A 72,089-nucleotide genomic window follows, 5' to 3' on the forward strand; every position below is an offset into this window, starting at 1 on the left:
AAATATATTTTAAAAAACAATGTAAGATGTAAAATGCATTGATAGGAAAAATAAAGATGGCTCTGTAAAGCAGTGATGACATCATCCGGCTGTTGTCCATCACTAACCGTGAAGCTCGGTGGCAGTGTGGGGATTACACTGCCTCTGCATGAACAGAGCTCCTCAGAATGCCATCGGAAGGGGAATGAGGTGAAGTACAGAGGTTGATGACTGAACAGTTCCATAGAAAGTGGGTAACTTCATAATTTTTCTCTCACATTTTTCTGTTACATTATAACAAAAGAACATGATATACTGTTTAATTAAAATATTGACCTACTGATATTAAAAATAATTTATACTGAAATTACATATTAAAATTTATTTTTCTGGAGAAATGAAAATCATGGCTTATTTTTTGAAAAATAGTCACTGGCGTTTTACCTTTTGATTAAAGTATAAAATAAATGCTTTAATGAAAATTACTTTGGTAAAATTGTCTTCAGATTAAAATCTGTGTGACTCATGAGTTTTCCAGGAAGAATTTTATTTTGACCTAAACGATATCTGAGAGGTCAACTTAGACTTCACTGCATTTTGAACATGACAGAGGCACAGTGGCCTCTCAGCTGGTGCTGGAGAGGAAAGACTGTGAGGAGCCTTTATTGACTGAGATCTGCTGAGGGAGAGCAGTTGCCTGAGGTTTCCTTGGTCATTACCTAGTCTCCAGTACCAGAAAGGGAGAAAGCTGAAAAAGTAGGTTTCTTATGAAAATATTATTTTCATTTATAGGCTTCATAAATGTCAGAAAGTTAGCACAGAGGCAATTCATATCCCTGATTCTTTTTGGTAAAAGCATGCAGCAACTGAAGTCTTGTTAAAATGTTTTATCAAAAGTGAGAAAATAATGTAATTCTGCTGTTTCTCACATCTGTTGTGTTGGTTTTTTTTTTTTTTGAAAAAAGGAATTATTATTTTGTCATTAGAACCTGTAAAATAAAATCCCAATAAAATTCCTGTATGCAAATCTATGCGAACCAATAAAAAGAAAATATTTGCCTGTGTTTAATAGGAACTAGTTTCCCATAATTACAAATTCATATTCTTCATTGAGTTTTTTTAATCTTTCCTATCCAATGTAAATGGTCATACTTGAGGATATATATTTCATATATATATACGCACACATATACATAACAGAATGTAGTTTGGGTTTTTAATTAATACAAATTTCAGAGGGCAGCAATTACTTTTTTTCATTTAGTGTTTTACTTCCATCTACTATTATTTGTACTTTCTGCTCACTTCTGTATAGACCACAGTAAACATTTGGAAGGCATTTTGTATGGCAAGTTTGTGTATTGCAATTTTTGAGCAATGCAAACATCCCCCTTAAATAAATGAAAACAGATCTCAGAGAGGGTATGCTTCCAACACATTCCCCAAAGATCTGAGTGCCGCTGTGCATTCTTGCTCAATTTAAACAAACTAAACTTCAGTTAGTCTCCCCTCCCCTAATGGGCACCCCCACTGGGAACATTGTTAGGTTACCACCATGGACAAGGCCTCAGTACAGCTGGATCTGTAAACAAGACCATAATCCGCATGAAAGAACGCTCAGAGTTTTGGCAGCACTCACAGTGTTGTTAACATATTGTGCCAAAGCAATAACAAAGCCATCATTTTTAAGTTTGTTCACGGATTTGTATTAATCAAGAAATTTTCCAGAAATTACTTCTAAATGAGGAACCTTCCAGAAAGTTACCATTTGGCAAGACGGTTTCCAGATGCCTTTTTTTGCTTATCTGCAACATACTCTTCCAAATAAATTACAAATTTGTGGAAGTTCAGTTGAGACAGAAAACACATTGCTGCTGTGTTAGTGGAAGGAAGCTCCCTTCAGTTCACTCCCTGCTTCTTCAAAGCCGGGCCAGTGCTTGGGTCATTTTTCCTTCCTACGAGGAGGGGGCCAGGCCGTTTAACTTTGCATTCTGCTGTTAAACATTATTGATATTTGGATCAGGAAAGCAATTATTAGATTACAGTCAGAACTGCACACTAAGCATTTAGGAAAAGACCAGTAGAAGGCTGCTGGACTTTTGTTAAAATTTAGTTGTTGGTTTTTATTGACATTTAGGCTATTGAGTCTCTCAAATTCAATTTTTTCCCCTCCAATTTAGATCCTATTTTCAAAACTTGAACACAAGCAAGTCTTCTGCAAACTATTACGACTGCTCCGTAGAAAAGAAGGGGGAAAGAGGAGGGCATAACTGTACAACTAGAGACGGGTAGTGGAACAAACCGAAGCTTTTTAATATTTAAGCATTGCATTATTTCTTAAATATTTATAATAGTAGTTTTCTGTGTTAATTTTATATGATTTTAAAAATCCTGGGTAGATAAACTTTTAAAGTGTGCTGAAATTTCAAAATGCAGGTAGGTGGAAGAGTCAGCCTCAACAAAGGGCACATGTGTGGCTCTAGTCATGGTCACTGCATATGGGCTCAGAGACCTTTGTGTTTGGAATTGAGGACCTATAAGTGAGTCTATCACTGATGGTCATGGGAATTTAGAATAACCCAGGAGATCCAGATCAGTCCCCCAAATGCTAATTCAGCCCGAATGGCCCAAATGACCCAGGCCCCACCACCCTGAATGGACAAGCAGGGCTGGGTTAGCTCCAAGTTTGCCCGGGGATCTCGAGGCTCTAATCTAAAAGAAGTTGCTTGCCTAAGGATTTGGTTGTATTTCATAATTTATTCATGCCCATGATACCTACTGGATGACGTTTATTTTTATTTTAACAAAAGAAACCTTTTAATGATTAATAGTAAATATGCCCTTTCTGTAGCTGAAGACCAGCCCCCAACCCCCAAACTACTCTGAAACTAAATACATCTTTCTTATTTCCTTCTATGATGCAATATAACATGTTTATATTCTGCCTTGTTTTAAAGTTACTTGTATTTACTTCTTCCTTTCCCTTTGAAAATGTTATGTTCCTGGATGTCTCTCAAATATCTAATATGGTGTTTTGTACATAGTAGACTTCCTAGGAGTGCTTATTTAACTATTTTGAGAATGCTTATTTATTTATTTTTAAAAAGTCCCTCTCTGAAACACGTAACACTTTGGAAGATACTTTAACTCTTTGAGACCAGCAGCATTCTATTGAGTCAATTATTGCTTCAACTGAGTTGAATAATACTCCAGCAGTCTCTTAGAAAACTATTTTACTCACTTATGCAGCCCTGTAGTATATGATAAGTAACAATTACTGTAATGACATGAAATAACGACAGAATCATAGTTTCAATTTTAAAGTTTATAGCTGTTCTTCAAGAAACAAACAAACAAACCTAGGCAAGCTCTTGATGGTTGTCTTGGCAAACAGCATCCTCTGAGCAAAGAACATAAACCTGTATATTTTCTGGGGATCTGACTATATTGTTGTTTATCTCTGACATATTGATGCTGATTTTTTTTTCTATGTATATGGTTGTTTCTCCAAGAAATATGTGTTTACCCTCTATCTTTGAATTAACTCCTCTTTGAACGATCATTGCCATGTGGGACTGGACTCATTCACCTGATTCTGCAAGAGAGCCATCATTGTAGGAGAACACTCTTGTTTTTGCTGGTTGTGACCCCATAATGTGGTAGCTTTTGTTTTCTATCAATCAGTAGTCAAACCACATTATTCACGTGCCTATGTGGGTTGAAATCATGGAGAATAAAATTTTCCAAATATTTAAAAAATTTGACTGAATCTGAAGTAAATCAATAGTTTGGAAACTATCCCCTTATTTATTTATTTGCTTTAATCTTTATTGTTGAAAGTATTACAGATGTTCCCCCCTCCCCTATTGGTCCCCTCCACCCTGCTCCTACCCCCTTCCCAAGCCTTCCCCACACTATGGTTTGTCCATGGGCTAAGCATAAATGCATATAAGTTCTTTGATTAATCTCTTCCTGCCCTCCCCCCTCCCCTCTGAAATATGTCAGCTATCCTCTTTTTTGTATCAACAGAGACTTGCAAAAATTAATGAGATAAATAAATTTAAATATTTAATCTAGTCAAGAGGACTTCTTTAATCAAACCCTTGAAATTTCTTTATTTTAAAATTATTTCCTTATTTTTAAAAGGAGATTTCTTTCATTTTATCCTTGAAATTTATAATACTTAATTCCTGAACAGAAGCCACTATAGATCAAGATGCACCCTAAGGGTAAATTCAAGAAATAAGCTGGGAAGAAAAATATGGGCACACACACAGCAAATCCCACCAGCTGAATATTTTCAAAACTGTGCAGAGAAGAGGGTCCTAGTTGAAGATCCAGGAGACAGATTCCCTGTGTACTGGTCAGTGATGATGGCAGACTGTCATTTAGTGTTTTAATCACAAACCTTTAGGGTTGCCTCAGCCAATTTAAGCTAAGATGTATTATTTACTAGAAAGAGCAATAGGAAAATAAATGAGTATTGTTTGCAGTCAACCAATGTTAAATTAAAGAAGCTCTTTCCAGTAAACAACAGTTTCCAAAAGCAGATGTGAAGCCTCTAGTTGTTTCTCATGTATTCAGAGCAAAAATGAGCCCCTAAAGCTGAAAACTCTGACACAACCATGTCACTTAACAGAGAAGACAGCAACTTCCTGCCTCAGCTGCTTTTGCTTACCTGACATCCAGTATCCCTTCACAGTTTTTACTTTAAAAGATGCATTAGGAGTTTTGTTTTAAAAGTAATAACTCCACCAAACAAATATTTGTCTACATACTCTATCACAATTTCAGAAAAAATGCTAAAAGATGGACACATTCCCTGTTACTGATTATACTGTTTGGTGAAAGTTATAGGAGGATTCAAGAATCTAATAGGGAGGGATAATAGTGGGAAATGTAAACAGGAAAAGGGGACAGTTCTGAGTAACAAGAGAAAAGTGTTATGCTGATGTTATTTATTTATTTTAGTCCTCACCCGAGGATATTTTTTCCATTGCTTTTCTTTACTTTTTTTCAAATTTATTTTTATTGTTGAGAATATTACAGGTGTCCCATTTTTCCCCCCCAACTGACCCCCTCCACCTCACTCACACCTCCTCCCCAGGCCTTCACCCCATTATAGTCTGTGTCCATGGGTTATGCATATATACATATAATTTCTTCAGTTAATCTCTTCCCACCCTCCACCCCCCTTCCCTCTTTCCTCTGAAATATGATCATCTGTTGCACGTGTCAGTGTCTCTGGATCTATTTAGTTCATCAGATTCTTTTGTTCATTAGCTTCTTCTTAAAGAAGACCCTTCAACATTTCCTGTAGTGCTGGTTTGGTGGTGATGAACTCCTTTAGCTTTTCCTTGTCTAAGAAGCTCTTTATCTGACCTTCAATTCTAAATGATAGCTTTGCTGGGTAGAGCAATCTTGGTTGTAGTTCCATGTTTTTCATCACTTTGAATATTTCTTGCCACTCCCTTCTGGCCTGCAAGGTTTCTGCTGAGAAATCAGCTGACAGTCCTATGGGTGCTCCCTTATAGGTAACTAATTGCTTTTCTCTTGCTGCTTTTAAGCTTCTCTCTTTGTCTTTAACCTTTGGCATTTTAATTTTGATGTGTCTTGCTGTGGGCCTCTTTAGGTTCCTCTTGTTTGGGACCCTCTGTGCTTCCTGGGCTTGTAAGTCTATTTCTTTCCCCAGGTAGGAGAAGTTTTCTGTAATTGTTTTTCAAATAGGTTTTCAATTTCTTGCTCTCTTTCCTCTTTCCTGTTGGGCCTCTTGAAGTTGTCCCAAAGGCTCCTTATGCTATCTTCCTATTTCTGGATTCTTTTTTCATTTTGCTCTTCTGGTTGGGTGTTTTTTGTTTCCTCATGTTCCAAATCGCTGATTTGATTCTCAGTGTCCTCTTCTCTACTGTTGATTCCCTATAAATTATTCTTCATTTAAGTTCATGTAGCCTTCATTTCAAATTGGTACTTTATTATGTCATTGATTTTCTCAATTATTTTCGTCATACTCTTACTAATATCCTTGAGCATCTTTATAATCATTATTCTGAACTCTGCATCTGTTAGCTTGCTTGGATCTATTTCATTTAGTTCCTCTTCTAGAGATTTCTTCTGTTCATTCCTTTGTGATATGTTTCTTTGCCTCCACATTTTGGCTGCTTTCAGGTGTTTGTTTCTATGTATTAGGTAGAGCTGCTATGTCTCCTGGAATTTGTAGAGTGGCTTTGTGTAGTAGGTATCCTGTAGGGACCAGTGGCTCAGCCTCCCCAGTCACCTGAGCTGGGCCTTCTAGGTGCTCCCCTGTGTGGGCTGTGTGCACTGTCCTGTTGTAGTTGAGGTTTGGTTGCTGTTGGTATCACTGGGGGGAATTGATCCCCAGGCCAATCGGCTGTGAGGACCAGCTGCAACTACAGCCAAAGAGCTGCTGTGCTGGAGACACCCCTATGGAGCAGGATTTACTTCAGTGGAGCTTTGGTGTTCACCAAGTGCACCCCTTGAGTGTGTCACTTGTGGACGTGGTAGGTTTGTAATCCAGCATGGTCGAGTCTGACCACCAGGTGCACTGTCTCCAGGGCCTCTGCCAGTGCCTTGCCCAGAGCCCCCCAGCATGAGCTGCACAGCAAACTGTAGTTAGCCACTACTTGTGCTGGGCTTGGAGGTGTCCAGGAGAGGCCAGGCTATGAGCCAGTGCAGGCTGCCACTAGTGCCAGGCCTGGGGCCACTCATCAAGCCCTATGGGACACTCTGTTGATTGTTTGAGAGGCTTTAGGAAAGTCCTAAGCATGAGGCTCCAGAGGCCACTTGCACAGAAAAGCCCCTGGAAATGGCCTGGGTGAGCTGCAGGTGGGGAGGGCGGGGCCTCCGGGAATCACGGGGCGGGGCCAAAGGCGTGAGTCAGGTGCTGGCGATTCAAATATGGGGTCTGCCTGCTGGCTGTGTGCAGGGAGGACTCGCCAAAGGAGCCATGGCCTCCGCCAGCCCTTCCGCCTGGGAGGAAGCTGCCCTCCAGCTCTCGCCCGGATCTCAGGCAGGTTAGTTCCTCCCCGAGTGTCCCGGGTCCTTTCAGGCTGCTGCCCGGCGCTGGGCTCAGAGGGAGCGTCCGAGTGAGTCCGTGCCGGGCCCTTTAGAGGAGCTGCTGGGGCTCCCGCAGCCTCCGCGACCCTCAGGGACAGTCCCCGCTGGTTTCACAGCCCGGAGTTGCGGGGACGCCTCTTCCCGGCCCTGGCGCCCTGGGCTGGGGGCCTGATGTGGGGCTGGGACCCCTCACTCCTCTGGGAAACCTCCCCCGTGGAGATTCCCTCCTGGATTTACCACGCAGCACCGGGTGTGGGCCTGTGGCCCAGTCTCCGGGATTCAGCCCCGATCCACCCGCGTCTCCGCCCCTCCTGCCGGTCTTGATACTCGTTCAGTCCCCTGGTTGTGGGGCTTCTGTGCAGCCGGATCTCAGGAGGCTCTGAGTGAAGGTGGTTCTGTATTTTAGTTGTGATTTTGATGTGGTTGCGGGAGGCAGTGGGTGCAGCTATTACCGACGCGCCATCTTGTTTCTCCTCCATTGCTTTTCAGAGAGTGGAAGGGAGAGACAGAGAGAGAGAGAGAAACATCGATGTGAGAGACACACATCGATTGGTTGCCTCGACAGGGGTCAGGGATTGAACCTGCAAGTGAGGCATGTGCCCTTGGCTGAAATAGAACCCGGGACCCTTCAGTCTGCAGGCCGACACTCTAACCACTGAACCAAACCAGCTAAGGCTGTTATTTAATTTTTAATCAGTGTGATCTGGACACACAGGTGAAGTTCCTAATAAACTATTTCTGTGCTCACTATCCAAGCTTAATACCATGCTCATGTTAAATAATTAGCTGATTGATTAATTAATATTATTATCCTGGGTATTGTATTTGGGCCTTGATTGGCCAAACCGGAGAACATCTATGCCTTTATGAAATCTGTAGTTCAGGGGAGGGAACAATAAACAAGTAAATTGTATTTAATTATGAATTTAATTTTGAACATTTCCAAGACATGATGCTAATTGGAGTCGGTTACCAATCTGCAGAGCTTTTTCTCTGAACAGCTTTGCTATGCCACCTTTCTGATTGGAAGATAAGACCTATAATTCAATATTTATAATTAGTTGACTCTGTCATATATATTTAAACCTATGAACACGCACAAGGAATCAATCAAAGGAAGAGAATTTCTCTACCCAGGGTCATCTTTACTATATTATTTCTCTCATCACACAGCTGGGCTGTTGAATGTTGCTATAGAAACCCAGAAAACTGTTATGACTCGACCTGTACAGAGTCACACTTTCTAATTTTATGGCTGCTCACAATTATTTTGCTGACTCCTTATCAAATTTACTATGGTAGCACTTTCACCCCATCCTCTATCTCAGCAAAAGCCCTTCTAGCTTGAAAGAGATCAATATTTGGAAGTGTGGTCTGGTGGGGAACTCTCTTCCTGGTCCTCCTGTTTTCATGTTTCCCAGGAATGAATAGTATTGCAACAGCACATCCTGTTTCCCCCTTCACTTCTTACCCTTACCCATGAAGATGAGTGATTTAGTTGATTGCTGGTACAAATAGACTCCAGCATCCAAAGGCCTACATCCTTTTATTGGGTAGGTTGGACATTTCAGTTCACTGCTTCCTTTGCTTACCCTTCTATGTGTTCCAGAGTAGCTTGTTCTCAGCATGAAAGTATTATATTTTCTCCTTCATGTGACAATTTACTGGGGCAGGCATAGCCCAAGAAAGCACCTGTTTACTCAACATATAGCAACAAAGTCCATATATATCAATGTAGCATTTACTCTGTGGCACTTACTGATCTAGGGCCTGAGGGGGGTATAAAGTTGTCTAGGACTGTTGTGTCCCTTGAGGATATTACACACTGATTGGCAAATTACAGCCAATAATGTAAAATATGTATGTTTCTAAAAAAACATGCAGACTATGGAATTTCAGAGAAATAAGAGATCACTTTCCATAGAGATTATCAAAAGGTGCTGTTCCTTTCAATGAGATGATCAGGAAAACATTACAAGTTCTCTACAATCTGATACCATAAAATTCTTTGATGTTATATGCCATCACTTCTCCATGAGAACAGAAAATAGTACCTTCATGTTTCAATTAATCCTTATAATAATGTTATGAGGAAGTATTCTTATGTTCATTTTATAGACACAGAGCTACCTAGAAAATTGAATTTCTGAGAAGTTAAGTAATTTGCTCAAAGTAACATGATTAATCCCGGTAGAAAGGAAAACCCAAGTTTGCCTGTTTTGATGTCCATATTGTTTTCTTAAAACCAGGCCATTTTGCAAACTGTTTGGTGTACGCAGAACACTGGGCAGGATTGAGAGAGTCAGGGTTAGAGTCCTGGATCCACTGTTTTCTAGGTGTGTGATCTTGGACATTTTCCTTTCTACTCTTCAGCATCTTCATTTGTGAGAAATGGGGATGAAAATTTCTGTTTACTCCAGGAACTTTGGAGAAGTTATGAGATAGGACATCTGTTTGCTAGTGTTTGAACCAGGACTTTATTTCAGCTTAGAACCATGTAATTAACCACACTCTTATTTCAGCAGCATGAGCAGACATCAGGTTCCCTGGAACCAGACTGTGAGATAGGAAGTTGCATGCTGAAGTTTTATTGGAGGATGGTCTTGGGATATATACTTTTAAAGAAGTAAGCAAGGCAGTACTGGGCAGAGTGAGAAGCCAAATAGCAGTGAAGTTATAAGTAAGGCTTCAGCTAATCATCCCAGGTGCTCTGAGGCTGAATGGCCCTTCAGAGTTGACTCAAATTGGGGCAAAGGAGCCAGAACCTTTGTTTCCCCAAATGAGCCAGTTACTGGCTGTAGGTTGCCCCTTTGGAGGGGCTGTAACCTTGGGCAGGTTAGTGTCTTGCAGCTGAAGGCGATTCCTAGTGAGGGGTATAATAGCTGGTATTGTATTCCCAACAGCATGAAATGGGTGCCTCAGCCCTGAAGAAGAGATCTGGGTAGAGCTCTGAGAATCCACTATGAAGACATTGGGCACTAAGAACCCTACCGCCTCTGTCATGCTCTCTCAGTGCTTCTTCCTGCTTCTTAGCTCTTCTAACATTACAGCGCATGCCATCTGTTTGGCACTTTCCTCCTGACCTCAAGAGTAATTGCAGGGCCATGTCTTAGTTCTTTGGGTGTCCAGCACTGAAGCATGTACTGACTATAGGCAGAAACAGCTCAATTAATGTTGAATGTCAGTGATGTTAATGGTGATGATGACATACCAACTATACTGCTGGGTACTGAGGAGTCTGGAAATAAAGATAAGGCATGATCCATTTTGTTTGCCAAATACATAATCGTAAAATAAAAATGAAGGGATGTGAAAGAATTACTATAATTAGCAAAGTACCTCACACAGGAATAAGTGCTCAATATATTTCTGTAGAGTAGATGAATAAATGAATGAATAAGAGAACAGTTAATGGCCAAACGGTTGCTCTGATTCTGCGCATAACTCAGCATAAACTTGGAAGGAACAGCTATGGACCGTGGCCTGGGAAGTCAGAATGATTCCTTGAAGATGGTGATCTTGAAGTATGGATGGTATAGTGATTAGAAGAAGGTTGAAGATGATGTGTGGGAGATAAAGAAATATTGTATGTCAGGAAAATCTCAGACATGAGGGACTTGGGTAAGCACACTTGTTTGCCTGGGGTAAAGTGTATTTGTGGGTGAATTGCAGAAAGCAAGGCTCAGTAAAGGGGTTTGGAATAGATTGTGAATGGTTAGAGGAACTGACAGTATTAAGTCATGATGGAGTCTAAGTTGGGGAGTGAAAAAATATGTTTCATTTCTTAAAAGGTATCAGTCATTTTGTTGAGCTATTTTTTATTTTATTTTACTTTTTAAAAAATATATCTATATTGATTTCAGAGAGAGGAAAGGAGAGGGAGAGAGAGGGATAGAAACATCAATGATGAGAGAGTCATTGATTGCGCCTGCAACCCCGGCATGTGCCCTGACCAGGAATTGAACCCCAATCGCCTGGATCCTAGGTTGATGCTCAACAGCAGAGCCACGCCCGGCCGGGCTTGAGCTATTTTTAAAATTAAACTTGTTATTTGGTGATAATTGTAGATGCACATGCAGTTGTAAGAAGTAATACAGAAAGACCCTGTGTACTCTATTTCCCTCAATGGTAACATCCTGCAAATCCATAGTATGACAACCAGGACATCGACATTGATATACTCAAGATACAGAACATACCCATCATCACAAGATATCCTCATATTGTCCCTTTCTGTCCTCTCCTCCCTCCCGTTCTCTACTAAACTGTTCTCCATTTCTATAATTTTGTCATTCCAAAATTGTCAAATAAATAGTATACTACAGTATGTAATCTTTCGCAATTGGCTTTTTTTCACTCAGTATAATTCTTTGGAGCATCATTCAAGTTGTTGCTTATATCAACAGATTGTTCCTTTTTTATTGCTGAGTAGTAGTCCATGGATTGTATATGCCACAGGTTGTTTAAACACTCTCCCATTGAAAGACATCTGGGTTGTTTCCAGTTTTTTGTTGTTACAATAAGGTTGCTATAAACATTTGTATAGATGATGAAGCTGGTTTGCCATCTTTTCCTTTTATAGATCATGCTTATTTTTTTCTTTTTGCTGAGCACTAGATCCTGAACATTTCCTTCCACATTTTTTCCTGCAAGTTTTATTGTTAAAAGTTTTACAAACAAGTCTGTTATACATTTTGAGTTAATGTTTGTGTAAGATATTAGGTTTGTGTCACAGTTTTGTTCTGTGCTGTTTTGCCTATGGACATCCAGTGGCTCCAGAACTAACTGAAAAGTCAGTTCTTCCCCCACTAAATCCTTCTTGCCACTGTCAAATATTAGTTGAGCATATACATGTGGTACCATTTCTCAGTTCTCTATTCTATTCCATTGATCTACGTGTTTATTTCTCCACCAATATTACACTGTCTTGATTAATGTAGCTGTGTGGTAAAACTTACTATCAAACAAAGTGATATCTCTCACTTGACTGTTCTTTGTCAAAATTATTTTAGCTGTTCATAGTCTTTATCAGGTTGAGGAATTTGATTTCTATTTCTGGTCTCTGGACAGTTTAAAAAAAATCCCAAGTTGAATTTTTCAAATGACTTTTCTGCCTTGATTTATATGGACCACTTTTGCATCTTTGGAATAAAGTTCATTTAGTCATGGTGTATAATTTTTTATTATATATTCCTGAATTCTATTTGCTAATATTCTGTGAAGGATTTTTTCTTCTGTATTCACAAAGGAAATTGGCCTGTAGTTTTTTTTTGTTTTTCTTCTTTTCGGTACTATCTTTATCTGGTTTCGGTGTCATGGTTGTATTAGCTTCATACAATGGATCAGGAAGTGTTTCCTCTTTTATTTTCTGAAGGAGGTTGCATAGAGTTGGTATTAATTCTTCTTCAAAAGTTTGGTAGAATTCTCCAGTGAAACTGTCTAGGCCTGGAAAGCTGGGCAGGGTAGAGGTTGTTTTTAAATTACAAGGATGAGCTGTTGTATTTTTTAAAAGAATCGATCTGTTTAAGCTGTCAAACTTATGCATGTAAAGTTGTTCACAGTAGTTCCATATTATCCTTTTGATATCTTCACAGTCTGTAGTGATAACCCTCGTTTCATTCCTGGTGTTGTTATTTGTGTCTTTCTTTTTCCCCCCTATCTTGTATGTAGAAGGTTGTCAATTTTATTGATGTTTTCTAAGGAACAGCTCTTTGTTTCATTGGTTTTCTTTATTGTTTTTCTGCTTTTTTACTTGATTCACCTGCTTTTATCTTTAATATTTCCTTCCTCCTGTTTTATTTGGGTTTGTGTTTGTCTTCTTTTTCTAGGTTCTTGAGGTGATAGCTTTGATTACTGCTTGAGACTTTTACTGTTTTCTAAGGTGTGAATTTAGTGCTATAAATGTCCTACTCAGCACTACTTTAGCTGTATCCCACCAATACTGATATGTCATGTTTTCATTGTAATTCAGGTCAGTGTATTTTTTAAAATTTCACTTGAAACTTCTTCTTTGACCCATGGAGTATTTGGCAATAAGTTGTTTTAAAATGCTTGAAGATTTTCCTGTTATCTTTCTAATTGACTTTTAGTTTGAGTTCTTTATGGTGAGAGAACACACTCAAAATGATTTAAATTCTTTTTGACTTGTTGAAGTCTGTTTTATAGGTCAGGAGATGGTCTGTTGTATATAATCCACAGGTACATGAAAAGACTGTGTGTTCAGCTGTTATTGGGTGGTGTGTTCAACAAATGTCAGTTAAATCCTGCTGGTTGATAGTACTGATGAGTTCAATATCCTTGTTGATTTTCTGTTTCATTCTATCAGTTGTTCAAAAGGGGTGTTGAAATATCTAACGATATTTGTTGATTTGTCTATTTCTCCTTTTAGCTCCACCAGTTTTTGCATCACATTTTTTGTAGCCCTGTTGTTTGGTGAATACACATTTGGAATTGCTATATCTTTTTTGGTAGCTTGGCCCTTTTATCATTATATAATGTCCCTCATTGTCTCTGGTAATTTTCTTAGCTCTGAAGTCTTCTTTATCTGATACTAAGTAGCCACTCCTGTTTTCCTTTGTAATATAATTGTCTTAAATATTTCCTCTATATATTTAGAACCACATTAGACAGTGTTATATATATATTTTGCTTCAACTATAAACCATGCTTTAGAAAACTCAAGAAGAGGTAATACCCATTTTCTTTTCCCTCTAGATCTCATACTTGTTTCTACTTCCACTTTGGCCTCTCTTTAATGAAGTTAATCTAAATTTCTTTTCCAGGTCTGTAAGTCTTACTGTTCTCCTTGCTACCAGCCACTACTTATCTGCTGAACTTGTTTCAAATCAAATTATGTCAGAGCTCCATTCCACTTGCTTCTGGAAGGAAATGAAATCTAATTATCATATTTTCATACAAAGATAACAAGGATAGTAAAATCCTGAAATGTTAAAGGGAAATGTGAAAAAAGAGCGTTCACAATAAGCTTGAAGAGTTTTGAGACACATGGTTGATGTGTACACTGATCTGCAGCAAGATCTTGACGTTGTCATGTAACATTAAGATTACAAAATAAGTAAAGATAGTGTTTCCATCTTACACTAATTTTTACCAAAAGATAGGTCTGAATAAAAGCCAACTGAACCTATGCCAGTCCCGAGGCATATGTATGAGGAATTGCATAGGCATGAAAGAGCAAAACCACAGTAAATAACATGATTGAAGCAGACAGATGCTGCAGGTAAGTGTGGCTTTTATTTTGAATAAAAAACTAACTATACTCATTAATACGACTTCACATTATATATTTTTCCAAATTTGCATTATTCAAATACAGTTTACATTATGATTTTTTATTTTCTAAGTTATTTCTTATCTCCACTCTCTATTTTGCAATGAACTTTAATATAAAAAATAAATGTGATTGTTTAAAAGCACTCTGGTTTTATATAGTAAGGACAGATGGAAAAAAAATTTAGTTCAGAATTTATATCCAGAATGTTGGGTTGGGCATGAATCACTAGATTGCAGAGTTTGATTAGAACCCCTTGCTTCTTTCTTTCTGGCCATTCCTATGGCAGACCTTGCCTCTTTGGGAGCACTTTTTACACTGCATCTTAAATTATTGATATGCCTCTCTTTTATGAGAATGTTAACTCCTGGAAAGCCAGGATCAGCATCTTATATGCTTGTTAGCTAAGCTAATGTAGTATTAGAAGGAATAATTTTTATTGCAAAGTTTATAACATTTTATAAGTATAGATAAAATTAATCTGCTCTAGCTAGTCCTTCATTATCACTAGTAAAGTGGACATGAGCTGTAATATCTTTTAATCTAGTAACTGATATGTATTTGATACATACTTTGGGTTTTGCAATCTATTGAACACTGTAGGAATGTGAAAATAGTATAAAGCACAATTCTCTCCTCACAGGAGTCTGCAATTTAGTTAGGAAGATAAGACTAATATATGAAACAATTCAAGTAAATCTGAGCTTATACATAACATAGGCTTGATTGGTTGATATAGAGTATGCACATTAGAGATTCAAAGTAGGGCCAGATGACAGAGGACTGGAGGATCAGGGGAGGGTTCCTGGATTGGGTGAGACTTGACTAGGGTCTTGAAGTATGGGGTACAGTTTGGGTAGATGGAGGGAAAGACTATTTGGATTAAGAGAATGAGGAAAGGATTTTAAATAGGAAATGCATTTTTAAATCACAAAAGAGGAGGTCTTAAGAACTATTATTTTGAGATTGTGCTTTCTCTTTGTTATACGATGTAAATAAATCATTCATTATTCATTTCAGAAGGATAATGAATGACATAGATAATGAAAGAGATTTGTTGGGGGGGGTTGGTCAGAATAATGGGTGTTCAAGTCTGCTGTTCCCTCTTCAATCTTAGTAGTTAGAAGAAACTCAATGAGCAAAGACTAAAGCTTGTAAATGTGGTGGGATAATCAGAGACTTTAGGGAGAGAGAAAGATGAACAAGCAGAACTATGTTAGGCCCCATGTCTTTACTTGTAAGGTGCCAAGGCAACACAGGGCAGTGGCCTCAAACCTTTAACCACTGAACTCATTAAAGAAGGGACTTTTGGTTAAGGATTTATTTTTTTTCCCCCCAACCAATGCTGAATACATAGACCCTGGCATGAATAAATATCTTTAAATTGGAAAAATTATGCCCATGTGTAAATTTAACACATAAGTGTTTAATTATGTAAGTCATATATTTTTGGTATTTGTTTTGAATATGATTTATGAAATGTTGGCTTGCAGAAAATTGGCACATATAGATATGTTGAAACAGGTTTAGAATTTTTATCAACATAAATTGTATATAAAAATATACATTTTATATACCCCGGTAGTGTTATCACTTTTTCTAACACATTTAAAGGAGGAACCCTATTTCCATGTTGTGGGTTTCAAGTATAAGTGGGAAAAAACCCCATAAAACAATTCTCTAGGTTTCCCTAGAAAATGTTCTCTTTGCTCCATATGTGCTTTGATTTTTATAATTAAACTCATGCCTGGACCAATGTCATTTGAATTTTAAAGGTTATGAACATAGAATGTCAAAACAACCTTTTAAAACACATTAGTAAAATGAAGCATTAGCCAAGATGATTTCTAAGGTTCCTACCACACTCAACATTCTCTAATTCTCTGAACGAGAAACATTCTATCTACTGCTGGCAGTTTGGTTTACACTCTGCTGCACAACTGGTTGGCTGGCTTTCTTGACTAGGTCCCAGATTCTTTGGGGATGCAGACACAACCTCATGAGAAGCAGCACCCCTCTACAATCACAAGTTGGTCACATTGTAATCATGGTAGCAGAGCAATGGGAGAGGCAGCTGTCCCACTGCCATTTATCTGTGCACCACATGTTTGCAAGAAAAATTTGTTAAGTACTTTCTACTTGGAACTTGTTTTGTCTGTAACTTTTGGGAACAAGAGAACTTTTACCGCCAAGTTTCGAATGGTCTTGAATTTTATGGCTTTTTTGATTTGTGTCCAAATCTGTGTCAGCTGGATTTCGCTTTGGTCCTGCTGGCAACACATGACTTTCTGGTTCTGAGACAGACTAATTAGAAGGTGCATAGTCATCAAATTGCTAACCACACATTTTAGGGAGCTAAGTGTAAATAAATCAAAATCATATGAACTAAATTTACCAAAAAATACATGTGAATTTAAAAGCGAATGGAAAAAAACCAGTGCCAAAATGACCTGTTTCTTTTCTCAAAACCAAAAAACACTTAAGACATTATTTGCTGAACTTAAAATTGTAGTTGGGGTTGTCATTTCCTATTGGAAAGAAAAGAAGCTCAAGATGGCAAAGCTCTGGATGGAAAAATATTCTAACTGGAAAACAAAAGGCAGGTTATTTTAGGAGGTTATGCTTTTCTTAGATCATGAAAGCCATCTCAATTACCTCAAGATACAGAATTTTTCACCCAGAATCAGAGACTTTAGTCTCAGGACTGGAACAGCCCTGAAGGTTGTTCAGGCAGGCCCTGTGTACTGGGCTTGGGGCCCTGCCATGCGACTGGCGACTTGTGCTTGGATTTCTCCCTGCAGACAAAACTGTTTCTGGAGGCAGCCAGTTCACATTTATGGACCACTAGAAAGAAACCAGGCTCTCTGAAGCTTCTACCAATAGATGTTTATCCCTCAAGACTAGAAAACTGGTTAATTCATTTTTCTCAGAACAGTTTTAGTTATTTGCAAGGGCAGAAACTCACAAGTGTTACTGTATGAAAAATGGGGGTTATTATATGGATTTACATGGAGTGGAAAAAAAGGGAGAACATAGCAGGACCAGAACCAGGTCTCCAGAATCTCATCTTTCCTCTCCCTTTGCCTTTCCCTCTCTTGTCCTCCCTCCCTACCTCTGCACCTTGGCTGCACTCTGGTTTGCTCTGTTTTCTTCTCTTTGCTGCCGAACTTTCTCTGCCTACAAAGTGTTTTGCTCTCTCATCATTTTAGTTCATACATGGTCTTGGTTTGCTGTGGGCCCAACTCTATCTGCTGGCTTCTTTTTAGCTTCTGCCTCTATTTTTAACTGTTTTTCTAATACAAATTCCCATTTAGGAGAATCATGTCCAGTTCACCTTTTTACTCCAGGTGCTAGCATAGGTTGTTGACTTACGGGCTGGCTGCCTTAGAGTCATAGCCATGTCAGCTTCCAGTTCAGTCACTCCCAAACATGGCCATTGCGTGGTAGAGGCGGTATCTTTTGCAAGTGGAGTGGGTGGCTGTAGTTGACACCCTGTACACATTTCTTAAATCATTTGAAGTATGCATTTATATACCTTCCTACCCTTTTACTCTTCAGGTTGAAGACTACCAAGTTTTTCAGTTGGTGCTTATAGGACATGGTTTTGAGTATCTTTACCACTTTATCTTTCTTCTGTACATAATTTAGTAGATTTGTATGCCTCTTATAGTGATGTTGGAAGTTCAAAAAAATTATTCCAAGCTGATCTGACCAGGCAGGTTTACAATAGGAATGCCAACTGCCATGTTTTAATGCTTTCCTTCAAATAATGTTGCCCAAGATTCAATTATGTTGCTTAAATTTTATTTTTGTTAAAATGAAAAACATTAATAAATAAACCAAAACATGCTCCCTGCCCTCTAGTGACTTAAATTTCTCACTGATTATACTGGGCACATATAAGGTCCTTAATAAATAATTGTTTAGTAACTAAAAGTGGAAAAATTATTTTTTTAGGGTTTGCCTCTACAATTACCTGTTAAATCTTTTTAGATTCATCCTTAATTTTGTATCCAATATTTTTACTCTCAACCTCACAGGTAGTCATTTTTATCATGTGCCATTAGGTCCAGGTTTTTTTGCTCATTTGCTCTGCTCTATAGCATAGATGGTTAACCTCTGCAAAACAATGTTTTCCATACTCTATTGCTAATTGGCTTTTAGCTAGATTTGGACAATGAGATAGTTAAGAGTGATTGTAGGGCAGGAAAAAGGGAGAAGTCAGATTATTTTTCCCCATGAACTTTTTTTTTTAATCCTCACCAGAGGATGGTTTCCATTGCTTTTCAGAGAGAGTGGAAGGGAAGAGAGGGGGAGAAAGAGAGAGAAACATTGATCTGAGAGAGACACATCGATTGGTTGCCTCCTGCATGCACCCCGACCAGGGCCCAGGATTGAGCGTGCAACCGAGGTACATTCCCTTGGCCGAAATCGAACCCAGGACCCCTTAGTCCTTAGGCCGATGCTTTAACCACTGAGCTAAACAGGCTAGGGGGCTCCTTAAATTGATTTAAACATCAATTTTTAGGGTATTGACTTCTGCTTCTATAGGACAGCACCTCAGTTCCTGGCATCAGCAACTCTTGCTGACCTTGCTCCTGGCCTTTGGTACTGCCACCTGTTATATCAGTCACAGTGGTAGTGGTGGCTTTCTGAGTCTTGCTAATTTCTGGGTTGCCTTGATTCCCCTATTAAGCCTTTTATTTCTTCCTATGCCTTTGTAGCTGGTTCCCCATATTAAATTCCCTTGAGTGAACTACACTGTTTTTCTAGCTGGACTTGGGTTGATAAAAACAGATGGCTGTTAATCATATCTAAGGATAATCTTTCTCTCTCTCCCTCTTTCTCAAGTCTATATATAATACAACAAAGAATATTTATTGAGAAGATACCCCATTAGCAGGTCAGTCAAAGTGGTATAGTGGTGTAGCGGTTAAAAGCATGGGTTTTAAAGTCAGACTGCCTGGATTCATATCTGAGCTTCACCACTTACTACATATGTCACCTTTAAGCAGTATGTTTACACTCTCTTTATCTCTGCTTTCTCATATGTAAGTTAGGGATATTAAAAGCACTTACTTTAGAGGATTGTTGTAAGACTTAAAACACTTTTCTTATTTGAAATTATTTGGGCCACATGTGTTTTGGAATTTAGAACTGTTTAGATTTTGGGAAGGTAATACAGTACATGTGATTTATATTTATATTTATATGTTATGTAATATATGTATATTACATAATAACCCCAATGGAATCTGGGGCACCAATTAGTAATCAAACATTAACACCTTCTGCTACTAAAAATCAGACCAGATTTTGATGCCAAATGAGTTTGGTTAAGTTTTGCTGCCAACTGAATTACAAAAAATATATATTTTTAAGGTTTTTCAGTTTTAGAGTTATGAGTAAGGGATTATAGACCTATAATGCAAAACATTTAGAAACTGTCTGCTACAGAGTACCTACTAGATAAGTGTGACTGAAACTCCTTCTCCTTTGGCACTGATTCATCATTCTCCACCCAGCTTGATAAAAAAAGCCCTTTCACTAGGAAGAGCCCCTAGTCTTCCCTAGATTAAATAGCTCCAAAATCATGGTATAAGCCAGTTCCCAATTTTTAAAATTCATAAATGTCACATGTATTTTGCACTAATTATTTCAACTCAATAGAAAATATCAACAAACATGGGAATTTAGCAAATCATTCATTGATCCTATATAGGTAGAAATCTACTTTATTTTGTCACCCAGAAATATCTAATATGCTACATGGTAAGAATTTATCAAATATTACAGCAAAAAAATTAGGGAAATGTTGGTCTGAGTTTTAAATTTCACCCTGTGTTTGAATTACTCCATGGCAATGACTCATTCCCCAGGAAATCCAAAGTTGTCTTCTGCAGTCTGGCTGACTTCTCAGCCAAACCGATCAGTCTTATGGAGCAACCCTAAAGATCAGCAATTCTGTGAGTCTCCTTTGCTTTGATGGATTCAATAGGCTTCATTTGTCTTAGGAATTTGAGTTGTAGGGTAGAGACAGAATTGGTATTTTTGATATTAAACTTTAAGATAAAATATAAAAAAATAACTTTCAAAGATAAAGTGTAGGAAAGCCTTCATAAATTTAAAGATTGGAATTGTATCTGCCCCTGTTAAAGTTGGATGAGTTAGCGCATGCATCATGGATTTTCTTTCTAACCTTTCCTTGCCTGGACCATCACTTTTCTTGCTCACACCTGGCTAATATAGAAAGTTTGAGGTGAATAGCTCTGACTAATTTTGTAAAAGGATTCGGAAGATTTAACAGCACTCTTTTAAAAAAACTCACTATTTAAGCATTGTTAATACCAAAATTATTGAATGAAATACCTGTTTTGTTCTTGGAAAATTTCCCTTTCATTATTTTCTATGTCTCTGTAGAAAAGTTTCTCTTGGAACTGCTCATGAAGGTTTTTTCTCTGTCTTTTCTAACATCGATAATTGTTCCAGAAGGTAAACAGTATCTCTTAGCTGTGCCATTTAACTCACCAGGGGCTCAATAGATAGACCAAACGTGGCAGAGCCCAGGGCTCTGCTCTCTCACACCAACCGTGCACTCCAGTGGCAGAGCAGGCACAACAAGGGCACAAAAGGCCAAGTTGTCAAAAGTAAACCGGGATCTTCTTCCTCTTCAACCATAAACGCACGGAGGTCCCCTCCACTAACAGCCTGCCTCCTGTTATTTACACATTACCTAACATAACCGAAGAGTGGAAGCCTTAAGCAAAAGGCATTCTCTTCCCCTCCACCACCTATGGCATCTTCCTGGAGTTACTATCAATGGCTCTTTGGACAATATCCTTTCCTACCATCTCTGTGCCATTTATTTCTGAGGTTGCTTCAATTAGATTCTCCACCTTACTCCAGAGCCTGACTCACAGCCTATTCTTGGTAAAATTTTTAACTTTCTGTTGCTAAAATGCCTTTAGGTATTAGATGGTCACTTCTGGATATCTGTATATATTTATTTATTCAAAAGCAAGTTTCTTCTTTGTTTTCTGATGTATATCCATATCTGTCTATATTAAACATATACATCAATGTTTGGTGTCTATATATAATGTATATTACACTGTATGTCTATACCTATTTTTATAAATCTTTGTCAGTTTGGGCTACCATAGCAAACTACCACAGATTGGTTGCTTAAATATCAGAGATTTCTTTTTTCACAGTTCTGGAGGCTAGATATTCATGGCCAGAGTGCCAGCATGATTGGGTTCTAATGAGAGTTTTCCTCCTGGCTTATGGAACACTCCATTTTGCTGTGTGCTCACTCTTTTTTGATTGGAAGGGAAAAGAGACTGAGCAAGCTCTAATATCTCTTCATTTTTTAATTTTTTAAAAATGTGTTTTTATTGATTTCGGAGAGAGGAAGGGAGAAGGAGAGAGAGACAGAGACATCAATGATGAGAGGGAGTCATTGATCAGCTGCCTCCTGTGTGCCCCCTGCTGGGGATTGAGCCTGAACCCTAAGCATGTGCCCTGACTGGGAATCGAACCTCCATCTCTGGGATCATAGGTCAATGTTCAACCACTGAGCCACTCACACTGGGCTGTAATGTCTCTTCTTATGAGGGCACTGATCCCATCACAAGGGCCCCATCCTCATTACCTCATCTACAGCTAATTACCTCCCAAAGGTCTCATCTCCAAATACCATCACATTGGCCATTAGGGCTTCAACATGTACATTTGGGGGGTGGGGCGGAAGAGAGGATATATTCAGTGTATATATTTTGGAGAAGCTTATGATCCCAAGTACTTAGTACTGTAACCACATTTAAGTCAAGCCTGTGGTTCCACCTAAACTGAGGGGAAAACTATCAATATTTGTGACAAGATGATAATAATGTCCTTTAAAATATTCTGGTAGAAGTACACAGGTTTTGAGAAAGTATCAGTCTCTTGCTAAGTAAACAGAAGAATTTCAAATACAAATGTAAAACCATTAAGGAAATGCAATATATAATAGTAATGCCAAAAGTACATACAAAAATTCAGAAGTACCAAATATTACTTGGAACCAGTTTCAGTTTCTAACGGTTCCCAAAGGAAGCACGCAAATGTGACAATACATATGTGAAGCAGCTTTGTAAGGCAGACACCTTTGAAGTGTATTTTTATTATTTGCACTGCTGACTTCTGCTATTCTGTTGTCACATACCTTGGCCCACATTCTCATCCCCCAGGGCCAGGAGACCAGATTAACAACAGTCTGCAGGGGGAAGACCTGTGGGGATTTTATAGGTGGGGGTGGAGGTCGCCAGCTGCTGTGAACAAGCTGGGTGGTTGTGTCTGTGACTTCTTGTTGCCTCTGATTTCCACAGCCCATGGGCAGGATGTCTGAGCACAACACATTCAATTCCCCCAAACGCTTGTCCTGAAGTCCTCCAAAGAAAAGTATGAAACAACTTCTGGGATGGCAGCTAGATGACATTGGCATGCTCTGGAGAACGTGTGGGAGGAGAGGGGAGCCTGCAACCAGGGTGCCAGCTAAATAGTAAAATCTCATCTACCTTTTCAGTTACACAGTATGAAAAGTGAGTGGGACCTTTCAGAATGAGGGGATGCTTGTCCTCTTATTAAATTTTCGTACTGTTTTGCCTGACAGAACCTGCCAGCCTCTCTTTAGTGAGCTCTTTCTAACATTGTAATTAAGAGCCCAGGCTGTGGAGTCAGCAGACCTGCCTTGACTCTTCTCTCTGTCCCTTACTAGCTGTGTGGTCCTAGGCAAATTACTTAACATCTCTGAACTTGTTTACTCATTTGTAAATTGGGCTAAAATTGGTGCCTACATAATATTGAAGCTTAAATGAGATAGCACAGGGAAAACACCTAGTCCAATGCCTGGCACAGAGTACTTATTCAATAACTATTAGGTGTTCTTAATTTTAATGTGTTTGCTATTATTGTTTCTGCCTGAGTTTGAATTCTATCTCTGCCACTTACTGGTTGTGTGACTTTGGGCATGTTGCTTAACCACCGTCTCTGTGCTTCAGTTTTCTCATCTGTAAATGGGGAGAATACCATTACCTATCTCATAGGACTGTTATGAGGATTAAATAATCTTAATCTCTATAAAATCTTGGAAGAGTGCCTGGCACATTAAAAAGTGTTATATAAATGTTGGTCAAAGAATTGAATAACACATTATTATCATCACACTAATCAAACTAATGAGAAATTCCTCTTCTCTTTACCCAAGAAATCCCAAACTAAGAATTTAAATTAGAAAACGTTTTTCAAGATCATAGAAACATCCAGTTAACTATACTTGAATTAAAACGCAGGCTAGATTATTTTACAAATCTTAGAACTACTCTATTAGTGAAACAGTTTCTGTTTTCAAAACATGAAAATATTGCGTTTAATTCATAGACTTGAGACTTTCATGAACATTAACCTATGTCCTAAAACTTCCACTGCATAAAGCTTGCAGGCAAACCTTCAGGCAATCAAAAGATTTGCCTCAGCAAAATCTAAAATAATAATAAAAAGGGACATCGGACTGTGAGAACTGGCTACATTTGCTGAAAACTGAATTATGTAAATTAAAGCCACCATATTCAGACAAAAACTTAATTCTTTATACCCCTGTGAAGGAAATGTGAATCATAAGGTAATTGATTAACCTCCTCCATGGCCAGGTGAGGAGGGGGTGTGGTTAGGGAGGTTTAGGTGTGAAACAGGGCAGGGCATCCTGATCTTTCCTGCCACAGACTTCTTGGAGGATCTCATGTAATTAGTGGACCATCTCCCATGAACAATACAACTTTCTCATCCTTTTTTTCAGGGAAACTGAAAGACTGCATGGATCCCAGCTTGAGAACCTCTAGTTGAATGTCTTGGTGAAGGCCTGGGCTCTGCCCTTTGGAAGAATTTGGAGTTGAATGAGGAGAGTGGAATCGTCTGTGATCTCTGTACCTTTCTACAGTTCCTGCAGAAGTGGAGCAAGTCGCTGTTGAAAGGCAGCATCAAGCTTCCTTGATGGCAGACAGGTGGGTCCCTGGCAGTTGTGTGTGTGCAGACAAGCACATGTGTGTTAGGGTGGGAACGGCACCACTACTTCTATGCACTTGATATGACTTGTTGAGTTATATCATTTTGTCCTATGAGGCAGAATTTTTTTCTGGCTTGTAGAGGAGAAAGTTAAAACTAAAGGATAGCTGGCATATCCAGAGTTACAGAGCTAGTCCCAGTGTGTTATCCTTCCTTCCTTCCTTCCTTCCTTTCTTTCTTTCTTTCTTTCTTTCTTTCTTTCTTTCTTTCTTTCTTTCTTTCTTTCTTTCTTTCTTTCTTTCTTTCTTTCTTTCTTTCTTTCTTCTCCTTCCCTTCCCTTCCCTTCCCTTCCCTTCCCTTCCCTTCCCTTCCCTTCCCTTCCCTTCCCTTCCCTTCCCTTCCCTTCCCTTCCCTTCCCTTCCCTTCCCTTCCCTTCCCTTCCCTTCCCTTCCCTTCCCTTCCCTTCCCTTCCCTTCCCTTCCCTTCCCTTCCCTTCCCTTCCCTCCCCTCCCCTTCCCTCCCCTTCCCTCCCCTTCCCTCCCTTCCTTCCTTCCTTCCTTCCTTCCTTCCTTCCTTCCTTCCTTATTTCCTTCCTTCCTTCCTTCCTTCCTTCCTTCCTTCCTTCCTTCCTTCCTTCCTTCCTCCCTTCCCTTCCCTTCCTTTCCCTTCCTTTCCTTCCTTTCCTTCCTTTCCTTCCTTTCCTTCCTTTCCTTCCTTTCCTTCCTTTCCTTCCTCCCTTCCTTCCTTCCTTCCTTCCTTCCTTCCTTCCTTCCTTCCTTCCTTCCCTCCCTCCCTCCCTCCCTCCCTCCCTCCCTTCCTTCTCTCTCTCTCTCTCCTTCCTTCCTTCCTTCCTTCCTTCCTTCCTTCCTTCCTTCCTTCCTTCCTCCCTTCCCTTCCCTTCCCTTCCCTTCCCTTCCCTTCCCTTCCCTTCCCTTCCCTTCCCTTCCCTTCCCTTCCCTTCCCTTCCCTTCCCTTCCCTTCCCTTCCCTTCCCTTCCCTTCCCTTCCCTTCCCTTCCTCCCTCCCTTCCTTCCTTCCTTCCTTCCTTCCTTCCTTCCTTCCCTCCCTCCCTCCCTCCCTCCCTCCCTTCCTTCTCTCTCTCTCTCTCTCCTTCCTTCCTTCCTTCCTTCCTTCCTTCCTTCCTTCCTTCCTTCCTTCCTTCCTTCCTTCTTTCTTCTTTTTAATATATCTTTATTGATTTCAGAGAGAGGAAAGGAGAGGGAGAGAGAGAGATAGAAACATCAATGATGAGTCATTGATCAAGCCCGCAACCAGCCATGTGCCCCTGACTGGGAATGGAACCCCGGTTGCCTGGACCCTAGGTCAACGCACAACCGCTGAGCCACGCCCGGCCGGGCTATTCTTCTTTCTATGTGAAAGAAAAGACACTTCTCTTCACCTACCTTAAAATTTCCTTTGAAGATTTCAACACAGGCAACAGAAGGACTTTCCCATCAATAGAATTTATTTCATTGCTTTTAGTAAAATTATTTTGGGGGGGGTGGTCAATGTCTGCTATCTTGTTTGTATATAAAATTTTTTCTTGCAAACTTTCATTCTCTTGGTGAGAAATAATAATCCAAACTTGCATTTATTTGATAATTTTATTTTAAGGAACTGTCAATATAACCCATGACAATTCTAAAATTCGTCAGTAATTTGAAGTATGTTGAGAATGTAGCAGTCAACTCTTACCTCCCAAAAGGTTTTCTTTACTTTCCCTATTAAAATTTTTAAATTTAATTTATGTTAAATCATTTAGTCAGTTAATCAATTAACATATATTGAGCACCTACTGTGTGCCAGACATTGTGCTAATGGGGTGGTCGGACTGATTAAATAAACTGATTTTTTAAAAAAATTTCAATTCTATCTTATAATCATATTTCAGATTAACTTGAGGTTTTATAAATAGCAAGACTACAAATACAGGTGTGCAGGGTATGTCAGGAATTGCAGAAACTGGGTAATAGCTAATGTTTGAAGAGCACTATGCTGGTTGTTTCAATCTGTCCTTTAGATTCGTTTCTGCCCTGCTTTGTCCTGCGGGGTTCTTTGGAGTGTGTGGGGTGGGTGGGACGGTGGAAATGCCGGTCTCTACATGCTGATTCTTCTGGCATCTCTCCTCTGCACCTGTCGGAGGTTGCCTCTTTCACAGCCCCAGCGCTCTCCAGGAGGCATACATCACGTCATGTATCTGTTATATTGCTTTGACTACTTGTCAGGCCTAAGGCTGGTACTGGCTTCCCACCATTGCTAGTTTCTGGATGCCTCACCATTTCTTATTGGTTCTTTTAGCTCTGCCCACACCCCTGTAAATAGTCCTTTATTTTGAATGTGCCATCTGTTCCTTTAGCATCCTGACTGATTCTGCCAATTAGCCTGTGCCAAACACTACACTACGACTTCAACATGGATTATCTCATATAATAAACACCCACCCTGTGTGGAGGTTTCTAATATTACTCTTATTTAAAAAACAACAACAACTTGATTAAAAAGAGATTTCAAGAGTAACTTGAGCAAGGGAACCCAGCTTGACAGTGGCGGGTCCAGGATTTGAGCCCAGGCAGTCTGACTCTAGAGCCCATCCTCTTAACCGTGACACTATATGTCTCTGGTCTGTTCTCTGGGAGGCTGACTCTGAGATGAAGGTTTTCAGTCAGGCAGATTTTGGGGGAGTAGAGCTCTTGGGATCAGCACCTGTGGAGGGTGGGTTGAAGAAAGAGGGACTGGAGAGAAGGGAAAGTTGAACTGTAATGAAGTGGTCATAAAAGTCTAAACTGAGCCCAGGATGAGCTCTGGAGCTGGAATGCTCCCAAATTGGGGTAGCAGAGCTGGGCTTTTACACCCTGATATTTGCCCAGCCGCTCTGACCCAGGGTACTCTCAGGCAGGGCTCATCCAGAAGAGAGACTCTGTGAGACTTTCACTGCCAAAATACCCAGAAGTTAGGGGAATGAGGGCCTAGCTTCGAAGGGAGAGTCTGGGCTGCACACCATGGCATCCATTACACTGTTTAAAACACATATGGCTGTCATGAGTTAGCGGCTTGCTTCAACCATGTGTGATCTTTGAAAACTTTATTAGAGTCATGCATATAGTTGGTTTTCCTAGTGCACACACATGTGTGTGTGTTTGTGTGTGTGTGTGTGATGATTATGGTGTAATTATTTGATGTTGATGTAAAACACTGACCTAAGAGTAGAGAGACATGGATTCCATTTCCTCCTCTGTGCTCTCTATGTGCCTTGATTCAATTCCCTTAATGCTTCTGGATCCCAGTTTCCTTATCCATAACTTGAGGAGCTCTGATTAGTCTCTAAGGATACTTTAAACTGTAAAATTCTTGTTTCTATTAATTTATTAGCTTTCTAAAATCCAGAAATAGCAAAAGTAAACATATTGGAATGCTTTTGAAGTAATGTTGGAGACTATTTCTTGTAACCTCTGGTTAGTGACTTTCTCAAGCTCTCTCAATAAATCATGATAAACTTCATGAAAATTCACACAACCCCAGTATCACCCAGTGTTTGAAGATTAGAGATGCCCCTTTCTCCCCAGAATGTCTTTATTTGGTATATATGAGATTTTACAATGCTAGACACTTCTCATTCTTTCTGAGCATAGCTCATACAGATGTTTTATTTTAAGAATTGTTTTGAAATTGCTTTTTCAGGGTCATTGTTACAGTTTGAATAGGCATAGTCTTAATTTGGATAGCTATATCTTGATTAAATTGAGAAGGAATGGAAAATAGTCTTAGCTTAACTTGGTGAAATAAAACTGATTCTCAAAGTGTAGAAAGGTTAGGGAAATGAACAGACAGGTAAACAAACAAAACCTAGGCAACAAAAAAAAGAATGAAGGTATTAGTGACAGAATTTTGAAAGAATATTCAATAAATAACATTCAATTAAAACTAGTATAAATATGTCTTAATAACAGAGTAAATGCTTAAATATGGCACCAAGTAAACACAGAAATCATTTAAGATTGATTTTCCTGAGCTATGGCAAGCAATTCAATGAAAATGGAAAATAACTATTATTGTCAGTCATGTAAGGCCCTGCCTGTATGATTTCCCAATGTAAGCCTTATGGTCCAAGCTGCTTGAACCATAAATAAATAAATAGACATACCTTCACTCTGGATTCCTTACCTGACTCTCATTAAACCCTATCAGCAACTGTAGAGGGCCAAAAAAGCAATTTCAATAAATATTTCATTACATGGGAGCCCATTTGCTGGTATTTCAAATAAATAGTACATTTTCCTACTCAGTGGATACTAGAAGGGAAAACTCTCCAGTTTCCATTTTCAGACATTTTTTTTTTTTTTTTTTTTACTTTCTGAGGAGGTCAGTCATTTTCGTTTTCCAGTGTACAACTCGATTATTTATTGGAGGAAAATGTTTTAAACCAGAAAAAGGAAAAAAAAAAAATCCAACCAAATAATTTATCGAAGACTGTCTCCTGGCAGATTAATCCCTACCATTTGGCCAGGGCTCATTCCAGAGTGATCAGACTGGTCAAGCTTAAATTGTATGTCCGCAAGAAGTTGCATAAATAACCCCAAATCCCGTGAACCTCTTTGCACTCGGTCATCTCCACGACCTTCAAAGAAAATTTCAGAAAAGTAGTAAGAAAAAAATATAGCTTGAGATGCTCTAGTTGTGGTATTTTCTAATAAATAACAACCTTTTTGGCCCCTTTCATCTAAACACATTTATCAGTGAAGACACATATGCTTCTTCTAGGTAAGTGAGTGGAAATACTGCCCTTTTCCTCTTGGGTAACCTGGAAATGCAATTAAATGTATTGTATTCATGCTTTTGAGCTATATTTAGAACCAGGGCCAGCTTTCTTTAGTGATATCCTAATTTTATTTTCTTAATTTTATTAACCTGAACATTGCCTTAGAATACTGTAGTCCATTTTTAATTGTCTCCTTAATAAAGAAGACTGTGTGTGGGGGAATGTTTGAAGAGATGGTTTCCTGAAGCCCTGCAGCTTTCATCTTGCTTCTCCAAAGAAAGGGCCTTGATTTACAGCTATAGAGAGACAAGAGCCATCCTAGTTATAGACTTTGTTTGGTCACTTTTTTTTTTTTAACCAGCAATTTCAGTTCAAAATTGAAGTCAGATTCTCAGCTAAACTTTTTCCATCCTCAAGTTTTCAACTTTGGCTGGAGACATCACCAATATTCAAGTTTCCCACCTCAATGAACCATTGAAAAGCACCACCATTCACTAACTTGCTCAAGGCAGCAGTCTGAGGTGGGCCTCCCATCACTAATATCTAAAAAAAAAATAACACGCCAGTCCCTTATGTCTATCTCCTAAACATATTTTAGTTCTATTCATTTTTTTCTTTGTCTTTATTGCAACCTACCCTGTCTCAAGGCATCGTTATCCATTACCTAAATTACTGCCACAGTTTCCTAAATTGTCTCCCAGCCCCTTCTCATCCCTCAGCTCTCTCAGTTCTGTCCCTATGTTCTAACCAGAGTTATCATTCTAAAATGCAAAGGTGACCATGTCATGACCTTGCTTAAAATGTGTTTGATGACTTCCAATTGCCTCCATATTCTATGAATCATGTAAGGTCAAATTTTAGCTAGTGCTTCCCTCTACCCACTCATATTATGCATGAGCAGCTTATAAACTCGAGTGATTACTTTCAGTTCCAAGAATGTGCCATGAGGACCTTTATGATTTTGCATATGCTATTCCTTCTCATTTGGAACACTTTACCCTCTCTCTTTGCGGGGCCAATTCCCATTCTTTGGATTTCAGTTTAGATGCTACTTCTTTTGGAAAGTGTCCCTTGATTCTCTAAGTTCTGAGAACACCCTATACTGCTATCAACACTCACACATCATTTGGTACTTGTCTCTTTACCCACCTATGTCCCTCACCCTCCTTGGAGGCAAGGATTACAACTGGCTGTTTACCACTCTTTTCACAATACTCAGCACAGTGCCCTGTACCTAGAAAATGCTCAGGTACTTGTTGACTAAATGAATAAATAAAATAAAAGACATCTTTGTTTCTTTTCCTGAGGAAGCAGAGTAATAAGGTTAAAAAATCTACCAGATATTAGAAGTCCCATATTCCAGTTCCACTTCCTATTGCATGATTATGGATGTCACCAGGCCTCTCTGTGAAATGCAATGATAATACCTCTCTCAGATTACTTTGAGTTGCTTTTAATAATAGTGAGATAATTCATATGACAGTTCATGCAAAATGTACACAATTCCCTACTAATAAAAATGTATCATTATTATCACACTTGTCATGTTTTCATCAGCATGTGCATGTGTATATTAATCATTTTAAGCCTAGTATTTGTAGACATTTAAAAAATTCTGTCCTACATGTGTCAGTTAGCCCTTGCTTGTAACAACCCTCTCCAAAACTTTTTTACTATAATTTTAATTTTAATTTTTTTATTGAATTTATTGGGGTGACATTGGTTAATGAAATTATTCAGGTTTCAGGTGTACAGTTCTACAGTACATCATCTGTACCTTGCATCTGTACCCAAGTCAAGTCTCCTTCCATCACCATTTATCCCCCCTTTATCTTCTTCTATCTTCCCCCTCCCCCTTCCCTCTGACAGTCACCATACTGTGGTTTGTGTCCATGAATCTTTCCTTTTTTTCTTTGCTTAATCTCTTTACCCTTCTAAAACTTAATGGATTAAAACTAAAACAATTTATTTAGTTCATGATTTTGCAGGTTGGCAGTTTAGGCTTGTTCAGCTGTGGATTGGTCTTGACTGGGCTTTGTGGCCAGCTCTCAGGTCAGCTGGGGCTGGCTGGTCTAGGATGGTTTCAGCTAGACAGCTTGTCTTTCTTCCAGGTGTCTTCTCACCCTCCAGCAGGTCAGTGTGGGCTTGTTCACATGTGCAGGCAGTGTTCCATGAGAGAGGACATAAGATCTCTTAAAGTTTAGGCTCGGAACTGGTACAATATAACTTGTTTGCATTTTATTAGACAAAGCAAGTCCAAAGCCAACACATATTAAATGGGTGGGGAAATATATTCCATCCAAAGACATATTATAAAGAGGAGTAGGTCCAGAGAAAGAAACAATTGTGGCTATTTTGTAAATAATCTACCAGATTCTGTCAGCATCTTCCTTTAATTATTTACCAAGTCACAAATTTGACCATGTTATTTCTGTATCTAAAATCATTTAGTGACTCTTCATTGCCTATAAAATTAAAGCCACTCTCAGAGCAAAGGTCTCTATGAACTCTTCACATTGGCCTTATCTGCCTGGTCTTTTATGCTTTAGGAATAGGACATTTCTTATAGTTTCAAGAAACCAACTGTTCTGTTTCTGGCCCCTGCAGTTCATGTTGCTCTGCCTGCCTGGAGAGTGAGCCTCTCCCACCTTTCCTTGCCTGGTTAACCTTATCCATCTTAACAGTGACAATGCCACCTATTATATGCCAGACATTGACTATTCTAAACACTATATATATTACCTCTATGAGGGAGGTACTATTATTATCTCCTTCTTACCGATAAGGAAACTGGGGCACTGTGAAGTTAAGTAACTGGTCCAAATTCATTCAGCCATAAGTCTGGTTTCAGAATTGGAATCTGGAGTCTGTGAGTTGAACCTCCAGGGTCTTCTACCTCTTAAGACTCAGCTCAGTTTGGTCTGTTTCCATGTCTCATGTGTATCTTGACATTTGCTGCATTTAATTATCTATTTTAATGTCTTTGAGTTACAGGCATCTCAAGAGCACAGAACATGCCTTACCTTAGTAACGATCGACTGTAGCACAGAATCATATCTCTGTAGCCCTCCCTGTACTTCTCAAGATGTGTCTTTTGCACCATTAAAAATCTGCTTCTTGGAAGAAAAGAAATCAGAGTGAAGACTATTAGTCCTCACAGCATCTCCAAGAAAGAAGTGACGAGTGGGAAGCTCTATCTCATTTTGCAAACAGGAAATTTAGGCATGTGGAGATGAAATCACCCAGCACTGTGCCAGGATTCTTTTTTTGGTTTTCTGATTCCTAGTTTTGTGTTCTATCTACCAAAAAGTGGTATTTATCTATGAAGTGCAGCTGATGGTTGCTTAATTTCTCCCAGAACAAAGTTAAAAAACATAACAATTAAATTAAATCACCCAAGAGGGATGCCTTCTTCTGTTGTAAAGTTTGGAGGCAACCAACTTTTGGGGAAACTTTTTTCCCCCTAGGGTATAGTGCTTTCTTCTCTTTCAGCAGAATATATTGTGTCTGATGGAGCAAAAAATTGTTTTTAAGAAACCCTGCACCAATCTGTCTGCCCCAGCTCAGACACATGCTCGCACAGAAAATTAAATTCACAGAAATGAGAGAAAATCAAGAGAACCAAAGGAGCATGTCTTCTGTTTCCCAGAATCATTCTCTAGTGTATTTAGTGGTCTGTTGGGTGACAGGGTGATGAGGGAAAAGGATTGGTTGAACGCAACTAATTTTTCATGTCTTTTTGCTTATTTCATCAAAGTGCCATGAAAAACTAAGCATTCTGCGTGTTTCACCTGTGTGTTTTTAGTCTTAAGAAGTTTTATTAGAATGTAGACAGTTAAAACAGTTGTATTTTTTTCCACCTTGAGTTTCATTACTACCATTTGCTTCATTAACAGCAGTAACTTCTTGGGTGTGAAACTTGCTGGAAATGGTAACTACTAAGAGAAAGTGGAAAGAGAAAGAGAAATTAAAGAGGCTTAAAGAGTAATGCCATTGAAACACATTCATGGAAAAGAGAATTGACTGGATGATCTCTCTGCCATTTAACTGACGTTCCTCTTAAAGGTTTTTGGCATTTGCCTTAACTTTCCTGAATCAGAATCTTTCAATCTCCTTATAATCAGCTGTCATACTCATATTATTTTGATCACGCCTTAGGTGGAATTCTTATTCATAGTAAAATGTCTTTTGTGTTGCTTTACTTCAGAGTGACTTTCTAACTGTACAGCCTTCCTCTGTCTGACAGCTCTCTAAACTTCATTTGCCAATACAACCATGCATTCGAGCGCTGGGTTCTAAGCTCTGTAAAAAGAGAGACTTTGGCATGTCTTGTAAACCATGCACTTAATTAATGTTAGACGAGGGTAATGAAGATGCTGCTGCAGATGATGACCTTTCCTAGTAATCTATTTTCCTTGAAATGATTGTATTTGCTTCAGTAACTCAAAAAAAAATCTCCTTTTTTTTTGTTTTGTTATCTCAAGAAGGACCAAATACCATCCAGATTTTGTTATTTCCTGAATTAAGTGTTTGACTGAGAAACCAGAAGCCAAGTCCCTTCTTCGGTCATTGTGCACAATCATGAAGCTGCATATGAACTGGCAGTTAAAGCTCGCCAACCCCTCAACACGTCTCTGATTCTTCCACCCGATCTCTTCTCACCTCTATTCTCAGAGTGGCTGGTTTGTTATGAAACTAATTCTTTTCTAGGCCAAGTTTCCTTTGAACAGGGTGCAAAGGCATATGATCCTGTGGATTAGAAGTGGGTTGTCATCAAAATGATACAGCTCTGTTCTTCTCTGTTCCTTTCTTGGAATGGCTGAGAACAGACTTGCGAAGAGAAAAACTTGTTGGCGTTTGGGAGCTGCCAGGTTTTAGAAAGCCCAATTATGTCTTTTTTGAACTAGCATTTCTTTAATAGAGTTTAATTTAAAAATGTTTTTTCATTTTTGACATTTCTTGTAGTTTTTATTTCAAAAGGATGAGGGTATATTTACTCATGGGGAAAGCAAAAACAAATTGCATGTGAGTAAACAGGGGGAGCTGGCCAATTGTGAGGACATTGGAGTGGCCATCAATTGGCTCCTCTACTCAAAAAATGCCTTTTTTATTGCCTTCATCCCTAAAATTCCCCCATCGCTTGTGTCTTTGCTGTAAATCATTGTAGTTCCACTAGAGCACTCATCTTGTTTGTGGCTCAGCATCTATTCCATCTACTTTTTAATATAGGGACCCGCAAGTTCCCTATGAAAATCCCCTCTCCTTCATTTTGGAGGAGGTGATTCCACGTGAGTTTCAGGATTGTGCCAATAAATCTAGTCCAGTCTCCTGACGGGGGAAATTGGTTCAGATTTGTGCGCATATTCCAACTGGAGATATGTAAAGAAGCTTATGCTGGATTAAAACACTATTTTTTTTTTTTTTTAGAGAAGGCTTTTCTTTTTCACAGAAGCTACTAGACTTCTGATCATTTTTCCACGGGAGTTGGTGGAGGAGGTGAAGTACATATAATTCTGGGACTGAGCAGACCTCTGAATGAAGCCTGTGCCTGGAGCTAAATGTGTGGAAGGCAGGACAGAAAAACAGCAAGAAACTGGGCCCTTAGTGATAGCCTTTGAGCATTGGATCAAGACTCACCTAAAACTCATTGCTACGTAGTATGCATATCATAACTTTTAGTCACATGATTACCATCTGTTTGGATTTAACTCTAAATATTACTGCCTTTTCAGCTCCTGAGAGTCTGTGGGGTTAGCTGAAGCTTTCAGGCCTGCATCACTTAACCCTGCTGCTTCTCTTCCACAGAGGTTGATCCCAAAGACACTCCCTAATAAAAATCCCACAAAGGAAATTCCATCTCAGAGCCTTCTTTCTAGGGAACCCAAACCATGACAGAGGCAGCGCCTTCTAGGCAGACTAACATTTCATGGGCTCACACAAAACAAAATAAAACAAAACACAACAAATTTATTACACTTCACTTTTGCAGAGTTTTTCTGAGAATTCATCTGTTATATTTTGCTCCAAAATCCAACATCAACCCAGGAGGCTGAGTTATTCCCAGAAGGGGTTAAAAGAGAAAGGAAAGCAGGTAGATCACTATCTTCTGAATCTCTAATCAAATTTATGTTTTTATTTTTATTTTTTCGGTTAATCCTCACCTGAGGATATTTTTTCCATTGATTTTTAGAGAGAGTAGAAGGGAGGGGGAGAAACAGAGAGAGAGAGAGAGAGAGAAAGAGAGAGGGAAACATCAATGTGAGAGAGACACATTAATCGGTTGCCTCCTGCACAAGCCCCCACCAGGTCTGGGGATAAAACCTGCAACCCAGGTACGTGCCCTTGACCAGGAATGGAACCCGCTACCCTTCATTGTGAAGGCTGACAATTCAATCACCGAGTCACATTGGCCAAGGTGATTTAGGTTTTATTTTTCAATGGCCATATACTTATGAGATTATCAAGATAATGAAAGTATCCTTCATCCCCCAAAGTTTCCTCATGACTGTTTATAATTCCTCCCTTCCACTCCTTCCCTTTCACCATGCAGTCACTAATCTGCTTTCTGTCACTACAGATTCATTTGGATTGTTTAGAATTTTATATAAATGGAATTATAAAGTATGCACTCTTTGGTTTGCCTTTATCCACGCAGAATAATTACTTTGAAATTCATGGATGTTGCATACATAACAGTTCATTCCTTTTTATTGATGGGTAGTTTTCCATTGTATACATATGCAATAACTTGTTTATTTACTCACTTGTTGATGAACACTTGGGTTGCCAGTTTTGGGCTATTATAAATAAAGGTACTATGAGCATTTATGTATAAGCCTTTGTGTAGACATATGCTTTCATTCTTTTGGCTGAATGCCTAGGAATGGAATGGCTGGGTCATATGCTAGGTGTATGTTAACTTTTTAAGAAACTTCCAAATTGTTTTCCAAAGTGTTTGTGTCATTTTACATCCCCACCAGCAGTGTATAAGAGTTCGGTTCCTCCCCTCCAATCATTGCTAATTCTTGCCTATCTTTTAAAATTTTAGCCACTCTATGGGTATGTAGTAGTTTCTCATTGTGGTTTTTAATTTGCACTTCCCTAATGACTAATACTGTTGAACACGCTTTCATGCAATTACTTGACATCCATGTATGTCCTTTGGTGGAGTTTCTGTTCAGTATTTTGTTCACTTATTGTTTTATTAAATTAAGTTTTAAGAATTTTTTAAAATAATATATATTCTGTATACAAGTATTTTATCAGATACGTGCTTTGAAAATATTTTCTCCCAGTCTGTGGTTTGTCTTTTCATTCTAATAGGAGAGTTTGTCAAGGAGCAGAGCTTTTAAATTTTGATTAGGTCCAGTGTATCAATATTTATTTTAAGGTTCATGTTTTTGGTGCCATAACTACGAAATCTTTGCATAATCCAAGGCCACAAAGATTTTCTCCTATGTTTTCTTCTAGAAGTTTTGTAGTTTTAGGTTTTACATTTAGGTCTACATCTATTTATTTTTAATTTTTTATATGATCCATTTTGAGTTAATTTTTTATATGGTGAAATATATGGATTGAAATTTTTTTTTTTTTGCATATGGATATCCAAGTGTTCCAGCACCGTGTGTTGAAATAGCTCAGCTAATTTTAAAATATGGAGCATGTAATTCCAGGGTGGTCCATAGACTATCTTAGCACAATCACGCCTAGTGTTTGTAAAAAATCAAATTCCTAGGTCTCACACCAGCCCTTTTGAATTAAAATCTTCTGACAAATAACTTAGGTGATTCTTGTGGAGACTAAACTTTGAGAACAACTGGCATTATTATTCATTAACACTTTACTTCAAGTCAGCACTGTCTCTATTGGAGTCCAGAAAAGATATGATTTAGAAAAGGTAAGTCTCTATAAGATAGAAAGAAACCAGAATAATTTTTAATTTTTCTTTTTAATACAGAAAATTTTAAACATATACAAAAGTAGGTTGAATAGTATAATGAAGTTCCATGTACTCAGCACTCATATTAGTAATAATATTAAACATTACTTTTTTAAAACAAGAAGAAATTACAGGTGATTTTTTGGTAGGTGGGGAAAAACTTTCAAGCTTAAAAAGCAATGCAAAAAACCAAAAGTAGAAATAAATAGAATTAACAGCTGCAAAAAATAAAAAATAAAATTCAAAGATCAATATAATTGCCAACATAAATATTTAAAACCTCTACACATCAAAAAATCTTGAGTAGTTTAAAGGACAAGTAATAATATAGGAAGTATTTTTGACTAGAACCAGTGATTAATTTTTAATCTATAAAGACATATAAAATGATTTAAAAATGACTAAAAAACTTACTAAGTGATACGTAGGTAAAAGGACAAAGGTCATAAACTGCACTATTGAGATTATATTGAGAGGATGTTATGCAATCAGTAAAATTGTCTTTCCAAATAATTTTTATAGTGATGGGAAAATGCTTATGATATAGTGAAAAAAAGCTGGATACAAAATTGTGTCTTTTGTATGGCCTCATGTGCTTAAAACAGGCTTAGAAAAAAATACTGAAAGCAAATATACTCCTGAATGTTATTTTTTAAGCTATCTCCAATACGCATGTATATATTGCTGAGTAATAAGAAAAGAAAAAAGCCCCACAAGTCTATGTTTTAAGAAGGAAATGTCTGAAATGGGACATTTCCTTGGCAAAGTCAGAGATTGGCAGAGTACAAAGATGGGGCAAAGAAAAGGAATGGGGAAGGCTGAAGATGGGTTTTGTCCAACAGTACCCTAGAGGTAACAATTCCTTCTTTTACAAGTCTTACAAATAGATGAAGATGGCCTTCACACGAGTGGTATAGATTGGGGGCACTGGCAGAGGAAGACAGATTCTACTGGTCGTGCCTTACTTAGTCTGTTTTCCTGATCAGATATAGACCATGCTCAAGTCCATAGAGCTCCTTTTCTTGACGTAAGGAGTGGGGCGTGGAGGAAATAAGTTCGTCGTAACAGCCCTTTCTACTTGTCCATAGCTGCCCCCAGGATGAAATGTCTGTTTGTTCATAGACTCTGAAGTGTTACTTTGTTTGCATCATTTCTCTTCTATGGTTCAGAAACTAAATCTCAAATATTTCGCCAAATTGGAAACCCACTCATATCTTCTGGGTTTGTACTTCTGAACTGAAATTGAACTCTGGCACTTTAGTTCACATGACGTTAGAACAATGTAACTTTCTGTTTTGAAAAAGAATGGTTTTAAAAGTCTCATAAATGAGTCCTGCCTGTTCTTGGAAATCAAGTAGCACTTGTAAACTCCAATTCCTAAATGTTGTGTAATTGTGAATAAATAAAGTTAAGGAAACAGAAATGTACAGGATATGTATCTCAGATTATACACATGTTCATAAATAATAAAAATAATATTTGTCTCTTTAAAATCCTAGTATTGGAAATCATATCAAGAAATGCAAAAAAGGGTATTAAAATATACAGATCATGGATCAGGACAATATATTTATAATCTAAAAAAAGTAAATTAGAAAGTCAAGTATGATTGGTAAACTCTGCAAAGTACTATAACATTTACTGGAAGAAATTTTTATATACATGTTTATCAGATGGTTCTATAATTTTATGGTTCTAGCCGGTATAGATTAACATTTCCATGCAGTCTTCTGTGATCAGTACTAAACTAACTATCATCAAAACAACCATTGAGTATCTAAAGTATGCAGAACATATCTCATAAAATAAAGTAAAATTTGTTTTAAAAAAGTTTTTCTCAGGCTTGTCAGGAAAATAATACAGACTGACTGTGAACTGTAAAAATTAGGTAACTTCTCCAAAACAGCAACATAGAACATGTTAAGGAGGTTAAAAAATAGATTTAAGAATTGATCCAAGTTATTTTCACTATTTATGTATGTATGTATGTATGTATTTATCTTCATGTGAGGATACTCCCTCCATTGCTTTTCAGAGAGAATGAGAGGGAGGGAGAGAGAGAGAGAGAAACGTTGACTTGAGAGAGAGACATCTATTTGCCCCCACACTCGCCCCAACAGGGGCCAGGGATCAAGGCTGCAACCAAGGCAGGAGCCCCTGGCCAGAATCAAACCTGGGACCCTCAGTCCATGGGCCAACATCCTAACCACTGAGCCAAACTGGCCAGGGATTCACTTTTTTTAAAAGATTTTAAATTGATTTTTAGGGAGAGAGGAAGGGAGAGGGAGAGAGAGAAACATCAATGTGAGAGTGCAGCATCAATCAGCTGCCTCCTGCACCCCCCCCCCCCCCCCCCCAGGGATTGAGCCTGCAATCCGGTCTGTGTCCTGTTCAGGCATCAAACTGGCCATCCCTTGGTGCCCAGGACAACGCCCAACCAACTGAGCTGCACTAGCCAGGCCTATTTTTACTATTTTTTTGGAGTCTCTTTTAAAAACCAGGAATTTAAACATGTAGTATGATGACTATGATTCTACTTAAATGAAGAACGGAAACTGGATATCTAAAATAAGAATCAGACAAACACTATGTTTTTATTGCTTCGTATTCTGAAATATATACTGCTAGATTTCTCTGACACAAAACACACATTCCTTTCATATAGTTATATGTGTTAGTGTAAAGTATGCTAAAAGGTAGAATAAAAAATAAGATTAAAAGGTAGGATTATCAATTAAGCTCTGGACCCCAATTTACTTATAGGAGTAGATGTCAGACCCGAATTTTCAGGCCTGAGGGTCTTAACCTTGTTCTATACTTTCTACTTAGCCTATTGAACAGTTTAATAATAAGCAGATATATTAAATATAAATGTGTAAGATATATTCTGCAATGTTCTGTCTTTGTGGAGAAAGGTTGTCAAGAGGATATAAAAATAGCATTTTAAGACCGCTCTGATGGTGTACTTCTCGAGATGTTCTTGATTTTTACAATTAGTTGGCCAGATCCAAGATATTTAGCTCCTATTACTTAGCTAGTAAGTTCTGTACCTTTTCAGATTCTATACTAAGATCAGCATTATGGCTGAAAACTCCTCGTTTGATACTCAGGGGAATGCTGGCCAGTTAGCAATATGTGAGCCATTATTTTGGAAAATATGGATAATTTTGTCCCAGTAAGTTTGATTTGCCTAGTTCCTTGAGCTTGAAAATTATATGGTCTAATATGTGCTTAGTCTCTTAGTGAATTACAAAGTTATTGCTCTTATATCTATCTGTATTTGGAGATAATCTATAGGAATACATTTCCCAACCTTCAACCTTGCTGTTCCTCATAGAAAAGTTTCCTGGACTCAGTTAAAAAAAAAAAATTGGCTTTCTGATAATAAGGAAAGTACTACCTTTCATTTCTAATCAAGAGCCACTTATTGAATGCTAATTTCAAGTCAAGTACTGTGTTAAGCACTGGAATAAATAAAAAAAGATGAGCATAATACGGTTCCCACTCATCGATCTACTGTTTTATATTTGGCAGTCTACGAATATATTATCCTATTTTGTTCTCACTGGAAGTCCACAAGGTAGATATAATTCCCCCCATTTTACAGGTGATAAAACTGAAATAGAAATGTCACTTGGCCAAGATCACACTTTTAGTAGAGCCAAGATTATAACCTAGGTATTTTTAGACTCTTTCTATAACCCAAATAGCATATATTTTCCTAATGTTCTTTAGCCAAGATAAACCAGGTAAGTATTGTAATGTAGAAATATCTCTAGTCCAAAGTAAGAATTTCAGTACCTTGTCTAAATTTCACTGGCCATTTCAATACCATAGGAGCAGGAAATTATTCAATTCATGAGAAAATTCATGCACCTGTGGATTTCACTTTTGTACCAGATGAATAGATGAGGTTAGATTTGATTTACTCCATGACTAAACTCTAAAATTGGGATTTAAAATGGATATGTAATCTCACTCTGATTCTATTTCTCCTGTAATACTGCCTAATGGTTATGCAAGTCTCAGAAATGTATTTAAAGTAATAACATGTCCTTTTTATCCAATAACATCAAACTGAGATCTTTTTTGTTCACTTTTGCTAGACCTCTAACCTTTAAAGGTGAGTCAGGCAGCTGCAGAAAAACCTGATCTTATTTTCTGCCCCTGGCAAGACTTTTTCAAGTTCATCTTTTTTCCTTTCTCTTAAAATCTGATGAAAAATGAAATGTCAGGAAAACAAGCTCTTGGGCTAAAAAACTTGTGTCTGTCTCTGTGACAGATGTCAGTTTGAAAGGTTTCAGGTCACCTGTCAGAAGTGTGCCAGTGTGATCTGTACTCACATTGACTTGACCTCACACCAACACTGAATTCCGCTTTTAAAAATATCCTTGAAAAAGAATTAAGTGATTTGCAGTCATTGCCCTTTCCTCTATCTTTTAACTCTGATTAATGAGATGAGAGAGAGAGAGAGGGAGAGAGAGAGAGACACTTTTAAAAGGACAGCTTGACCTTTGGGTGCCCCTGGCAGTGAACCAATCAGCATTCTTGTAATCCAAACACAGATGCCTGCAGCTAAACAGATCCTATACTTGTGAACAGGAATTCAGTTTGCTGTCAAAATACAGTGAGGATCAGCACAGTGCAGCTTTGAACCAAATATGAATTTAAGTTTAAATGTTTGTGATTAATAGAGAAGAGTAATATTGAAAAACACAGCATCTCAATGGTGGCTCAATTTAGTAGCAAATATTTCGAGCAAAAAAGCATGTCTTTTGATAAGTCCTGTATCCTAACTCCATATCCTGGGCATAGCTCCCTAATGTTTTATGCCAGAAACACTGCTGATATTATTGTACAAGTCAGTAGATTGTAATGACTAATTGATGGGGGTTGAACTCTGTTCTTTTTCTGAATTACACAATGTATGAATTATTTATCACAGTGATAAAAAAAAATGTTTCTTTCTTTCTTTTTAAAATGAACCTTTATCATAGCCCAGGAAATTAAAGGATTGAAAAAAACACACAAAAAAACTTGGTTTTGTTTCACGGTTTGGGAGTATTTAGGGATTTGCCTTGTAACCAAGAAGATAAAAGATGCCAGCTCCAAAGGCATGTTTGCCACATCTACCACTTTAAACAAGAGGCAAGATCAGAGGACATGAGAAAGTCCGTGAATATAAACCCAGAAACTTTAACAGCACTGCAGAGATGTTAGTTTTTCTTTCCCTTTGCTTGACTTTTAAGTATACAATACTTCCCTTCTTTCAAGTGGGCCCACCCTTGATGTGAAATACAAGTAAGTTTATTGAAGATGTGTTCATTGTATCCTGTCTGGAACAACATTATTATTGTGTGTGAAAAACTCCGGGTGGAAAGAAGTGTAGACCTGGAATGCAATTAGTTACTTGAAAGAGAGCTGAAAAGCTGATTCTCGACAATGACTTGTGTAATAATCTGTAAACTTTCCTTACCTTCCATGGCTTTGTTTTAGACCAGTGCTTCTTGAACTTTAAAGTGCACGTGAACCTCCAGGGTCTTGTTAACATGAGATTCTGATTTAGTGGGTCTGGGTGGGGCTTGAGCATCTGTGTTTCTAACAGCTTTCCAGGTGCAGCAGGGCCTCTTGAGCCTGGACCACACACTGACTGCTAAGGTTCTAGGCTCTTCTCAGCTTTCCTGAAGAATGTGTGTCCAATGCCTCAGGGTTCCCAAGTATTCAGAAGTTCAAGCAACTTACCTCATTTGAAAAATTCTTCTTCTGACAAATTCTCTCTATGTTTATGATCTTTTATGTGTCTGTGACTTGATCTCTTTTTAGAGATCAAATTTCAAATTTTAACAAATATAACATCATCTCAGAACGACCCTACTGTACTGCAAAGAAGCGATACAGTACAGAGGTGGTGATAATGTCAAGTTTTCTCAACTCCGCTCTTAAATCATTAGTTTTTGCACTAGATCACAGTCTTGGCAGGAGCATTTTGCACTCTATTAGGTAATTTCATTAATTCTGACTGATATCTCTTCCTTGCCATATAGAACAATCTGGCTGTTCATAGAAAAGGTTGACGATCTTTATAAGAATGTGCTTGGACTGGGAACCACCCAGAAGAAAAACAGTTAAAAACAAGAGTAGCCAGAACTATCAGCAGTGTTTAGACCCAGATAACCACAAACATCCTGGAATTCACTTAACCATGTCTGATTTCCCAGTGAGTCATGTTTACATCTCTAGATGTTAGTTTACTTTCCCTTCATTTTTTTTCTTGATCACTCATGCAGTGGAAAGCGGAAACGAAATCTTCCATGGCAATTAAAGTGCCAATACTTGTGCTAGCTATGTGTTCCTGCTACTAACAGGGAGAGAGCTGCCATTAGTCAAACAAAGCTGTACCAATTTTCTCATGCTCATTACATATTTATAATATGGACAGTCTGGTGACATATTATGCAGCTGCTTTAGCAGGAAACTAATACCAAGTAAGAGAGTGCCAGATTTAGCTTTACCAAATAAAATGTACCATATTTAATGCTCAATTTTCATTCTGTGTATGTTAGATATACACGTGATTGCTGAGATTCTCATACCAGTGTATTCATAATTGTGTATTCCACTACAAGGTATTTTTATCCTTGGTAAAGTTTCTTACTCTCTTTTCTGTCAAATGCTAAAATTGTTTAAACAAGTGAAAAATATTTCCTCATTTTCCATAAGGCTGAAAGTGTTTTCTGCGCAGAGGGAATAGCCCCTCGCTACCTTGCATTAGCAGAACCAAACCATGGGGCGGTTGCCTATCACGTAGCAAGGCCTTAAGAACCACATAGCCTTACTTTCAGGAAAGCCTCTATTCTATGCTGCCGGCCTCATCAGGTGAGTCAGTCAGACACCTGCGGTCATGACACTGTAGATTAGAACCAGAAATATAGAGTCCACTTATTGCTCTCACATAGACTCTCAGTAACACGACTCTGAGCAAATCTTCTTGAATAAGAAAACTGCTTCAATCTTTTTTTGACAAATACTGGTGGAGGGGAAAAATGGGGGGTATAGCAATTGTGAAAACAGATTTTTCTGACTGAAATTAATAATTCTGAGCAGTACTAAAATTAATTGCTCTGTGGTTATAAGTAGGCAGCGGATTTATGGTAAATGACAGAGTGTTTGCAAATTTTCCTGACTACTCGATTAGAAAATGCACAAGTGGAGGCGTCAGCCGAGCATGCATTATTTAAGTGGTTGGTGTCTGGCGACAATCTGGAAACTGCAATTGTTGTGGTTGCCGTAGGAAAATTCGCACTTTCTGAGAGAAATTCTTTCACCTTTGTGTGCCCACAGCATGGATCTCTCCTCATGGCAGCTGTAGGAAACACAGGAACTCCATGACCTGGAAAATGTGGGACAACTGCCACAAGGTGACCCTGGAAGGCTGGGGTAGGCCCAATTAATTTAAAATTTTGCTTGGCCTTGTCTCTTCCAATTTTCTAAATCCTCTGGAAAAATGATTAATGCGTACACTGCCAATGCGAAAATATTTTTGACCCTATTAAAGTCGACCAAGGGTAAACCAAGTGTAGGCTGGCATTGTATCAAACTAGCTTTATTAAATTTGATTGGAGGTTTGTATGAGGAAGGGACAGACAAGGACATTATTTTGCACAGCAGCTCTCTTTTAAATGAAAATATCAAGAGGAATACAAAGTAGCAATATGCCCTGGACAGGAATCATTTTAAATATAGGAAAATACCATAAAGAACTTTGTTTAAAGGGTAAACAATGTTTGCTAGAAAAATTTCTGCTATCTTATTGCTATGCTGGTCAGTTACCAATGAGGGTGTTTTAATTTATGGAAGGCTTCTGGAAGCCTTATATTTCTTCATTTATAGATGAGCTAGTTCAACCTTGCTTTCTTCTATCTGTCATTGAATTCTGTAACTTAAAAATTATCTGTCTGCATTTTGAACCTTAGCAGATCAAGTCTTAATCTCACAGTGTTTTCCCTCTGTATGCATCCTACGCAATCATCTGGTTAACTGCGTGATAATTTTTTTCTACTAGTTATGCTGTTTTGAATAAAAATGGCACAATTCAGGCACAATATCAAAGGATAGAATTTATCATAAGCATTTCTTCTCCAAGAAAGAGAAAATCTATTTAATTGTCATAAAATTTAACTTAGGAGCCAGCATTCAGATTTCACATGTAATGTTTCCTATAGTTATTTCAAACCTAAGAGATATTCTGCCACATGAATGTTATCATAAAGATTATATTTTACCCATTTATCATATGGAAAGTATAACAATTTCCTTTATGGCATAACTAGCGTGTAGTAAATACTTATTGAATGAGTGAATGGCAGAAATCACCTGTGACTACCTACCAAAAGGAAGACTAGAGTCGCAGCTGGAATGACAGTTTAGGTGAAGGTTCTAAAATACACTAGTCGTTCTTAGTCATTTTAGTCTAGAGAGCATAGATATGGAGAATAGGTAGTCACAGAATTAAAAACAAGGTCCATGACTGGACTGGGGATATTAGCTTTGCCTCAGACTTTTTAACTGAAAGACATGAATGAACTGTCTATAAGACTTGTCGTAAATTGTATCACTCTCTACCCATGTTGGGTGGCTCTCTCTGCAGTGTCTTCCTACAGGAAGGTTACATATCTGCCCTAACAGCAGGCATGGCCTTCTGATGTGGCTTGACCAATGAAATATGAGCGGAAGTGAGGTGTGTCACTTCCAGACAGGAGCTTTAAGAGCGAGGGCATTTTCTCTTCCCTTTGTATGACAATCAGCAAAGTTCCAGATAAAGGACAAAGTGGAGCCAAGTTGCAGCTAGTCATAGTAGTGTGACTGAGAGACACATTTTTGTTACTATTAGTCATTGAGATTTTGCCATTGTCTGTCACCCCTGCAAAACATAGCTAGTCCTGACTGACACAGATGTAAACTGTGTCCTTTCAGCATGAGCAAAAGAAAATAAGGTTAATTATGACACAGTTAGGATGAAATTAGCTCTCATCCTCCTGCTACCATATCTAGGAGTACACTTGCTTCCACACATCTCCTTGTTTAACAGATAAGGCAGATCTCCTCTGAACAGCAGCAAGCCCTGTCTGTGCTCTGGATCCCATCTCCTCCCAAATATAATCTTTTCTCTTTGAGTGAACTTCTGCAAAACCAATCTTTCCCTCTCTAATAGATCATTCATATCTTCCATGCTAAAAATAATTCTTTCTTGGCTCCACAGCCCTTTCAGCTGGACCCTTTCCATTTCTCTCCTCGGTTCTCAACCAAACTTCTCAGACTATTTAACTGTTGTGCTCTCTGGACTTCTTCACCTCCCATTCAGTCTCTTATCTACTATAGTTTCACCCCCCACTGGAAACAAATTGCTCTTGTCAGCATCACTGAAAGCCTCCATGTTGTCCAGTCCATAAAATTAGTACATCATTTCACCGAGGTGACCATTCCCTCCCTCATGAAGGACCTTACTTGGCTTCCAGGACACTCACTTGGTTTCATTCTTCTCTCTTTTGTAGTTGACTCTTTCTCCTCCCTTACTCTCCTCTAAAATTTGTGAAAAGCAGAACTGTCTGGCCATGTGGCTCAGTGGTTGAGCGTTGACCCATGAACTGAGAGGTCACTGGTTCGATTCCCGATCAGGGCACATGACCGGGTTGTGGGCTCGATTACCAGTAGGGGGCGTGCAGGGAGCAGCTGATCAATGTTTCTCACATCGATGTTTCTTGCTCTCCCTTTTCCTTCCTTTCTCTAAAATCAATAAAAACATATTAAAAAAAAAAAAAAGTAGAACTCCTATGAATCAGTATGGAGTCCTAGTTCTTCTATCTGCATATTATCTCCTTTTATTGGATTGGTCTCATGACAACTCCTATTGTTTCTAGAATTGCCATTTTGAAGTCCCCACTTAGAAATGCTCATAAATGCCCTATTTATATATAATTTTAATCTCCTGCTTCAAAACATCCTTTATGAAATTTCAGGCAGAATTCATAACTTTGTTATTTTAATTCCCTCATTTTAATCTTAAAAAAATCTATTGATCATCCACAGTGTGCCAGGCACTATAATAAATGTTAAGAATATAAAAATGAATCAGATATATTCTTGCTCTTAAAAAAAGTGCTTAGTGGGGAGGAAAATAAGCCTGCAATTGTGGTGAAATGAGTAAATGAGAGCATTTCTGATCATTTACCTGTATAACACATGGTGGGAACATAAAGGAAAGAGAAGATAGGTTGTCTGGGGCAATAAGAGAAAGATTCCAAGAGGAAGTTACATTTGGGCTAAAACATAGACAAACAGAAATTTATCAGAAGCAGAGAAGAGGAAACATTATTCCTAAAGACAAGGGGATGGGAGAAGGTCTGTCATGTTAGGGAATTTAAAATAGTTCAATATTTTTACAAAAAATAAGGGCACTTGGGGAAGATTAAGAGCTGAGGCTGGACTTGGGGACTGGGCCCAGGCCATGAAGGCTTTGATGGAATTCTACTCTTTTGATGTTTGGACTGACATTTCTGAGCCCTTTTCACTGCCCCTGTTTAACCCATCCCAACCCTGAAGGCATGAGTTCTTTTATACTAATGGGAGGGGCAACAAACAATATTAAAAGTTTTGAGACAGGAAGCATTGTATTATGTCACTTTTCTAATCTTCATATCCTTTTATTTATGTTTACATTATAGTCTTATTACCTGTTTACTTAATTTGGTTTTGAGTAGCAATTTTCGGGAAAGGATACTAACATTTTGACAACTACTACATAATTTAATTCCAGTTATTTACCTTTAATATTGTAGGAAATTCTGAATATTGAATGATTGTTGAAGACAACATTTTATCTTTTTCAATATGGATAACATCATTTACAAAATGTTTGAAGGACACTAGCTCGATTGACGTTGGGTAAGTTATTTTTAAATGTAGTTTGCTGACAGAACCCATTGGAAGCACATCTGGTAACAGCACTGTATTAGTAATGGCAAATGGGATCATTTCTAGAATTTTATTATAATTATATTCTAAGCCTAAGCTTATTAATATTTCTTGTTATGCTCATGATGAATAACAGTTTTTAGAAGTTAAAAATGGAAAATTCAACATATATAAATGAATTCTTAAATATTTCACACCTACTGGAGAAATACAACAAATAACCTCTTTTGAAACTAACTCAGGGAAAGCAATTTGCTCCTAAATATTAAAATATAAACAGTATTTAAATTTTGTGCCTGGCCAGTGTGGCTCAGTGGTTGGGCATGGACCTATGATCCAGGAGATGGCAGTTCAATTCCCAGTCAGGGCACATGCCTGGGTTGTGGGCTAGATCCCCAGTAGGGGGCGAGCAGGAGGCAGCTGGTCAATGACTTTTTCTCATTGTTGATGTTTCTCTCTCTCTCTCCCTTTCCCTTCCTCTCTCTGAAATCAATAAAAACATATTTAAATATAGATATATTTAAATTTTGTGATGCAAAATTCAGTTGAGTGGTGTAAAAAATATTTTGACTTTGTTTTACCTTTATAAAATCTTTCCTATTTTTATTTCTTAATTTATTACAGGAATGACAGATTGATTATGAACAGGACATTCTAGATGAGATCTTTAACTTCATGGATGAATATGTTGGGGTGAATCAATAGTTTCAGGCAGGAACCTTTGCCATGGAGTGCTAGCAGGCACTATTGTCTTACTTGAATTATTTTATAGTTGCAGCTGACTGGCCTCTGATAACTTCTCCAGTAAATTAGTCATTCTAGTGAACTGCCTATAGCATTTTTGTGAAAGCGATAGAACCAAGAACAAAGAGACATTAATGGTATGAATCAGATTCCGCCTTGTGACTTTAAAACTAAGTTAAGAAATGGCATCGTGGGAAGGAAAGTTTTCTAGTCTAATTTTCTGAAGATAGAGGCAGTTTGTAAAATGACTTTAAATAAACAGCCAATTCTTATCTGTAGAACTCCAGCCCATTCAAATGCTCATTATAATTTTCTATTTGCATTTGATAGACCAGAACTGGGTGGGTGGCCAATGACATATAAGTTGGCTCTGCTAAAGTAAAGACTCATTTTTCACATGGAACTTGAGCTACTGGGCACAGGGATACTTTTTAAAATACATATTCTTTCCCACCCCTGCAACCATATGTGTCAAGACATGTAATGTGCTTAACACCAAGACAAGTTCAGGAATAAGGAAGTCTACACTTCAAATTATGTAAAGATAGACTAAACAATTTGTAAGATGATTTAAATAAAAAGCTAAGTAATTATGGGCTTCTTTTTCCCCATAGTGCTGATGTCTCTTCTCAGCATTAGGTAAAGTGTTTTGGGATGTTCATTAAAGATTCCAGGCCACTGGAGTACTACTAAGATCATTAATTTCTACCACAAAGCCTCAAATGTATTACCCTAGTCAAGTGGGTACTGGGGAAATCTGGTTCATTATTTCTGATAATGGAAAATGTACTGTTACACAATGGCAGCTACACAGCTCACAGTTGTGGTTATTAAGGAATTAGGCATTCACTTTTCCAGGTGTCTAGGGTTCCACTCTGTATCTCTGCATGTTATGGCTCTTATATAGCAACAAGGACACTGACAAAGACCTTAGCTTGTTGGAAGATAGGAACATCCCAAGTGAAGAAAAAAGGTTGGCTTAGGCCTTAAAATATAATTAAATGAGAAAAACAAATGTCTCCTAATTTGTCCATTGCATTAAAATAAAGTTGAATATATAAAAATTTATTATTAAAAATATTTATTTCTTAAAACTATTTTAAAGGTTTAATTTCTGTCATTTCAGATGTGGATCAAACCTTTATTATTTATTAATATTAAGTTAATACAAAAAGATTTATTAACATCTGGTATATACAAAATACTGTTCTAAATATTATAGCAGATGCAAATGTTTAAAAGTAAAAGATGTTTCAGTCTTTCAGCTGAGTTTCCCTTCTAATCATAGGATGGTACCAAATAACCACAAAGCAAACCACATGGGAGTTACAAATATGCAATGTAGCAGGGAATGGTTCTAATAGCTTGCTCTGATGATTGATTGAAATCTGTTCTTTGTGGTGGCCAACATTAAATGAAGTTGAGATACCAGAAATTTTTTGATATTTTATAGAGGAAGGAATAGAAATAATTGGATGGATAGAAATGTTGCAGTGGAATTATGTATAACCTGCTCACACATTCTTTAACGTTTCTCTAGAAGTCCCAGAGAGCATTCTCTTCAAAGAGGCCTTGAGAAATACATTGGTCAGGCAATACCAAAATTCTTTAGAAAATTAGCAGTAGCTGTCCTCTGAAAGTAGGGGTCATGGTAGGTGATGTCCTAATAAAAATGGATTTCTTATTTTTATTGTGGATGATAGAATTTCAGAGTGGCAGAAGCATTTAATCACTGCTTAAATCAATAATAGGGGTTACATTTTATTAAATATTCTTTGCATTAATTGAGGTTATCTTATCATTTTCTTCCTTTAATCTACTTCTTTTTAAATATATATATATCTTTATTGATTTCAGAGAGAGGAAGGGAGAGGGAGAGAGAGAGATGGAAACATCAGTGATGAGAGAGAGTCTGATCAGCTGCCTCCCGCAGGCCCCCCACTGGGGATGGAGCCCGCAACCCAGGCATGTGCCCTGACCGGGAATCCAACACTGATCTCCTGGATCCTAGGTGGATGCTCAACCGCTGAGCCACGCCCGGCTGGGCTTTAACCTACTTCTTATACTGAATCGTTGCAATAAATTTCCTACTGTTCCATCAGCCTTTTATTTCTATGATAAATTCTATTTGATAACAATGCTTTATTTTGTAGGATTCACCTAATTATTCTTGAACTTATATAATGAGTGAAATTAGACTACAATTTTTTTCTGTCTTATCCTTGTCCAGTTTTTGCTGTCATGATTTTTCTAGCCTTGAGGAATATGTTGGGCAGACTTTCGCATTTCCCAATTTTTTCTATGCTCATGAGGATTATCTGTTTTGGGAAGTGTTTACTATCACTTTTCTATATAATCATCTGGGTTTCTTCTAAAGTAATTCTGTCCAGATTTTCTACTACTTCTTGAAGTGTTTTTGGTTATTTTATAATCCATTTCATTGAGGTTTTTATTGGTATAAAACAGAATATTCTCTACTGGTTATCTTTAGAAAGGATGTGAGGGTAATAAACTTCTTGAGTCTTTGCTTTCCTGAGTATGCTATTATTTCCCCCTTATAATTGATTACAAATTTAGTCAGGTCAAGTGTTAGAATTAAGGAAATGTCTGTCCTGTTCTTCCAAAGCATTGCTCCACTGCCTTCAAGAATAAGTTATTGCTAAGAAATTTGGTACAAATATAATACCTTGTTTCTTTATAGGTCACCTATTTACTTCTCCATGGAAAGTTTAGTATTTTCCCTTTCTTTGGAGTTCTGAAGCTCTATTATGATTTGTCTTCATGTGTATATATATATATATGTTTTCTTTTATTCTGTTGGACTCTAAGTAGGCCCAAAGTTATGTGTCTTTTTTGAACTCTGAAAGTTTTTTTTTTCTGTAATTCTCTTGAGTATTTCCTTTCTTTCACTGTGTTTGTTTCTCCTTCTGTAAACCTAGTGTAATAGATGTTGATATTTATACTTTTATTATCTATATGTTTTAAAGTTTTTTGTAGAGTGTTATCATTACTTTGTTCTTTTGTGTCATGGTTTGGAAGAATCTTTTAGTTTGCTCTTTCAGGGTGTGAATTCATTCTTTAGCTATGTTTTTATTCCATTTAGCTTTCGAAATTACAACTTAAAATTTTTTGACAACCGTATTTAAAATTCTAGATCACTGTTTCTATTTTTGTGTATAAATATACTTTTGAAGTTCTCTGAATGTATTAAGTGTACATATGTTTGCTGAAATATTTGCTCTGCTAAGCAAACTTTTAATTCTCAGCTGTTAGTTCTTTATTTGGTGATTTTGTTGTCTTTATCCTGCTGATGGCGTCCTCAGATGTTTGGTGATTATCTTTCTGCTCACCTAGTGTTTAAATATCGCTGTTCACAATTTATATATTGTGTGTGGTGATTCTCGGGGATAGACCATCCATACCGGTGTATGGGTTATGCAGGTTCTTCTAGGAATAAGGGATTCCCATTCTTCCTGGGTGTTGCTGGCTACTTGGGCCATGAGCGCTGCCTTTCCAGACCGAGCGCACATATTCACTGCATTAGCTGCAGCTTCCAGGTAAACCCCTGCTGCTCACTGTTCTGAGCAATCGGCAATCAACCTAATGACTTTCCAGGTACTTTTCTTGCTGAGTCCTGAGAACCCTGGTATTGCTTTCCTCTCTTGCATATGCCCTCGGTTATGGTTTGTTTTTCAATAATTCTTGAAATATTCTAGTCGACTAATAGCACTCTCATTTTTTATTTATGCTATATATGAAATCATTTAAAAAGTATATTTTCTATCATTCTAAGGACTTTAGGTGGGAGGGGGAAGAAGGTATGTGTGTACTCAGTATGGCCTTTTGGTCAAATGTTGTTTATTTAAACATTCTATTTTGGTTTGATATTACCAATATTCTCAGGTCTGTTCAAAATATTCCTTTTCACTTTTCAGAGTCCTAAAAATTGAAGTCAGGTTGTGGGAAGGATGGCCACATCTTGCATAAGATCACAATACTGGGGCTCCTTACTTCAGAAGGCTGGTATTGAATAGATTACTACCTGAGGCAATAAATATAACAGGCAGTTACTTGAGATCAAAAGCACAGAACTGCCTTATAGAATCAGAGGGTAGGGATATATTCTCTGTAGCACATCTGTGCTCAGAAACATGGAAAATTAGAGATTTATGATTCATCTTTGCAATGAGATTAAAACAACTATTTATTTGATTTTAACAAGCAATTATGAAGATTGAACAAAAATTGAGATATGGAAGTGTTGTGTAGATATGAAAAAACACAATTGTTGAATTAGTAACTCGAAGGGAAGCAGGCTACAAAAAATTGACAGAAAGAAAATCAAATTAACAAAATAAAAAATGAAAAAAATAGAGGTGATAAAATATAATTTCAGAAAAAGTATGAGTAATTAAAATGAATGAAAAAATTTAGTAATATGGACTGACCTATCCTATCCAACCTACATGTATAAAAAGAGAAAATAGAGTAGATAAAAAGAACTAATAAGCAAAAATATAACAGAAGAATACTTATTAGAAAAAGTAAGATCTGATTTTTTAAAATAGAGAAATAGCTCATGAATTACTTAAAAATATTAATTTCACTATACACATATTGGTGAAATTATTTTATTTTAAAAATAGAGCAAAATTCTCAGAAATATTAGCAAGACAATCATGTTACTTATAAAGAACAAAATTTAGACTGGCTGTTTTCTCCAAATATTTTTTTCTACGATGTCTAAAACAACATGAAAGAGAATCTGACTATAAAGTTACAGACAAATGTACATCAGACTTAAAAAAAGGAACAGAGGAAGCAATATAATTTTCATACAAAATAAAATTCAAGAACAAAAAGCATGTAATGTGATGCTTTTATATTGATAAAAGCTAAATATCTACAATAAAGTTATAACAGTCATGAAACATGTAACTAAAAAGATAATAGCAAACTATACAGAGCTTGAACTGTTAGAAATACATGGAGTGACTGACAAACACAATCATATACAGATCAATCATATACAGTCATTGACAGATCAAAAAATTAAAAAATAAATAAGGACCGAAAGGACTTTAAAAATGTACTCAACATAATAATTATATTTATGTCTGTGCTTTACATATGATATATGGCATAAATATATACTAAAAATTTTATAAAACTTATGTATGTACCTACATAAAAGCTCTGTATTCAAAAACAATATTTTCTGTGCAAATGCCTCAGAAACATTTAAAAAATGATTATATAGTAAACACACACCCTCAAAATCTTAATTAAAATCAAGGAGTAGAAACTATATAAACCATATTTTTAAATGGCATTGCAATGAAATAACTTAATTGCACAAAAATCAAAGCATTTTGCTAAAGAGCTATTGGATAAAAGATAGAGTATTTGGAAAGATAAGGACAACTTTTAAAATGAAAACCTCTGTGATATTCCAAAAGTCATGGATGGAAGGCAAATTTATAGTCTGGAGTTCAATTAATTCAATATTTAACCCTTACATTTTGAAGATGTCAACAAACCAATCATAAGAAACTTAGGAGGAAGAATGTGACTTAATCAGTAATTTATTTTTAGGAAACAACAGCAGAAAAGGCAGAATAACTAATAGAAACATTTACCATATCCAGACAAGAACAAAAGAAAGGGAAAGCTAAATGTAGAAAATTATAATTAAAAAAAGGGAGATATATCAGTAAATATATCAGTAGATGAGAGAGTTTAAAAATTTTAAGAGAATTTTCCATATCACTCTGTGCTAATGAATTTAGAAATCTCAATGATAGGTTAAGTTCCTGACAAGGCATTTTATGAAGCTAGTGAACTTTGATAACAAAGTACGATAAAGTTAGCTCAGCAGTGCAAACTACAGCTTAATCTCACTGTTGTAATACATAGATACTAATATACCAAAAATATCAGAAAATAAAATATAGAAGTATATTAAAATAATGAAACACCATAACCAAAACTGGTATTTAATCCTCAAATAAAATAATTCATTATGATTTGAACATTATGTCATAGGTTGCAGACTAAAAGTGATATGATCATTGAGTGTTGTTTAATATATTACTTACCTATTGCTTCTGTAGCAAATTACTATAACAAACTCAATGGCTTGAAACAGCACAAATTTTTTATCTTACAGTTTGGGAGTTCAGGAGTCCTAAAAACAAAGTGTCGACAGGGCTGCATTTTTTATGGAGGCTTTAGGGGAGAATCTGTTTTTATGCTTTTCCAGCTCCTAAAGGTTCCTGCCTTCCTTGGCTCATGTCCCCTTCCTCTCATCCTTCCAACCACTTCTTCTGTCATCACATCTTCTGACTTTGACCTCCTGCTTCCATCTTAAATGCACACTTATGATTATAATGAGGCCACCCAGATAACCCAGGACAATGTCGCCATATCGAGGTCTTTAAATTAATTACATCTGCAGAGTACCTGTCACTATGTAACAGATTTGGGGGATTAGAATGAGGACATTTTTGGAGCCATTATTCTGTTTACCACCCTCCCTCCTCCAAAATCTAACATTTTTTTTTTTTTTAATCCTCACCAAGGATATTTTTTCCGTTGCTTTTCAGAGAGAGTGGAAGGAAACATCTATGTGAGAGAGACACATTGAATGGTTGCTTCCCACACAGGCCCCAACCAGGCCAGGGATGGAGCCTGCAACCAAGGTATGTGCCCTTGACCAGAATGGAACCCAGGACCCTTCAGTCCGTGGGCTGACGCTCTAATCATTGAGCCAAACCCGCTAGGGCAGTCTAAATAAATTTACTAACTCTTCTGATTGAATTCCTATCAAACCAGGACCAGAAATATACTTTACTATGACCGTGGAGCATTTGCAATATCAACCAACAGTCACTGTCCTATTTTGTGGAAAAACACTGGCGATATTCTTGATAAAGTTAGGAATGAGATGAAGATGATGGCCACACTGTTATTACTTAATACTGTTTTGGAAGTAGTGGTCAACGACGCAAATAAATAGTAGTAGAGCCTTAGTAGAGCCATTTTTATTACTTCCTAGTAATCCATTGTATACTAAAATGCAGAAGAATTGGTTGAAAAACTCGTAGAATTAATACAGAGCTTAATAAAATGACTAGACCCTGAAGAAATAAACAAACAAAAACTAAATAACCAAATAAATAAATAGTATTTAATATATCAGCAGAAAAAGGTTTAGTTCAAGGAGCAAAAATGGACTCTGTTCACAGGAACAAAAAGAAAAATAAATAAAGTTGACCAACGATTCTCACACTTTTTAGTGTCAGGACTCCTTAACATTATTAATAAGTATTGAGAATGCTGACTAGCTTCTGTTTATGTGGATTATGGTTATTGATGTTCACTCTACTAGAGATTTAAATAGAGAACATTGAAAAATTATTGTAATTAAAAAATAATAGTAAACCAATATACGTTAAAAATAACATGTATTTTGTGAAAATATATTTTCCAACCCCCTTTAAAATTTAGTGAAAAGAGTAGCATAGTTTACATTTTTTCAAATCTCTTTAATGTCAGACTTAACAAAAGACAGCTGAGTTTTCATGTCTGCCTCTACATTCACTCTGTTGTGATGTGCTGTTTTGATTAAAGTATATGAGAAAAATCTGACGTTACATAGATATGTAGCTGGAAAAGGGAGGAGTATTTTAATAGTCTTATGGAGAGTTGTAGATGTTCTCCTTTGAATTTATTAATTACTGGTAGTTTCTTAAAGTGTTGCAATGAGGAATCTGAAATATTAACAAACTTTTTGTGCTCAACTTCATTAAAATCCATTGGCCTATCTTGCAGTTTGAATGAATCTTTTACCCATGCATTATTTCATAACATCATGCATTGATCATTTGGAAAATATTTGTTTACTAAACTTGCAGAACTTCCATATGTTGACACGTTTCATCAGACAATATCCTAAAGATCACATTTGGTGACTAACTGCTGACCCGTCACAAGAGTTTATAAGTACTGGGAAGGTATCAAGCCCATAGTGGCAGATACAAGTTCTCTAAAATTCTAATTTTTGCTTGAAAGCACTAAGATTTTGGGGTTGTTGCTACTATATCCTAAGCCAAAATTATCCTGACCAATATGGAAATATTGGGAGACCTTAAAGCTGGTCATTTTTACCTTTACAATGAAAGATTCATGATTCATAGGAAAATAAACCATTAGTGATGCGTAGACTGTAAATCTGAAGCACATGTGCATTGCTGGCCCATCAATAGTTTATACAAATTATAATGAACATTTCAAAACTATGGCAAGAATAAAAATAGTATCTGGAAGGATGAATTGGAAGTGAGTGAGTGGGGAAGGAAAACAAAACAAAGTAAGGGAGCTGTTTTGGTAATTTAATTACAATACACCCTAATTAGAGGGAGGTTAGGAGGAATAGAAATGATGATATGAGTTCAAGGGATTGCATATGCATGTCTTAGTCATTATCATCATTATTATTTTTGCAAATAAGAGTCTAAAAGAACATGATCAGAGATTGAGTCCTGGGGTAGAAGGAAGAGAATTCATATATGATTCTAACATTTTAATCTGTGGGAAGAAGCAAATTTTTATATTGAAATTGATCTGGTTTAGAGAGAGTTGGGATTACAGAAATATGAATTTGGTTTCTGACATGCCAGTTTTGTGAAAATGGTGCTCTGTGGGCACAGGGAAATATGAGTTTAGAATTCAGGTGAAAGCCCGCAGACCTGTAATGTTAAAAATTAGGTGCCTAATCTGCACATGCAAGGATTAATTCAGAAATGTTGTTCTCCAAGCAGAAGAAAAAGACCAAGTATAGGAAATATCCATGGATAAAATGAGAAAATAAAAAGGAGCCATTGAGGGAAATGATGGGCAATCTCAACCACAGGAAGAGAGGAGCAGGCTGTTTCAGCAGGGAGGCCTGGAGCTGGGCCACATGCAGCTCAGAATTCAGCTTTATCAGAAGACTGAGGAAAGGCCACTGCCACTACAGTTCCTGACGGGGAGAGAGCTTGTTTTCTCAGATGTAGGTATTTTTTTGGGGGCATTGTTGCAGGAGAACCATTTTATAGGAGACGACGGAAATTGAAAGATGGAGTAGAGATCACTTAATTGAAAATGGCAAAAAGAAGACAGAAAAGGACAATAATAATTGGAATAAATTAGAGGTCAAGGGCATATTTGTTTAAAATGGCTTTTCAAGTTCCTGTTGATTTGAAGGCAGATGAGAAAGAACCAAGAAAGGGAAAGGTTAGAGATTTGGTGAGAAATAAAACAAATATTGTAACTGGGTCCCCTAAGGTGTAGGAAAGAATAACAACCATTTTGATTTTAAAGAGGAATGAAGACTTAGATTCTGTTGCATTTTGAAGGAAGGTGAGAAAAAAGGGAGCCAGTGTTATGTTGCGATGGTGAGAGCGGTATGCTAGGAAGAATACACTATCAGGCGTGATCAACTTAGTGAAGATGGAGGTTTTAGCTGAGCTTGTCCTTGGGCAGATCTTATCTGTCCTTTGCCCACGGGTAGTAAGACTGGGTTTGCACTTGGAGTATAACCTGAACACTGAAGTTTCACATCTGGTTTTATTTAATGCTACATTGCAATAAAAAAGATAGGAGTAAGTCTCTGCTGGAACCTCACTAATATTGCGCTCTTGTGGAACAATTTTATTGATGAGACAGTCTAGATGAGAGAATCTTCAATAAGAAAAGCTCTAGATCTAGGTTTCAAGTTTGGCCCAATACTAATGAACTATGTTTTATCACCTGTAGGTCCACAATTAAGTTATAGTCAAGTGAGGCTAATTTTCTTTACCATCTTTTAAAATTTATATACTTAGTCATTTCCTTCATAAACTTGTATTACTAAATAAAATGATTTTTATTTTGAGAATAGGAATGTAAACACAGGTAATATTAATTTAGACATTGTATATCCATGCTTTAAGAAATTTGCTTTTTGATTTACCCATGCTATAAATCAAAGTAGAAATATTTAATGCTATAATCCAGCTATTTTCAACCTTTTTCATCTCATGGTACACGTAATCTAATTACTAAAATTCTGCAGCACACCAATAAATATATTTTTTGACAATCTGACCAAAAAATAGGTAAAAATTTCATTCATTCACACCAAATGGCTATTGTTGTGTTGGTTGTTGTTATTTTCTTATTTTACCATCTAAAAGATGTCAGTGCCTCTGACTAAGTAGTCAGGTATTGCATGTTTTAAAAATTCTCATGGCACAGGTTGAAATTTGCTGCTCTATACATATTTAATGTTTTGTAGGGCTCCCCGCTGGCTACCCTCTTCCAGTCCTCTGAATGGGACCTGCTCAAGGGTCTCCTTTTCTCCAAAACTTTCTTCTTCCATGCCCAGTTGGATTTGATCACTCTCTTCTAGGGAGGTCTACTTTGCTCTTTCCTCTTATAGAGCAGGAATCACACTGTATTGCAATGATTTGTTGATGTAACTCTCTCCTCCACTAGACAAGGCTTTGCTCATTTCTGTATGCCCAGTCCTTAGCACAGTAATAGTTCATCAGTAACTGTCATTGTAATTGCAGTCCAAAACTGTGCTATCTTTGTTAGAAAGTAACAAAACTAGGTTAAAAACTTTATAATTCAAAAATTTTAAAAAATTCAAATAGCTACTCTTCCCTCTTTCCTTGGTCCATTGTCCACAGGCCCCTTAACAGAATCAGTGGAAGTTACTATAAACTTTGGCTGGGAATTCTGGGTTCACAGCACATTTTGAAACATGTGGGTATGAAAATTTCTTTTAGATAAAGCTTTGGCTCTTCAATGGGTATGTTTAAGCTTTATTTGTAGTTAGCATTATTCTATGACAGCAGCAGACTTGAAGGTGGTTTGTTCATGCTGAAAATCATGTAGCAAAGTTAGCCCACTGTGCAGCTCGGGCTGCACATAGGTATGCTATGACTATGAATTAGTTTCCGACATTTAAAAATTAATCTATTTTGCCTGGCTGGTGTTGCTCAGTGGTTAAGTGTTGACCCAGGAACCAAGAAGTCATGATTCGATTCCAGGTTAGAGCACATGACCTGGTTTCAGGCTCGATCCCTAATAGGGGGCATACAGGAGGCAACCGATCAATGATGTTTCTCTCTCATTGATGTTTTTATCTATCCCTATCCCTTCCTCTCTCTCTAAAAATACCAATAAAAACATATTTAAAAAAATTAATATATTTCACACACAGAAAAACTGGGCTTCCCTCTTCTCTTGAAAAGTGGGAAGATCTAAGACGTTGGCCCATATTTTTCCATAAGGCAACAATTGGCTGGAACTGAATACTATTAGACATGCCTTGACCTGTCCAACGTTATTCTTGCCTGGCCTTCTTCTGTCATTTGTTTATTTTATCCACTTGGCCATTGTGAGCATTTTGTTTGCAAATCCTGCCTCATGGTTGTACTAAAACAACGTTCCTTCTGTACTAGTGCTCTTGCCCTGTGAAGGCAAGACCATAATTCCATTATAAGTTAAAATTCTACATACTTTTCTGATAGTTTGAGTCAGTTGTACTAAAACATTTTCCAATACCATCTGATTAAATGTAAATATTTCCCCTATGCTATCAATGAACATTTTGAACCTCCAAACTTAAGTTGAAGCCTCTTAGGATCAACTGCAACAATTTCACCACTAGCTTTTTCAAGAACCAAAGCACAGAATAATTCAGATAACTCAACATATCTGTACCATATTATCTGCTAAAATTTAGTATTCATTTTTTGATGTCTCACAACATGTCAATGTATTGTTGTGTGTGTGTCATGTTGTTATGCCAGTTTATGGTGAAAACAAGCATAACAGGAGGTGACATGATATAACTGATGCACTGACATGTATAATTTAAAGGCTACACTCCTGTTGGAAGCAGACACCTGCAATTAATTCAGATCTTGAATTTAAAATGAAATTGGCGAACAAAACTAGAAATGTCAATGAACTGATGGATGAAGGATGTGATTCACCAACCCAAAAGTAGATTATGACATGTGAGTACATTATCATCACTGAAGATCTCAGAGCTTAACATCACCCATTTATAAAGTGGTCATTTGCACCTGGCTAGTGTTGCTCAGAGTTTGAGCATCAACCTAGGAACCAAGATGTCACAATTTTGAATAAAAGTATTACATATTTATCATTGGAAAGTTGGTAAGCACAAAAGCATATTAAAAACTATTGATAAACATTCCACCCAAAGATTATCACTATTAATATTTTAGAATATTTACTTCCAATCATTTCTTTTAGATTCCTACCTATGTATCTTCATTTATCCATATCCACATCTACATCTATATATATCTGTATATTAGCTTATTCACAATTATTTTATTGTATCGCAAAATTGTGTGGATCTGAGATTTGGTCAGGACTTAGTGGGCATTTCTTCTTATGACATTGCCTGAGGTCACTTGGTGATATTCAGTTTGGCAAATAGGCTGGTCTGGAAGGTCTGAGATGGCTTTCCTTACATGTCTGGAACCTTGGCCTGCCCAGTCAGGCGTGGCTCAGCAGTTTTCAACCTAGTATCCAGGAGATCTTGGTTCTATTCCCAGTTGGGGAATGCAGGAGGCAGCCGATCTATGACGACTCTCTCATCATTGATGTTTCTCTCTCTCTCCCTCTCCCTTCCTCTCTCTGAAATCAATCAAAAGATATATTATTAAAAAAAAAAAAAAAAAGACTTGGCCCAACTGGAGCTATTGGCCCTTCTCCCTTTGGGCCTCTCTATGGGACTGCTAGAATTAGATTGCTTGAGCTTCCTCATAGTATGGGGGTTGAATTCTAAGAGCGAATGTTCCAGATATACATATATTTTTAAAATATGATTGGAATTCATCTGTATCCCAGTTTTAAATCTTGCATTTAAAACTTAAGATCATGTTATAGGCATTCCACAAAACTTTCTTGGAAATTGATTTTGATAGCTGCATAATAGTACATATTATACAATGCAATTTAGTAAGCCACTATCCTATTGGCCCATATGTAATAATATTTTTATTGCATTAATAATATGTAAGAAAAATTGTTGTACACAAATTATTGCCTGAATTTTGTATTGGTTTCTAAATATGTAGTGTAAGAAGCAAAATTAACTAAGGGTATGAAAAATTTTAGGGCTGATGATATAGATGGTCAAATTGCTTTCCAGAAATGCAGTACTTATTTATACTATCACCATTATTATTGAATACTTATTAACTATACCTTCATCAGCATTTTCATTTTTAAGTCTTTGTACATTTGATTGTTATAAATATCTTATTGATGTTATTTGTATCTTTGTAATCCCTAGTAAGAATTAAATATTTTCATATTTATTAACTTATATTATTTCCTCTCATATATTTCCCATTTATCTGTTGAGACACCACTTTTAAAATTAGTTTACCTGTATTCTTTATATATTAAATAATGATTTTAAAGACATGTTTTGATAAAATATATCTCAGTACTTTTAGAACAGAATTCAAACTCACAAGATTTGCATAGCTTAGGATGTTCCTATATGTCATAAATTTGAATAAGATTTAAAATACTTCTGAAATAATTTTGCTTGGTTTTTATTATTGGTACAGTTTTACTAGCTATTGCTATTTAACCTGGGTTATGCAGGAAGATAATAAAAGTTAAGATGACTATGTAATTATTAAAAATTCCCTTCTCAAAAAAGACATGCAAAATACACTCTGATATCAGCATACAATTTGATTACTTTCATTTTTAAAATAGCGAACACTTTTTGAAATATTTCTAAAATTCTGGAAGCTATATTAACTGTATTGTCCTTTTATTGTATAGTGAGAAAATCATCATTTCTGATTGATGCATTTATAAAATAGTAAGAGTTTGAATATTATTTCACATTATTGTTATATACAGTTTCTTAGGAGAGAAGTATGACAATACATTCTACCTAAAAATGTTCTTATTGCTTATTTTAAAAAGCTGTTTGAATTATTTAAAAAACATGATTTCATTCCCCCCCTTTCATGTTCATTTCTCACTGTAACACAGGTTATAAGAGTAGTGAAAGTAAAATGGCTGATATATAGATAGATGCAATTACATAATAGATGTGTATTTTGAATGTGAAGGACCATGAAACTTATTGTGGAAATTCACCGCACAATTTCAGTAGCAATATCACAAATTGTCTTGGGAAACAAAAAAAGAATGCAGGAAATCTCAGCAAAGAATTTTTTTTTTTTTGCTGTGAAATGAAAGCATTTCATCATGATGTCCTGCCAAGATTTGTCCTCAATAAATTCAAAGTCCTTCTCTTTACTTTCCAAAATTCTGTAAAGTGCCTTGCTATTGATTTTGAAACATATATTTTCTCACATAATTCTGACTCAGAGACAGTTTGTTTGATGTCTGCTAACTTGCCTATTAGTCATTTTCCTATAGCCTTTCTTTTCTGTCTGCTTTATTATGCAAGTGTTCGTCTAAACTAGCTCGACCACTAACATTAGCCTTATAGTGCTTTGGATTACAATCTAGCTAACACATGAATAAAGGCTGCGTGTGTGTGTGTGTGTGTGTATATATATATATATATATATATATATATATATATATATATATATATATATATATAAAATCTTCCTTCCTTCTCTCCTCCTTTCCTTCCTCCTCCCTCCTTCCCTCCTTCCCTTCCTTTGCTATATTGGCAATCTAAAGAAAAATGTTTGCAGTAAACTTACATTACTAGCTACATAGCATGATGCTATGTGAAACTGTAATTGCCCCTCCACCAAACTTAACAAAGGTAACGTGGTAATTTTTGTATTAAGACAGTGCAGTGGTGCACAATTACATGATGCTATTTCACCCCCTTTCTTCATGAGACTTTCATAACAGTCCCCTTTATTGCTTGCTGATGGGTTTCTGATAATGGCATTCATGTGGCTTTGGAACAACAGCAGAATGTTAATTTATTCCCCAGTGTTACCTAGAGGCCCTGACGTGGATGCAGGATTGGTGATGCCCTAATTTAAATACTGGGTAGGACCCAGCTGATCAGGTGGCTCAGGCTAGCACAATAGGCTGTGAGGGGAAGCCCCACTCCCTGATCAGGGCGGATCAGGAGGATTCCAAGTGTAATTGGCCTCTGGGGAGTGTGTAAGTCACTCTGTACACCCCCTTCAGGCCTCCTTAATGCTTTGCCAGCTGGAAGGAAAAGTGCTTTCTTGTATTGCCCACAAAGGAAACGGGGAGTGAGGAGAGTAGAACTGGAGAAATTAAAAAAGAGGAAAGAGACAGTGATACAAATGAAGAGGTGGGTAATAATATTGTACATCTAAAAGCCGGGAGAGTGTGTCATAAACAAATGGGCTTGTAGTGGTCAGTAGACAATTATATCCTGTTACCTCATTTCAAATGCTGACTAATTACCTAGAGCAAGAGGAAATTAGCACAGGAACCTCATTCTCTGCCAAGTCCACATCAAAATGTTGTAAAAGAAAAACATGAAATCAATCTTCCGTGGCTTTGAAAACTCGTAGTTCGGAAGTTTAAAGCTTAGCACAAAGTCCTCTAAAGTATAAGACTACTTATTGGATGTTCACATCTCAGAAATTACGTTTGTAAAAGAGAGGAAAAAACCCCAACCCTACGGTTGCCAGCTTTTGTCATCTGTACAACCAGTTTAACGTTTGTGTTTCTTTACCCTGATATTATTGTTTAAATCCCCAACTCCAGCTCTACTTGCTTTATGTCAAACAGTGATTTGCTGAAGTGGGAAAGTATCTTCTTGAAATTTCTCCTGGGATACATCTGGCTTGTTCCAGGATTTAACTGAGTTCTTGAACTTCTTATTCAAAGAGGTGCTGGTAAATAGAGATGTATTTTGTTTTTTTAATAACTAACTTTTACTGAATACAGATATTTTTGAACTTCAAATCACTCTTCTTTTTTAAAAGCTATATCACCACTAAAACAAAAGCAAAAATTATTTCCTGAAATAACTGAACAACATTTAAATAGGCCTAAAACATAAATCAAACAACACTCCCCATTCCCTCCAAAGGAAACCTTCAACAAAAGCACCAAACCCCTGATAAAATACTGCAAATTGTATGTAGCATGAACTAGTGGAGAGTCAATAAGCCAATCCTGCCATGTGACCTGTGGTGGTGAGAGGCTTCTCTGAATCCAGGTTTCCTGGTCCTTATGGTGGTTGTTGATGCTTAACAAAGGGACACTTTAGAATTCTGCTGTGCCCATGTATCAGAGGTCACTGTGGGTTAGGCACCAACACCTCTATCCTTCTTTCAACCAGGGTAAAATACCATTGCTTTTTCAATATGAAGTTGTGGAGCAAGATTTCTTTTTGGGGGAAGGTAATATTTCATAATTCTTCTGACTTAAAAAGATGTTTTTAGAAAGGACTGGACTAGATGATCTCTTGAGGTCCAGTTAGCTCTAATATTCTTTGTCAAATATCTCGTGGAAAACCCATCACGAGGTACAGCACTGTATCTGAAATGGAAATTATCAGTGAGAAAAATAAGGGGTCTTATACTTATGAAAAACTTAGTGTTTCTCCTATGACCAAAAAAAATTTAAATAACCCATTTTAATGGTAATCACACGGATATCTTTCACTTGCTATTTTAACGGGTAGTTTGTTGCTGGTAGGGTAAGGGGAAGATAATCTTTTAAATGTCACCCTCCTTCAAGAGTGAGGCTCTTACTGTCCTCCCATCTCCTTCCTGTGCTGACCGAATGAAGGCAGCGTTGCCATAGATTCACTTGTATCACAGTAGTAAGGAGTAGAGGGAGAAAGTAAGAAAGCCAGTACCAAATTAGGACAATTGGAAAAGCATAATGAGGTTAATATTTTTGAAAGTATTTAGCAAGTTGCTTAGTAACTCCGTATCCATTTAACCAATAGCATTTGTAGATTCAGGCTGAATCCCTTGGAATAGAGGCAACATTCTTAAGTAGAAGGGTTTTTTAATTTCCATAAGCTTCACTCCACATGCCAATTCCACTACAGAGACACGGAGCACACGTAAGCAAAGTTCCCATTAGGGGGAAGTATAAAGCCTTCTGGTGGTGAAGGGAGCGATTGGAAGAAGAGAGTAGGGGCAAATGCAGGAATTGAGACATTAGTGTCCAGGCTTATATTTGGGGTTTAAACCCCTGGTGGCAGTGGGAGGGGTGGTGAAACTGACGGTCATGGTTTTAGATTGGAGACTCAGCAGAGGGACAGTGTGCATGTTTGGTATTTAGAATTCTGGGAGGAAGTTTCTTACAGAAAATCCTTCACAGCAGGAAGTGGCTGCAGCAGAGGCGATACGGCCGGATGGCTTGCTCAGGCAGACACAGCCTGAGACATGATCTCAGATGTGTGGGACGAAGTTGAAGCTGTTGGCTGGCCAACTACCAAGGCAGTTACTAAGGTGACTGTCATAGTGACCTGTGGCAGAGGCTTGCAGCAGAGCAGACTTCCCAAGTTGAGGCTCAAATGAAAGCCACAACCAGAGCTCAGGCCATTTATAGCCTAAAGAGAGCCAGGGCTAGACCTTTCCCCATCCACGTGGGCTGTGTAAGCTTCCCATGCACTCAGATGCCAGACTGAGCATGAGTAGGGAGAGACGGTTGCCTGGGACTGTGCAGTTTTAGCCCTGCAAGTCTGCATTTTGAGGAATGCCTCAGTACTGGGCAATTCAGGACAGCTGATCACCTTACCTTTAAGTTCAGAAAGGCACTGTTCATAGGAAGATGCTTCATCTAATGGCATAGTGACAAGAAGTAGAGCTGCCCAGACCATGAGGTGAGCAGAGGGCAATGCCTGCCCAGTAACTAAAGGGATAAGTCATCATGCAAGTTTGCCCGTTAAAAAGGTAACATGACCTAAAGGAGCAGTGTTTTGTCCCACTGTCACAAAATGTCTTTTAGATCTGGGTTATTGTCCTTTCTGATGATTTCTCTCATTTCAAATTAGATTTCACTTTTTTTCAAAAGCCAGATTGATGAGGTCCATGATTTAAGGTTAACAGTTTTAAGTTATACATCTAGTTCTTTGAAAGGGAGAAAGTAATACTGTGGGTTTTTCTAATAGCATTTGTAAATTTCCTACCACATTTCCTATTCATAGTTCCTCCAGGCATTGTAGCATGGTGGTTAAGCAAGTGGGAGCTGACTGGCTTCAGATTCCCTGGGTTCAAATCCCACCTCTCAGTTTTCACTGACTAGGCCTTGCAGACCTTGACTCATGGTGACTTGGTTTTCTCATCTGATGATGCCAATAAAGTGAGTCTTTTTCACTGTACAGTTTTTTGTTAGGATTAAATGAGATAATGCATTTATAGTGTATCTGGATACATAAAAAACAACAACAAGTAAATGTCAGTTTCTGTTTTTTACAAGTAATGTATGACTCCACTAGGTTGTAAGTTTTTTGATCACAGGAACACTGTCTACTTTTGCCCACCTATTTATCCCCAGTATCTGGAATAGAGTAAACATTAAATAAATGCTAGTTATTATTAATTTTTGAAAATAAAAATATCCACAGCCCTCATACCATACTTTTTGCCTGGATTTATCTCATTCTTACAATTTCTCCTTCTTAAACTTACAGGAGAAAGAAAACTGAAAATTCATTGTGGTAAATACTCGAGCACTGTTATGAAGAAACAGGCATCTTTGAAATCCCAAATTCAACTGTCTTCTAGGACCTCTGAGACAGACAGAATAGAGTCAAACACCAATCTAGGAATCTGAAAGCTCTGACTCCTGATAATTTCTCTGTCAACAAACTTCCACAGTGTTCTCCTTAAAATCTTTAAAATTAGAGGGTTGGCTAAGGTCATGTCCAGCTCCAGACTTCAGCAATTCAAGTAGAGAGCAAAACAAGACAGTATACAATTAAGTGCTAAGTTGTGTGCTGAACGTGATAATGCTTTTTAAAAACTTGACTCTTTTCTCTAAAAAAATCCTCCAAATGTTAATGTTCCCCTTTTCTTTTTGAAATCTGCTTTCCTTGTGCAGGACTATTCTGATTCAGATAAAAAAAAAAAGAACACACCCATGTAGATGATTCCCCAGAAGCTGAGAACACCGCGAGTGTTATTGTGCACCGTGGTTCAATGAGGAAATAAGCATGGCTCCCACCTAGAAGGTTCATGAGCTTTAACAGGCTGGCAGATTACTCCACAATTACAGCTATCCTTGCAGCAGGGCAGAAACAACAAGCAGCATTTTCTCTATATCTCGAGGTGGCTGATCATCACACCACCTCTTAAATTCCCTTTTTCCTGTCCTTCCATTTCTCCTTTTTCCCATGTAAGACAAATTGCTCTACTCCTCTTGCTGAGAAAGCGTGGAGTGAGTTGCACAGCTTTAAGCCTAATGGCCTAGGATACTCTACAACCTTCATTTGTTAAATGTACGCAAGGGATCATTTCATTTTCCCTGAGCCCCTCTCGTAACAGGAGTCTAACAAAAAACCCTTCGCGGGTTCTAAATCCTAACTTAGTATATACTGTCCTTCCTCTGATGGCAGCAAAGGACTGACTTTCTTAAACATCGCTGCTAAAATCAGGCAAATCTAATATGGAAGACAGATAAACTAGCCCTGAAATTTCGCTCGATTTGGAGTTTGCAAGGCTGCCATGTGCTTTTCTCACTAACAGTTTTTTTCTGGCACGCCTTCTCTCACATAAACCACAATCTTTTTGGAATAAGGATGCATGCCTAGAGGTAGATAATTTGGTTCTAGGTGAAATTCCCCTTGTTACTTGAATTTTCGAGGGATTTCTTTGGTGAGGGATGTGTAGACACAGCTATTTCTGCCAAGGACATAACAGTATCTCACTACAGAGCTATGGGCCTGTGGACTCTAAATGAGCTATGGGATATATTGGTCGTCCTTTCATACTGTCAGACATCCTTTCTGCTAGAAGTAAGAAAGGGTAGGAGCAAAGCCTACAACATGTAAGAGAGTCTCAGCTCACTATTTTATTTGTCTGAGCATCACGGAAAAAATAGAACTTGATTTAGGCCGAATGTCAAATCTATATTTCTTTTCAATGGCATCCTCCTCACTCTTGATCTTACTCTTTTGCCCTCAGGAGCTGCTGGGTGGAAAGTGACACACTCTGGAACTACTGGTTCCTTAGAGTAGCAGATTAGTCAGAGGGGCCCTGCCTGAGGATGTGGCGTCTCCTAAGGATGGTCCCCACCCAGCCCCCTTTTTCTTTTTGTCTTACGTTATCCAAACTCCCTGTCCCACACACCTGTGTCCTTTTGCCTCAAGACTATGTATATGACCAGAGCCCCTTTTCACTGGTGTTCTCTCTCATGCCACGTTGTGTTATGATGTTGCCTACAGTGGGGTGAGCAGGCAGGCATGTATGGTTTATGAACTTCTGAGGGATTTGTAGAGGGAAGCCAAGCATAATTTTGTAGCCTGGTGAGTGGGAAAGGGAGCCCCTGCAGTTGGAGAGTGAAATCTAGATATAAACCCTTTCCTGTTCTTTAGAGCACTTTGTATTTTCTGTTTGTTTGTTAACTTTTTCATGAGTTGACTGTCTCTCAAGAACTTATACTTCATGACAACAGAGACCATCAGTTGTACTCATAACTGATGTGTCTAACCTCTAACTCAGTGCCTAGCACATATTTGATGTTCAATATATATCTACTGAGTGGGAAAAAAGGAACAAATCCTTTTAAATTTGTTTGTCAGTGTGTGTGTGTAGGGGACAGAGAGAGATCCAGGAAAACTTTACATCAGAGGTTTTCAAAATTTTTGGTTCAATGTGCTCTTAGTGTCTCAGCAATTTTTCTCATAGCATTCCCAGGTCAAAAGAAATGTGTTATAGTTCCATTTGATGGTTGGGTGCAAATGATTTAATAAGTATTTATATGCTAACAACTTAATAGCCATTTAAAAACATACATAAATTTAAAAATATGTATTTGATTTCATTTTTATCTAATATTATATACAAATGAGATGTGTGCCTATGGAGCAATGTACAACTTTTCAAATTTTGGAATCAGATTAGAGCTTGTTAGCCTCCATTCCTGTTCCACATTCTGCATTGATTTTCCTGTGGTATTTGCTCATAGCAACTTTGTGAAGCCAAGTTTCACCAAGACATGACATCATCAAAAGGAATCTAGCACAATCTAACATTGAGACTGGGAACAAACTCAAACAGCTAGTGTGTGGACTATCTGACAGGTATAGAATATCTCTGTGTCTCCCTCTAAAATTAAAAATTATCCTATGGTCAATTCACTGTGGTGCAAAGTTTGGGAATGCATGGTTTACGGTCATGTTGATTTCAAATCCTGGAGGTAACATAGTGAAAAATATGGTGAAAAGGTAATAAGAGTTTTAATCATATTGTAAACTACTTACAAATTATGACTAATTTTCATTCTATAATAGTCATCATTAAACATGTTTTGGGTTAACTTTGCTAAGTTAACTTTGATTAAAGTCAACTCCTTACTTTCAAAGAACTATGACTCTAGAGCAGTGAGACTAATTTCTCATGTTATAATTGGTCTCCTTACTTTACATCCCTCAAGTTTAACCTTCACACTTTGCGGCCCATGGAACATGGTGTCTGCTTACATCTTAAAAAGGGTGTAGGGGGTCCTGCTGGTCTTGCTCACACTCGCAGTGTTAGAGGGCTTATAGCATCTGCAACACATCACAGCATTTGTGTCAACCTACACGTTATCTGTTGGAACTGGAGGAATTTACTTAAAAGGCTTCCAGTGAAATCCTATGACAAATAGGTACAATCTAGCATCAGCCTTCACACTAAATGCTTTATTCTTGGCATTTATAAATGTTTATTACCATTGTGCATTCTTGAGTAAATTTGGGTTTTAGAAGATAATTTATAATCCTTATCAATCCTTTTTGTAGAATCCAGTGAACCACTGCTCTTTCTTAGCTGACATGTGAGACCTCAGAGGGTTAAGTGAGTTTCACCCACACAGAAAGTCAACATCAAGTGTTTCTTTAAATGTGGGCTCCTTGACAAACACATCTCTCCATTTGCAAGGCCCATGAATTTAAAGCATCCGGTAATAACAGGCCTGTTCTCCCTCTTGGAGCTAGAAGCTCGGTGTGAAATGGTATCCTGCCAAAGTGCCACTGCAGTAAAGCTCTAAGTCCTAGCGCTGGTGTCAAAGTGCCAACGAACCAAGACTGGCAGCGGGCTAATTTGGGAGAGCTGTCTGCCTCAGCCTCCCCCACACACTCCTACTAGTCACCCACATGAGCTATTCAGCTTGTCAGCCGTTCATGGGTAGGGGAGAAGGGGATAGGAGGAAATTACGAAATGCCTTTCCCTTTCACTCAATACCCAGATTCCCCCAGTAACTGATGGGGCCTCTGAGGTAGCCTGGAGCTTTGTTCCCCTCTAGATTAATGGCTTTGTAGCAGATCCTCGAGGTAAGAAGCACCCCCCCACACACTAAAGGCTGCAGTACTTGTGCTATGTAGCGTTTTGACAATATCTAACATGTTCACAGACATCATTAAATAAATGTGAGTACTTAGATACATGAGTATCTTTATTAATAGATGTCTTGCCTAGTTATTTAATCTTTTTTCCTTCTATTAAAAAGGATCAATTAAATGAAGGGAAGTAAGCAGCTGCATGGCCAGGACAGGTGGGTGGGTGAGAGCCCTGCTGCAGTGTTTGGGGTTTAAGGTCAGAGAGCTAAAAAAAGCCACCTGTGTTTTACAAATGCTTGCTTTTTGCTAAACTAAGCCTTGGCAATCCATGGCCACACTTAAAGTCACAAGTGCACACATTTTAGTTCTTTCTCTCGATCTGTCCCCAAACTATAAAATGGGGACAGAAATAATCCTGGCTTCCTCGGCATGAGGCTCCAATGAGATGAGGCCCATAAAGCTCTTAGCACAGAGCAAGCATGAAATTATTCTTCCTCTTTCTCCTCCTATTATTATGATTGATTTAAACAACTATGTGGACTAGGTGTGTCATAAGGTAAATTTGTATTAATGCAATTGACCCCAAATGTTTGATCTTAGTTGAATATAACATGAGAAGAAAAATAATTAAGGAAATTCTACCTAGCATGAAGAAATCACAGCAAAATGAATATGGTCCTCGGAGGTCCTGACTCCTTATTTGTAAGAACGACTTACCCTGAGGCCGTGATACTCACCATTCAGCTTGTGAACGGCTCACAACACTTAACAAGCGGTTTGTGGCT

The sequence above is a fragment of the Miniopterus schreibersii genome (genome assembly GCF_964146895.1).
Source record: "Miniopterus schreibersii genome assembly, chromosome: 3".
Taxonomy (NCBI): Eukaryota; Metazoa; Chordata; class Mammalia; order Chiroptera; family Miniopteridae; genus Miniopterus; species Miniopterus schreibersii.